Source organism: Planococcus citri, chromosome 3, assembly GCF_950023065.1.
Source record: "Planococcus citri chromosome 3, ihPlaCitr1.1, whole genome shotgun sequence".
Lineage (NCBI taxonomy): Eukaryota > Metazoa > Arthropoda > Insecta > Hemiptera > Pseudococcidae > Planococcus > Planococcus citri.
In genome coordinates this window covers 7,638,105-7,710,193 of record NC_088679.1, presented here as the reverse complement: position 1 = coordinate 7,710,193, position 72,089 = coordinate 7,638,105, and the positions used below count along the sequence as shown (strand labels likewise).

The window sequence follows — 72,089 nt, the reverse complement described above, 5'->3', positions numbered from 1 at the left end:
CTAGCGTGTTGAAATTGGTTTACGGAATTAATTTTAGCTTTCCAACTGCTTTGGATGAAATCTTGTGGAAATTTCAAGTTTCAAAAATCTGCTGAAGGATCCAAAACTGCTCAAAATGGTTTGAAATAGTTTCTAGTCGATTTGGCAAGTTGAAAATAGGATATACTTATCCTAAATTTCATCCTTCTAGGTCAAATTTTAGTTCAATCACATATCTCCGACCCTTAAAGGTTAATGACCTCTTGCGGGGGTGGCAGACAAGTTGCAATGTGCAACTTTGGTCAAAATGTTATCGGGTCTACCGTGAATCGAGTTCACGTTTTAAATTGTTGATTTTTATTTTTAAAAAGAATTTTCATAAAATTGACAACTTTACTCCCTCCTTAGTAAGGGTGAAATCTCCATTTTGGGAACAGCTGAACTGGTCATACTGGTAGTAAATTTAGCGTAGAACAATTTTTGATTGAACGTTTTTCCTCTCGGACCCTTCATGTAGTCTACAGTCCAAACACCAAAAAGTGCTCTAGAAACCGAAAACAGTTCGATTTTTTGAGGGACAAAAAAAAGAGTTGGCATTTCGTTAGTATCTTATTAACATTCAAGAAAATGGACATTTCGGATTTTTTGACCGGCACAATAGGGAGCTGGAGCCTCAAAACCCCCATTTTTCGAAGTTGGTGGGGGACAAAAATTTTTTTTTTTAATTTGGTAGAGGACACTCTCCCGACTATAGATATATATACTTTTTTTGAGTTGGATTCCGGCACAGTTGCGTTCCAGAGCTGCATAAAGGCAATTTTTTGCCAATTTTGGCACTTTTTCACATAAAAACGACTCTGTGGAAGCAATACGGCCTGGGGGACAAAAAATACGCACCTACATGATTGCATCCATTCATCCCACGCTGATAGAGACCAACTTTGTGAAAAACGGCCGGCACAATGACCCGTAGTGAATTTTCAAAGTTACGCATCCGGGCCATTTCATTTAAAAAAATGGATGTATGACATTTTGACAACGTGACCGTGCGACCTATCAAAGTGGGTTAAAATTTCGCGAGAAAACCGAAAATCTCAATTAAAAATTTTTTTTGAGCGTCTCATGAAAATTTTGAGCTAAAAAATTGTATGAATCATTTCTCAAATAGGTACTTTTAGTCTGTTGTAACATGTGACCTATACAAAATGGTTAAAATTTTGCGAGGAAACCGAAAATTTCAATGAAATTTTTTTTTGAGTGTTTCATGAAAATTTTGAGCTAAAAAAATTGCATGAATCATTTTTCAAGTACATATGCCATCAGTCTGTTGTAACATGCGACCTAGGCAAATGGGTTAAAATTTCGCGAGAAAACCGAAAATCTCAATGAAAATTTTTTTGAGCATCTCATGAAAATTTTGCAGTAAAAAAATTTGTATTAATGATTTCTCAAGTATTTTCAGTCTGTTGTAACATGCGACCTATGTGAAATGGTTGAAGTTTTGGGTAAAATATAATTAAAGATTTGGATAGATTTTTATAAAAGGCTTATCTCAACAATCTTGAGCCTCAAAAATCTTGTACATTGTTCAGTATTTTCAATGAAATATCCTCAAGATCGCTTCAGTTTGGTAAACTCAACACAAAACGGACACAAAATTTTGCCGAATCTGATACCCTCACCAGGCACAATCGTAGTTCACTAGGTGGCACTGGTGCCATTCAGTTTATATGTTATTTTATGCTCTGAACGTTGACGAACAAGAACCACTCAAGAAAGGCACGTATTGCATCATCTGTTACTCCAACTATTCCTCATCTCCAACCTTTTGACTCACACAATCATTATGTCTGCATTTTCCTACAATTATTAGGTATTTTTTGGAATATGATAACTGATAAGTATAAAAGTGAAAATATTAGGTATCTATGAAAATCAGTAAAATCAAATTTCATCAACATCTTGTTGTTTTACATGGAATTTCCAACCCTATATCGGAAGTCAGATTACGTACCTACTTCATTAAAAATAGTGAAAAATTAATGTGACTCATGGGGCTCAAAATTGTTGAGATTTGCTTTCTATACATGAAAAAAAACTATTCAAATCTTTGTATTTCACGCGAAATTTTAACCCTTCCATATATGTACTTAGGTTGTTACAACAGTTTGAAAGTACTTTAGAAATGATTCATGTAATTTTTTTAGCTCAAAATTTTCATGAGACACTAAAAAAAAATTTACATTGAAATTTTCGGTTTCCACGCAAAATTTTAACCATTTTGTATAGGTCACATGTTACAACAGACTAAAAGTACCTATTTGAGAAATGATTCATACAATTTTTTAGCTCAAAATTTTCATGAGACGCTCAAAAAAAATTTTTAATTGAGATTTTCGGTTTTCTCGCGAAATTTTAACCCACTTTGATAGGTCGCACGGTCACGTTGTCAAAATGTCATACATCCATTTTTTTAAATGAAATGGCCCGGATGCGTAACTTTGAAAATTCACTACGGGTCATTGTGCCGGCCGTTTTTCACAAAGTTGGTCTCTATCAGCGTGGGATGAATGGATGCAATCATGTAGGTGCGTATTTTTTGTCCCCCAGGCCGTATTGCTTCCACAGAGTCGTTTTTATGTGAAAAAGTGCCAAAATTGGCAAAAAATTGCCTTTATGCAGCTCTGGAACGCAACTGTGCCGGAATCCAACTCAAAAAAAGTATATATATCTATAGTCGGGAGAGTGTCCTCTACCAAATTAAAAAAAAAAATTTTTGTCCCCCACCAACTTCGAAAAATGGGGGTTTTGAGGCTCCAGCTCCCTATTGTGCCGGTCAAAAAATCCGAAATGTCCATTTTCTTGAATGTTAATAAGATACTAACGAAATGCCAACTCTTTTTTTTGTCCCCTAAAATGGTCAACTCAAATGACACTTTTTCGCGCTTGGACTGTAGACTAATGTTGGCGATACAGCCGAAAAACCTGTATCAGCAAAGGTTAATGACCTCTTGCTGGGGTAGCCGGCAAGTTGCGGGGTGTAACTTTTGATGGGTTGTTTTAGAGAGCAATCTGAACAAATAATGTGAAATTCAACATTCCCCTAATTTTTCCGAGGTTTGACTAAAAATTTTGCTAAAATGACTGTACTATTTATTAACTTACCTTATTTTGCCCGACTTTTAAGAACTTGAAAAAAATCACATATCAAATTCCCGAAATTATTTCCGCCATGTTTTAACAATAACTAGTCTATTTGCAATTTTTGCTCGATTCTCTTCAATTGTATAGATTTTCAGAACTATTCAGTCATTTTTGCGTCAACTTCGCAGATTTTAAAAAATTTTAAAGAAACGTAGCAAAACATAGGTAGATAAAAATTCAAAAAAAGAACAAGAATTAATGCAAAAAGAACATGTACCTTTCAAGAGAAGCCAATTTACGAAAGATGAAAAACTCACCCAACTCGCAGTACGGTACCTATCTATCCATGACGAAGGTGTATGGGGGATTTCAACACAAATAGCTTTCAGGATAAACGTTGTGTAAAATGCGCATCGCGTATTGTACAGTCGGACGGATAATTTTAAGTATGGAAAAAAATATAAGAAAGCTCATGGCTTGTTATTTTATTCCGCTCGGTTGGAACGAATGAAAGCTAAACTAACTGTAATCAACCAAATCAATTTTAATGATAAACTACCTATCGTAAAAACAGGTATAACATATTTTCAACCCGTAAAAAAGCGTTGCTGGCGCTTTCGGCGCTTTTGTATACTTTTTTACATTTCACGCATTTCCGCTACAATAAATAATGGCTAATTTATACGCGTATAATGGTTGGCTATTTAATTTTATATTCTTTTTATCCCGGTTTTTTTCTGGGGTCGAAGGTGGATGGACAGAATCAGTTTCAGTTTACATAGTTTAATGGACATCGAATAGGTAAGTGAATGTTAGTGGGTAGGTACATTTTTGAACATTGCAAAAATTGACGAAATAGTATACCTACAAATGACATAGGTCATTTTTGGTTTTATTGCTACATTATGCATGTTTTCACAACGATAATTTAAAAAAAGTATCCTCAAATATGGGAACTTGGAACTTATTCGATTCATTTCACGTAAAATTTCATCTTCACGAAACAGCAATAGATCGAAAAACAAACCCATCAGCAAGAGTAGAAGCAATCAGTGAAAAAGCATCCGGAATCAAAAATCGTTTAAAAACTCGACTAATTTCACGTGGTCGTAACCGTGTTGAAAAATCTTTTCGCTATTATTTCGCAATATATCGCGTTCGGTAAACAGAATACTAAAAATGTAACAATAGCCGAGAGAAACTAGCGAGAAAAAAACGATTATTTCCAAATTAACCCCCATCGGGAATCGGTACTCAGCAGTCGGGGCGGCGAGGATAAGTTACAAAGTTGATACCGATACCGCAGCGAATGCAGCTGTACACGAACCCGGACACCCTTGGTAAGGATTTTCTAGGTGCTCGTGAACTTATACGTACGTATAATATATTCAGAAACATCTGTGATACATTTTTAAACGATTTAACATCGTTATTGGTAGCGTGTTGTTTAACAACCTGTTTAGCAAGGCAACGAATCCTTTTTCATTGTGTCACGGATATGGCGATAATCAATTATCATTATTTGGATTTGCGCGATTTGTCACCTCACATTAGACGAAGGAATTGGAGTGAAAAATTATTGTATGAATAATCATTTCGTACATGTTCGTCTATAGTACGCAGCGTATTAAGAAATTAAACGGAAAATTTTACATTGATTCAATTACAAGGGTCGTAAAAGTCGATTGTCATGTACGAGTAGCTGTCGCAGATCAAATGATTCATCACGAAGTGTTTTACTCCACCGAGGATTCGAATTCGATGATAAATGGTAGATAAATTTTTATGCAATGAGGTGGAAAAATTTTGAATAATTTTTATTTTAAAAGTTTTGTTTGCTTGTTTTCTGATCTTTTTTTCCAGTTCAAATGTTCGTATTGTTTGATAAATGCAGTATATTTGAGGATATGGCCTTGCGGAAGGGAAGGTTTGAATGATTGTAAACTTCCCTGTAGAGATGTTTCTTCCTTGATTTTAAATATTTTGTTGACCCATTTTTCAAAAAGACAAATACGAAAGTGATTTCATCATCAAAATTGGTCCAGGAAACTACGAACATCATGCGATAACTTCAGACTCGCCGGAATATTTGAAACAAATTCAGTCTAAACAACACAATCAAAAAGAGAAGTGAACAATTTTCCACTGAAAAATGTAGGTACTAGAAAAATGTGCCCAGGTTCAATTTTTCTTCTGTTATATTTTTATTTATTTATTTTTTAGGTTGATAGAGTGAGATATAACTTAGATAATTACTGGGAAGGAGGGAAATTATTTTAATTCCTATTTATGGTGGTTAAGTCAATAATTATTTCTTAGGGAATAGGGAAGGAATAATTACCTCATCCTGGATAGCTCAGATTAGTGGAGCAGGTTCAATAAATATCATCTATACTCTACTGTCTACTCATAAAGTTATTTGAAAGCAGTGTTGACCATCAACTAAACATTTGACATAGTTGACGTCAACTTGACATCAACTTGTCAAGTCAAAAACCAATAGTTGACATGTCAAAAAAAAGAAGTAAAAAACATCGAAAATTCGTCGGATTTATCATAAAATTGAGTCAAGAAATCATGCAATCAAAAAAATAGGTATTCAATTTTACATTTTTTTATTTCATTAATTTATTTTAGTTTATATTGAACCATGGCCTGGTGCCTGGCTAGAGTTTTTTTTTTGAAATGAATTTTGATTGGCCAATTCATTTGACATAGTTGACATGTCAAATATCAACTATTATTTGACATGTCAAGATAAATACCTATACATATGTACATATTGGACAAAATAGTACCTATTAATTATGTGATTTATTATAGTAGGAATTAAAGAACAACTAGAAAAAATACACTTTTAAGGTTAGTCAATATAAAATAGTTATGAGATTACTTTATAATAGGTACAAGCTCTGGCTTATATCTTATAACTCGTGTTACTACTTATCTAGAATAATCTTAATAATAATGACAAGTATAAGCTTAGGTATTAATTATTAATTAGTGATGAAGTAATGTTATGTCAATAGAAATCAAAAGTAATTACTTATCTACTAATGACACTGTATGCATTTTCTGCCTCTTTTGCTGGTGTCCCTAATAGTAGACATGTTAACAGAAATGTCTTACACGAAGCTCCTTTTCAACGCGAGATATTCCCGATGGCTGGCAGGATTGGAGAAATATCCAATGTGCCGCGATTAATAGACATAATTCAAATAGAAATCACATTGACAGCACAAATTATTCACTTATGAAAGTGGGCTAAGACAGGAAAAAGGGATGGAGGGGAAAAGCTCAGCTGCCTATGCATCTATAAGTTGACGAAGAACCAGCCATTGGGAGTAGCCAAAACCAAGTAAAGTTTTTGGTTAGAGATCCAATGCATGAGCCTTCCAGCTACTAGCCAAAGATCTATAAATTGTTCACCAGGTTACCATACTTTCAGTACACAGGGATATAGGTATTAATTTATCAACCACTAAGGCAAATAAGGCATATTTCCTCATATCAAAGTGTCAGTCAAAAATAGTGCACAAAAAAAATGTTGTTTGAAAATTACTTAAACTTAAAATAATTGGTATTGAGACTGAAATATTTAGTGCCTAAAAATTACTAAGTATCGCTACAAATTGAGAAATTTTGGTAAAATTCAGCAAACGTTGTAAAATTTGAGCACAAAATTATGAGAAATTGCCAAAAACAACAAAACAATAGATAATTGTAGAAAATATTGAAAAACTGATCAAATCTGACAATGTAAAAATCAGTGTTGCAAGAGTGCAGGTATCAGCACTCCAGAGGAGTGCTTTTTACTCCAAGCATTTTCATCATACTCCAAACTCCACACTCCACTCCTAGTTTTGAAATTTACTCATTATACTAACTCTTGCGTGCTCAGAGATGTTCGAGTGTGTTTGGGAAAACTCAAGTGGGCTAATGCGTGCTCAGAGATGTTCGGGAGTGTTTGGGAAAATTCAGGGGTGTGAATGCGTGCTCAGAGATTTTCGGGACAAGCGCTCAGAGATGTTCGAGTGTGTTTGGGAAAATTCAGGTGTGTGAATGCATGCTCAGAGAAGTTCGGGTGTGTTTGGGAAAATTCAGGGGTGTGAATGCGTGCTCAGAGATGTTCGGGTGTGTTTGGGAGAATTCACGGGTGTGAATGCATGCTCAGAGATGTTCGGGTGTGTTTGGGAAAATTCAGGGGTGTGAATGCATGCTCAGAGATTTTCGGGTGTGTTTGCAAAAATTCAGGGGTGTGAATGCGTGCTCAGAGATGTTCGGTTGTGTTTGGGAAAATTCAGGGGTGTGAATGCATGCTCAGAGATGTTTGGGTGCGTTTGGGAGAATTCAGGGGTGTGAATGCGTGCTCAGAGATGTTTGGGTGTGTTTGGGAAAATTCAGGGCTGTGAATGCGTGCTCAGAGATGTTCGGGACAAGCGCTCAGAGATGTTCGAGTGTGTTTGGGAAAATTCAGGTGTGTGAATGCGTGCTCAGAGAAGTTTGGGTGTGTTTGGGAAAATTCAGGGGTGTGAATGCGTGCTCAGAGATGTTCGGTTGTGTTTGGGAAAATTCAGGGGTGTGAATGCATGCTCAGAGATCTTCGGGTGTGTTTGGGAGAATTCAGGGGTGTGAATGCGTGCTCAGAGAAGTTTGGGTGTGTTTGGGAAAATTCAGGGGTGTGAATGCGTGCTCAGAGATGTTCGGTTGTGTTTGGGAAAATTCAGGGGTGTGAATGCATGCTCAGAGATGTTCGGGTGTGTTTGGGAGAATTCAGGGGTGTGAATGCGTGCTCAGAGATGATCGGGTGTGTTTGGGAAAATTCAGGGGTGTGAATGCGTGCTCAGAGATGTTCGGGTGTGTTTGGGAGAATGATGTTTGGGTGTGTTTGGGAGAATTCAGGGGTGTGAATGCATGCTCAGAGATGTCCCGGTGTGTTTGGGAAAATTTGGGGGTGTGAATGCATGCTCAGAGATGTTCGGGTGTGTTTGGGAGAATTCACGGGTGTGAATGCATGCTCAGAGATGTTCGGGTGTGTTTGGGAAAATTCAGGGGTGTGAATGCATGCTCAGAGATTTTCGGGTGTGTTTGCAAAAATTCAGGGGTGTGAATGCGTGCTCAGAGATGTTCGGTTGTGTTTGGGAAAATTCAGGGGTGTGAATGCATGCTCAGAGATGTTTGGGTGCGTTTGGGAGAATTCAGGGGTGTGAATGCGTGCTCAGAGATGTTCGGGACAAGCGCTCAGAAATGTTCGAGTGTGTTTGGGAAAATTCAGGTGTGTGAATGCGTGCTCAGAGAAGTTTGGGTGTGTTTGGGAAAATTCAGGGGTGTGAATGCGTGCTCAGAGATGTTCGGTTGTGTTTGGGAAAATTCAGGGGTGTGAATGCATGCTCAGAGATGTTCGGGTGTGTTTGGGAGAATTCAGGGGTGTGAATGCGTGCTCAGAGATGTTTGGGTGTGTTTGGGAGAATTCACGGGTGTGAATGCATGCTCAGAGATGTTCGGGTGTGTTTGGGAAAATTCAGGGGTGTGAATGCATGCTCAGAGATTTTCGGGTGTGTTTGCAAAAATTCAGGGGTGTGAATGCGTGCTCAGAGATGTTCGGTTGTGTTTGGGAAAATTCAGGGGTATGAATGCATGCTCAGAGATGTTTGGGTGCGTTTGGGAGAATTCAGGGGTGTGAATGCGTGCTCAGAGATGTTTGGGTGTGTTTGGGAAAATTCAGGGGTGTGAATGCGTGCTCAGAGATGTTCGGGACAAGCGCTCAGAGATGTTCGAGTGTGTTTGGGAAAATTCAGGTGTGTGAATGCGTGCTCAGAGAAGTTTGGGTGTGTTTGGGAAAATTCAGGGGTGTGAATGCGTGCTCAGAGATGTTCGGTTGTGTTTGGGAAAATTCAGGGGTGTGAATGCATGCTCAGAGATCTTCGGGTGTGTTTGGGAGAATTCAGGGGTGTGAATGCGTGCTCAGAGAAGTTTGAGTGTGTTTGGGAAAATTCAGGGGTGTGAATGCGTGCTCAGAGATGTTCGGGTGTGTTTGGGAGAATTCAGGGGTGTGAATGCGTGCTCAGAGATGATCGGGTGTGTTTGGGAAAATTCAGGGGTGTGAATGCGTGCTCAGAGATGTTCGGGTGTGTTTGGGAGAATGATGTTTGGGTGTGTTTGGGAGAATTCAGGGGTGTGAATGCATGCTCAGAGATCTTCGGGTGTGTTTGGGAGAATTCAGGGGTGTGAATGCGTGCTCAGAGAAGTTTGGGTGTGTTTGGGAAAATTCAGGGGTGTGAATGCGTGCTCAGAGATGTTCGGTTGTGTTTGGGAAAATTCAGGGGTGTGAATGCATGCTCAGAGATGTTCGGGTGTGTTTAGGAGAATTCAGGGGTGTGAATGCGTGCTCAGAGATGATCGGGTGTGTTTGGGAAAATTCAGGGGTGTGAATGCGTGCTCAGAGATGTTCGGGTGTGTTTGGGAGAATGATGTTTGGGTGTGTTTGGGAGAATTCAGGGGTGTGAATGCATGCTCAGAGATGTCCCGGTGTGTTTGGGAAAATTTGGGGGTGTGAATGCATGCTCAGAGATGTTCGGGTGTGTTTGGGAGAATTCACGGGTGTGAATGCATGCTCAGAGATGTTCGGGTGTGTTTGGGAAAATTCAGGGGTGTGAATGCATGCTCAGAGATTTTCGGGTGTGTTTGCAAAAATTCAGGGGTGTGAATGCGTGCTCAGAGATGTTCGGTTGTGTTTGGGAAAATTCAGGGGTGTGAATGCATGCTCAGAGATGTTTGGGTGCGTTTGGGAGAATTCAGGGGTGTGAATGCGTGCTCAGAGATGTTCGGGACAAGCGCTCAGAAATGTTCGAGTGTGTTTGGGAAAATTCAGGTGTGTGAATGCGTGCTCAGAGAAGTTTGGGTGTGTTTGGGAAAATTCAGGGGTGTGAATGCGTGCTCAGAGATGTTCGGTTGTGTTTGGGAAAATTCAGGGGTGTGAATGCATGCTCAGAGATGTTCGGGTGTGTTTGGGAGAATTCAGGGGTGTGAATGCGTGCTCAGAGATGTTTGGGTGTGTTTGGGAAAATTCAGGGGTGTGAATGCGTGCTCAGAGATGTTCGGGTGTGTTTGGGAGAATTCAGGGGTGTGAATGCGTGCTCAGAGATGTTCGGGAGTGTTTGGGAAAATTCAGGGGTGTGAATGCGTGCTCAGAGATTTTCGGGACAAGCGCTCAGAGATGTTCGAGTGTGTTTGGGAAAATTCAGGTGTGTGAATGCATGCTCAGAGAAGTTCGGGTGTGTTTGGGAAAATTCAGGGGTGTGAATGCGTGCTCAGAGATGTTCGGGTGTGTTTGGGAGAATTCACGGGTGTGAATGCATGCTCAGAGATTTTCGGGTGTGTTTGCAAAAATTCAGGGGTGTGAATGCGTGCTCAGAGATGTTCGGTTGTGTTTGGGAAAATTCAGGGGTGTGAATGCATGCTCAGAGATGTTTGGGTGCGTTTGGGAGAATTCAGGGGTGTGAATGCGTGCTCAGAGATGTTTGGGTGTGTTTGGGAAAATTCAGGGGTGTGAATGCGTGCTCAGAGATGTTCGGGACAAGCGCTCAGAGATGTTCGAGTGTGTTTGGGAAAATTCAGGTGTGTGAATGCGTGCTCAGAGAAGTTTGGGTGTGTTTGGGAAAATTCAGGGGTGTGAATGCGTGCTCAGAGATGTTCGGTTGTGTTTGGGAAAATTCAGGGGTGTGAATGCATGCTCAGAGATGTTCGGGTGTGTTTGGGAGAATTCAGGGGTGTGAATGCGTGCTCAGAGATGTTTGGGTGTGTTTGGGAAAATTCAGGGGTGTGAATGCGTGCTCAGAGATGTTCGGGTGTGTTTGGGAGAATTCAGGGGTGTGAATGCGTGCTCAGAGATGTTCGGGTGTGTTTGGGAGAATGATGTTTGGGTGTGTTTGGGAGAATTCAGGGGTGTGAATGCATGCTCAGAGATGTCCCGGTGTGTTTGGGAAAATTTGGGGGTGTGAATGCATGCTCAGAGATGTTCAGGTGTGTTTGGGAGAATTCAGGGGTGTGAATGCGTGCTCAGAGAAGTTTGGGTGTGTTTGGGAAAATTCAGGGGTGTGAATGCGTGCTCAGAGATGTTCGGTTGTGTTTGGGAAAATTCAGGGGTGTGAATGCATGCTCAGAGATGTTCGGGTGTGTTTGGGAGAATTCAGGGGTGTGAATGCGTGCTCAGAGATGATCGGGTGTGTTTGGGAAAATTCAGGGGTGTGAATGCGTGCTCAGAGATGTTCGGGTGTGTTTGGGAGAATGATGTTTGGGTGTGTTTGGGAGAATTCAGGGGTGTGAATGCATGCTCAGAGATGTCCCGGTGTGTTTGGGAAAATTTGGGGGTGTGAATGCATGCTCAGAGATGTTCGGGTGTGTTTGGGAGAATTCACGGGTGTGAATGCATGCTCAGAGATGTTCGGGTGTGTTTGGGAAAATTCAGGGGTGTGAATGCATGCTCAGAGATTTTCGGGTGTGTTTGCAAAAATTCAGGGGTGTGAATGCGTGCTCAGAGATGTTCGGTTGTGTTTGGGAAAATTCAGGGGTGTGAATGCATGCTCAGAGATGTTTGGGTGCGTTTGGGAGAATTCAGGGGTGTGAATGCGTGCTCAGAGATGTTCGGGACAAGCGCTCAGAAATGTTCGAGTGTGTTTGGGAAAATTCAGGTGTGTGAATGCGTGCTCAGAGAAGTTTGGGTGTGTTTGGGAAAATTCAGGGGTGTGAATGCGTGCTCAGAGATGTTCGGTTGTGTTTGGGAAAATTCAGGGGTGTGAATGCATGCTCAGAGATGTTCGGGTGTGTTTGGGAGAATTCAGGGGTGTGAATGCGTGCTCAGAGATGTTTGGGTGTGTTTGGGAGAATTCACGGGTGTGAATGCATGCTCAGAGATGTTCGGGTGTGTTTGGGAAAATTCAGGGGTGTGAATGCATGCTCAGAGATTTTCGGGTGTGTTTGCAAAAATTCAGGGGTGTGAATGCGTGCTCAGAGATGTTCGGTTGTGTTTGGGAAAATTCAGGGGTATGAATGCATGCTCAGAGATGTTTGGGTGCGTTTGGGAGAATTCAGGGGTGTGAATGCGTGCTCAGAGATGTTTGGGTGTGTTTGGGAAAATTCAGGGGTGTGAATGCGTGCTCAGAGATGTTCGGGACAAGCGCTCAGAGATGTTCGAGTGTGTTTGGGAAAATTCAGGTGTGTGAATGCGTGCTCAGAGAAGTTTGGGTGTGTTTGGGAAAATTCAGGGGTGTGAATGCGTGCTCAGAGATGTTCGGTTGTGTTTGGGAAAATTCAGGGGTGTGAATGCATGCTCAGAGATCTTCGGGTGTGTTTGGGAGAATTCAGGGGTGTGAATGCGTGCTCAGAGAAGTTTGGGTGTGTTTGGGAAAATTCAGGGGTGTGAATGAGTGCTCAGAGATGTTCGGTTGTGTTTGGGAAAATTCAGGGGTGTGAATGCATGCTCAGAGATGTTCGGGTGTGTTTGGGAGAATTCAGGGGTGTGAATGCGTGCTCAGAGATGATCGGGTGTGTTTGGGAAAATTCAGGGGTGTGAATGCGTGCTCAGAGATGTTCGGGTGTGTTTGGGAGAATGATGTTTGGGTGTGTTTGGGAGAATTCAGGGGTGTGAATGCATGCTCAGAGATCTTCGGGTGTGTTTGGGAGAATTCAGGGGTGTGAATGCGTGCTCAGAGAAGTTTGGGTGTGTTTGGGAAAATTCAGGGGTGTGAATGCGTGCTCAGAGATGTTCGGTTGTGTTTGGGAAAATTCAGGGGTGTGAATGCATGCTCAGAGATGTTCGGGTGTGTTTGGGAGAATTCAGGGGTGTGAATGCGTGCTCAGAGATGATCGGGTGTGTTTGGGAAAATTCAGGGGTGTGAATGCGTGCTCAGAGATGTTCGGGTGTGTTTGGGAGAATGATGTTTGGGTGTGTTTGGGAGAATTCAGGGGTGTGAATGCATGCTCAGAGATGTCCCGGTGTGTTTGGGAAAATTTGGGGGTGTGAATGCATGCTCAGAGATGTTCGGGTGTGTTTGGGAGAATTCACGGGTGTGAATGCATGCTCAGAGATGTTCGGGTGTGTTTGGGAAAATTCAGGGGTGTGAATGCATGCTCAGAGATTTTCGGGTGTGTTTGCAAAAATTCAGGGGTGTGAATGCGTGCTCAGAGATGTTCGGTTGTGTTTGGGAAAATTCAGGGGTGTGAATGCATGCTCAGAGATGTTTGGGTGCGTTTGGGAGAATTCAGGGGTGTGAATGCGTGCTCAGAGATGTTCGGGACAAGCGCTCAGAAATGTTAGAGTGTGTTTGGGAAAATTCAGGTGTGTGAATGCGTGCTCAGAGAAGTTTGGGTGTGTTTGGGAAAATTCAGGGGTGTGAATGCGTGCTCAGAGATGTTCGGTTGTGTTTGGGAAAATTCAGGGGTGTGAATGCATGCTCAGAGATGTTCGGGTGTGTTTGGGAGAATTCAGGGGTGTGAATGCGTGCTCAGAGATGTTTGGGTGTGTTTGGGAAAATTCAGGGGTGTGAATGCGTGCTCAGAGATGTTCGGGTGTGTTTGGGAGAATTCAGGGGTGTGAATGCGTGCTCAGAGATGTTCGGGAGTGTTTGCGAAAATTCAGGGGTGTGAATGCGTGCTCAGAGATGTTCGGTTGTGTTTGGGAAAATTCAGGTGTGTGAATGCATGCTCAGAGAAGTTCGGGTGTGTTTGGGAAAATTCAGGGGTGTGAATGCGTGCTCAGAGATGTTCGGGTGTGTTTGGGAGAATTCACGGGTGTGAATGCATGCTCAGAGATGTTCGGGTGTGTTTGGGAAAATTCAGGGGTGTGAATGCATGCTCAGAGATTTTCGGGTGTGTTTGCAAAAATTCAGGGGTGTGAATGCGTGCTCAGAGATGTTCGGTTGTGTTTGGGAAAATTCAGGGGTGTGAATGCATGCTCAGAGATGTTTGGGTGCGTTTGGGAGAATTCAGGGGTGTGAATGCGTGCTCAGAGATGTTTGGGTGTGTTTGGGAAAATTCAGGGCTGTGAATGAGTGCTCAGAGATGTTCGGGACAAGCGCTCAGAGATGTTCGAGTGTGTTTGGGAAAATTCAGGTGTGTGAATGCGTGCTCAGAGAAGTTTGGGTGTGTTTGGGAAAATTCAGGGGTGTGAATGCGTGCTCAGAGATGTTCGGTTGTGTTTGGGAAAATTCAGGGGTGTGAATGCATGCTCAGAGATCTTCGGGTGTGTTTGGGAGAATTCAGGGGTGTGAATGCGTGCTCAGAGAAGTTTGGGTGTGTTTGGGAAAATTCAGGGGTGTGAATGCGTGCTCAGAGATGTTCGGTTGTGTTTGGGAAAATTCAGGGGTGTGAATGCATGCTCAGAGATGTTCGGGTGTGTTTGGGAGAATTCAGGGGTGTGAATGCGTGCTCAGAGATGATCGGGTGTGTTTGGGAAAATTCAGGGGTGTGAATGCGTGCTCAGAGATGTTCGGGTGTGTTTGGGAGAATGATGTTTGGGTGTGTTTGGGAGAATTCAGGGGTGTGAATGCATGCTCAGAGATGTCCCGGTGTGTTTGGGAAAATTTGGGGGTGTGAATGCATGCTCAGAGATGTTCGGGTGTGTTTGGGAGAATTCACGGGTGTGAATGCATGCTCAGAGATGTTCGGGTGTGTTTGGGAAAATTCAGGGGTGTGAATGCATGCTCAGAGATTTTCGGGTGTGTTTGCAAAAATTCAGGGGTGTGAATGCGTGCTCAGAGATGTTCGGTTGTGTTTGGGAAAATTCAGGGGTGTGAATGCATGCTCAGAGATGTTTGGGTGCGTTTGGGAGAATTCAGGGGTGTGAATGCGTGCTCAGAGATGTTCGGGACAAGCGCTCAGAAATGTTCGAGTGTGTTTGGGAAAATTCAGGTGTGTGAATGCGTGCTCAGAGAAGTTTGGGTGTGTTTGGGAAAATTCAGGGGTGTGAATGCGTGCTCAGAGATGTTCGGTTGTGTTTGGGAAAATTCAGGGGTGTGAATGCATGCTCAGAGATGTTCGGGTGTGTTTGGGAGAATTCAGGGGTGTGAATGCGTGCTCAGAGATGTTTGGGTGTGTTTGGGAGAATTCACGGGTGTGAATGCATGCTCAGAGATGTTCGGGTGTGTTTGGGAAAATTCAGGGGTGTGAATGCATGCTCAGAGATTTTCGGGTGTGTTTGCAAAAATTCAGGGGTGTGAATGCGTGCTCAGAGATGTTCGGTTGTGTTTGGGAAAATTCAGGGGTATGAATGCATGCTCAGAGATGTTTGGGTGCGTTTGGGAGAATTCAGGGGTGTGAATGCGTGCTCAGAGATGTTTGGGTGTGTTTGGGAAAATTCAGGGGTGTGAATGCGTGCTCAGAGATGTTCGGGACAAGCGCTCAGAGATGTTCGAGTGTGTTTGGGAAAATTCAGGTGTGTGAATGCGTGCTCAGAGAAGTTTGGGTGTGTTTGGGAAAATTCAGGGGTGTGAATGCGTGCTCAGAGATGTTCGGTTGTGTTTGGGAAAATTCAGGGGTGTGAATGCATGCTCAGAGATCTTCGGGTGTGTTTGGGAGAATTCAGGGGTGTGAATGCGTGCTCAGAGAAGTTTGAGTGTGTTTGGGAAAATTCAGGGGTGTGAATGCGTGCTCAGAGATGTTCGGGTGTGTTTGGGAGAATTCAGGGGTGTGAATGCGTGCTCAGAGATGATCGGGTGTGTTTGGGAAAATTCAGGGGTGTGAATGCGTGCTCAGAGATGTTCGGGTGTGTTTGGGAGAATGATGTTTGGGTGTGTTTGGGAGAATTCAGGGGTGTGAATGCATGCTCAGAGATCTTCGGGTGTGTTTGGGAGAATTCAGGGGTGTGAATGCGTGCTCAGAGAAGTTTGGGTGTGTTTGGGAAAATTCAGGGGTGTGAATGCGTGCTCAGAGATGTTCGGTTGTGTTTGGGAAAATTCAGGGGTGTGAATGCATGCTCAGAGATGTTCGGGTGTGTTTAGGAGAATTCAGGGGTGTGAATGCGTGCTCAGAGATGATCGGGTGTGTTTGGGAAAATTCAGGGGTGTGAATGCGTGCTCAGAGATGTTCGGGTGTGTTTGGGAGAATGATGTTTGGGTGTGTTTGGGAGAATTCAGGGGTGTGAATGCATGCTCAGAGATGTCCCGGTGTGTTTGGGAAAATTTGGGGGTGTGAATGCATGCTCAGAGATGTTCGGGTGTGTTTGGGAGAATTCACGGGTGTGAATGCATGCTCAGAGATGTTCGGGTGTGTTTGGGAAAATTCAGGGGTGTGAATGCATGCTCAGAGATTTTCGGGTGTGTTTGCAAAAATTCAGGGGTGTGAATGCGTGCTCAGAGATGTTCGGTTGTGTTTGGGAAAATTCAGGGGTGTGAATGCATGCTCAGAGATGTTTGGGTGCGTTTGGGAGAATTCAGGGGTGTGAATGCGTGCTCAGAGATGTTCGGGACAAGCGCTCAGAAATGTTCGAGTGTGTTTGGGAAAATTCAGGTGTGTGAATGCGTGCTCAGAGAAGTTTGGGTGTGTTTGGGAAAATTCAGGGGTGTGAATGCGTGCTCAGAGATGTTCGGTTGTGTTTGGGAAAATTCAGGGGTGTGAATGCATGCTCAGAGATGTTCGGGTGTGTTTGGGAGAATTCAGGGGTGTGAATGCGTGCTCAGAGATGTTTGGGTGTGTTTGGGAAAATTCAGGGGTGTGAATGCGTGCTCAGAGATGTTCGGGTGTGTTTGGGAGAATTCAGGGGTGTGAATGCGTGCTCAGAGATGTTCGGGAGTGTTTGGGAAAATTCAGGGGTGTGAATGCGTGCTCAGAGATTTTCGGGACAAGCGCTCAGAGATGTTCGAGTGTGTTTGGGAAAATTCAGGTGTGTGAATGCATGCTCAGAGAAGTTCGGGTGTGTTTGGGAAAATTCAGGGGTGTGAATGCGTGCTCAGAGATGTTCGGGTGTGTTTGGGAGAATTCACGGGTGTGAATGCATGCTCAGAGATTTTCGGGTGTGTTTGCAAAAATTCAGGGGTGTGAATGCGTGCTCAGAGATGTTCGGTTGTGTTTGGGAAAATTCAGGGGTGTGAATGCATGCTCAGAGATGTTTGGGTGCGTTTGGGAGAATTCAGGGGTGTGAATGCGTGCTCAGAGATGTTTGGGTGTGTTTGGGAAAATTCAGGGGTGTGAATGCGTGCTCAGAGATGTTCGGGACAAGCGCTCAGAGATGTTCGAGTGTGTTTGGGAAAATTCAGGTGTGTGAATGCGTGCTCAGAGAAGTTTGGGTGTGTTTGGGAAAATTCAGGGGTGTGAATGCGTGCTCAGAGATGTTCGGTTGTGTTTGGGAAAATTCAGGGGTGTGAATGCATGCTCAGAGATGTTCGGGTGTGTTTGGGAGAATTCAGGGGTGTGAATGCGTGCTCAGAGATGTTCGGGTGTGTTTGGGAGAATTCACGGGTGTGAATGCATGCTCAGAGATGTTCGGGTGTGTTTGGGAAAATTCAGGGGTGTGAATGCATGCTCAGAGATGTTCGGGTGTGTTTGGGAGAATGATGTTTGGGTGTGTTTGGGAGAATTCAGGGGTGTGAATGCATGCTCAGAGATGTCCCGGTGTGTTTGGGAAAATTTGGGGGTGTGAATGCATGCTCAGAGATGTTCAGGTGTGTTTGGGAGAATTCAGGGGTGTGAATGCGTGCTCAGAGAAGTTTGGGTGTGTTTGGGAAAATTCAGGGGTGTGAATGCGTGCTCAGAGATGTTAGGTTGTGTTTGGGAAAATTCAGGGGTGTGAATGCATGCTCAGAGATGTTCGGGTGTGTTTGGGAGAATTCAGGGGTGTGAATGCGTGCTCAGAGATGATCGGGTGTGTTTGGGAAAATTCAGGGGTGTGAATGCGTGCTCAGAGATGTTCGGGTGTGTTTGGGAGAATGATGTTTGGGTGTGTTTGGGAGAATTCAGGGGTGTGAATGCATGCTCAGAGATGTCCCGGTGTGTTTGGGAAAATTTGGGGGTGTGAATGCATGCTCAGAGATGTTCGGGTGTGTTTGGGAGAATTCACGGGTGTGAATGCATGCTCAGAGATGTTCGGGTGTGTTTGGGAAAATTCAGGGGTGTGAATGCATGCTCAGAGATTTTCGGGTGTGTTTGCAAAAATTCAGGGGTGTGAATGCGTGCTCAGAGATGTTCGGTTGTGTTTGGGAAAATTCAGGGGTGTGAATGCATGCTCAGAGATGTTTGGGTGCGTTTGGGAGAATTCAGGGGTGTGAATGCGTGCTCAGAGATGTTCGGGACAAGCGCTCAGAAATGTTCGAGTGTGTTTGGGAAAATTCAGGTGTGTGAATGCGTGCTCAGAGAAGTTTGGGTGTGTTTGGGAAAATTCAGGGGTGTGAATGCGTGCTCAGAGATGTTCGGTTGTGTTTGGGAAAATTCAGGGGTGTGAATGCATGCTCAGAGATGTTCGGGTGTGTTTGGGAGAATTCAGGGGTGTGAATGCGTGCTCAGAGATGTTTGGGTGTGTTTGGGAGAATTCACGGGTGTGAATGCATGCTCAGAGATGTTCGGGTGTGTTTGGGAAAATTCAGGGGTGTGAATGCATGCTCAGAGATTTTCGGGTGTGTTTGCAAAAATTCAGGGGTGTGAATGCGTGCTCAGAGATGTTCGGTTGTGTTTGGGAAAATTCAGGGGTATGAATGCATGCTCAGAGATGTTTGGGTGCGTTTGGGAGAATTCAGGGGTGTGAATGCGTGCTCAGAGATGTTTGGGTGTGTTTGGGAAAATTCAGGGGTGTGAATGCGTGCTCAGAGATGTTCGGGACAAGCGCTCAGAGATGTTCGAGTGTGTTTGGGAAAATTCAGGTGTGTGAATGCGTGCTCAGAGAAGTTTGGGTGTGTTTGGGAAAATTCAGGGGTGTGAATGCGTGCTCAGAGATGTTCGGTTGTGTTTGGGAAAATTCAGGGGTGTGAATGCATGCTCAGAGATCTTCGGGTGTGTTTGGGAGAATTCAGGGGTGTGAATGCGTGCTCAGAGAAGTTTGGGTGTGTTTGGGAAAATTCAGGGGTGTGAATGAGTGCTCAGAGATGTTCGGTTGTGTTTGGGAAAATTCAGGGGTGTGAATGCATGCTCAGAGATGTTCGGGTGTGTTTGGGAGAATTCAGGGGTGTGAATGCGTGCTCAGAGATGATCGGGTGTGTTTGGGAAAATTCAGGGGTGTGAATGCGTGCTCAGAGATGTTCGGGTGTGTTTGGGAGAATGATGTTTGGGTGTGTTTGGGAGAATTCAGGGGTGTGAATGCATGCTCAGAGATCTTCGGGTGTGTTTGGGAGAATTCAGGGGTGTGAATGCGTGCTCAGAGAAGTTTGGGTGTGTTTGGGAAAATTCAGGGGTGTGAATGCGTGCTCAGAGATGTTCGGTTGTGTTTGGGAAAATTCAGGGGTGTGAATGCATGCTCAGAGATGTTCGGGTGTGTTTGGGAGAATTCAGGGGTGTGAATGCGTGCTCAGAGATGATCGGGTGTGTTTGGGAAAATTCAGGGGTGTGAATGCGTGCTCAGAGATGTTCGGGTGTGTTTGGGAGAATGATGTTTGGGTGTGTTTGGGAGAATTCAGGGGTGTGAATGCATGCTCAGAGATGTCCCGGTGTGTTTGGGAAAATTTGGGGGTGTGAATGCATGCTCAGAGATGTTCGGGTGTGTTTGGGAGAATTCACGGGTGTGAATGCATGCTCAGAGATGTTCGGGTGTGTTTGGGAAAATTCAGGGGTGTGAATGCATGCTCAGAGATTTTCGGGTGTGTTTGCAAAAATTCAGGGGTGTGAATGCGTGCTCAGAGATGTTCGGTTGTGTTTGGGAAAATTCAGGGGTGTGAATGCATGCTCAGAGATGTTTGGGTGCGTTTGGGAGAATTCAGGGGTGTGAATGCGTGCTCAGAGATGTTCGGGACAAGCGCTCAGAAATGTTAGAGTGTGTTTGGGAAAATTCAGGTGTGTGAATGCGTGCTCAGAGAAGTTTGGGTGTGTTTGGGAAAATTCAGGGGTGTGAATGCGTGCTCAGAGATGTTCGGTTGTGTTTGGGAAAATTCAGGGGTGTGAATGCATGCTCAGAGATGTTCGGGTGTGTTTGGGAGAATTCAGGGGTGTGAATGCGTGCTCAGAGATGTTTGGGTGTGTTTGGGAAAATTCAGGGGTGTGAATGCGTGCTCAGAGATGATCGGGTGTGTTTGGGAAAATTCAGGGGTGTGAATGCGTGCTCAGAGATGTTCGGGTGTGTTTGGGAGAATGATGTTTGGGTGTGTTTGGGAGAATTCAGGGGTGTGAATGCATGCTCAGAGATGTCCCGGTGTGTTTGGGAAAATTTGGGGGTGTGAATGCATGCTCAGAGATGTTCGGGTGTGTTTGGGAGAATTCACGGGTGTGAATGCATGCTCAGAGATGTTCGGGTGTGTTTGGGAAAATTCAGGGGTGTGAATGCATGCTCAGAGATTTTCGGGTGTGTTTGCAAAAATTCAGGGGTGTGAATGCGTGCTCAGAGATGTTCGGTTGTGTTTGGGAAAATTCAGGGGTGTGAATGCATGCTCAGAGATGTTTGGGTGCGTTTGGGAGAATTCAGGGGTGTGAATGCGTGCTCAGAGATGTTCGGGACAAGCGCTCAGAAATGTTCGAGTGTGTTTGGGAAAATTCAGGTGTGTGAATGCGTGCTCAGAGAAGTTTGGGTGTGTTTGGGAAAATTCAGGGGTGTGAATGTGTGCTCAGAGATGTTCGGTTGTGTTTGGGAAAATTCAGGGGTGTGAATGCATGCTCAGAGATGTTCGGGTGTGTTTGGGAGAATTCAGGGGTGTGAATGCGTGCTCAGAGATGTTTGGGTGTGTTTGGGAAAATTCAGGGGTGTGAATGCGTGCTCAGAGATGTTCGGGTGTGTTTGGGAGAATTCAGGGGTGTGAATGCGTGCTCAGAGATGTTCGGGAGTGTTTGGGAAAATTCAGGGGTGTGAATGCGTGCTCAGAGATTTTCGGGACAAGCGCTCAGAGATGTTCGAGTGTGTTTGGGAAAATTCAGGTGTGTGAATGCATGCTCAGAGAAGTTCGGGTGTGTTTGGGAAAATTCAGGGGTGTGAATGCGTGCTCAGAGATGTTCGGGTGTGTTTGGGAGAATTCACGGGTGTGAATGCATGCTCAGAGATTTTCGGGTGTGTTTGCAAAAATTCAGGGGTGTGAATGCGTGCTCAGAGATGTTCGGTTGTGTTTGGGAAAATTCAGGGGTGTGAATGCATGCTCAGAGATGTTTGGGTGCGTTTGGGAGAATTCAGGGGTGTGAATGCGTGCTCAGAGATGTTTGGGTGTGTTTGGGAAAATTCAGGGGTGTGAATGCGTGCTCAGAGATGTTCGGGACAAGCGCTCAGAGATGTTCGAGTGTGTTTGGGAAAATTCAGGTGTGTGAATGCGTGCTCAGAGAAGTTTGGGTGTGTTTGGGAAAATTCAGGGGTGTGAATGCGTGCTCAGAGATGTTCGGTTGTGTTTGGGAAAATTCAGGGGTGTGAATGCATGCTCAGAGATGTTCGGGTGTGTTTGGGAGAATTCAGGGGTGTGAATGCGTGCTCAGAGATGTTTGGGTGTGTTTGGGAAAATTCAGGGGTGTGAATGCGTGCTCAGAGATGTTCGGGTGTGTTTGGGAGAATTCAGGGGTGTGAATGCGTGCTCAGAGATGTTCGGGTGTGTTTGGGAGAATGATGTTTGGGTGTGTTTGGGAGAATTCAGGGGTGTGAATGCATGCTCAGAGATGTCCCGGTGTGTTTGGGAAAATTTGGGGGTGTGAATGCATGCTCAGAGATGTTCAGGTGTGTTTGGGAGAATTCAGGGGTGTGAATGCGTGCTCAGAGAAGTTTGGGTGTGTTTGGGAAAATTCAGGGGTGTGAATGCGTGCTCAGAGATGTTCGGTTGTGTTTGGGAAAATTCAGGGGTGTGAATGCATGCTCAGAGATGTTCGGGTGTGTTTGGGAGAATTCAGGGGTGTGAATGCGTGCTCAGAGATGATCGGGTGTGTTTGGGAAAATTCAGGGGTGTGAATGCGTGCTCAGAGATGTTCGGGTGTGTTTGGGAGAATGATGTTTGGGTGTGTTTGGGAGAATTCAGGGGTGTGAATGCATGCTCAGAGATGTCCCGGTGTGTTTGGGAAAATTTGGGGGTGTGAATGCATGCTCAGAGATGTTCGGGTGTGTTTGGGAGAATTCACGGGTGTGAATGCATGCTCAGAGATGTTCGGGTGTGTTTGGGAAAATTCAGGGGTGTGAATGCATGCTCAGAGATTTTCGGGTGTGTTTGCAAAAATTCAGGGGTGTGAATGCGTGCTCAGAGATGTTCGGTTGTGTTTGGGAAAATTCAGGGGTGTGAATGCATGCTCAGAGATGTTTGGGTGCGTTTGGGAGAATTCAGGGGTGTGAATGCGTGCTCAGAGATGTTCGGGACAAGCGCTCAGAAATGTTCGAGTGTGTTTGGGAAAATTCAGGTGTGTGAATGCGTGCTCAGAGAAGTTTGGGTGTGTTTGGGAAAATTCAGGGGTGTGAATGCGTGCTCAGAGATGTTCGGTTGTGTTTGGGAAAATTCAGGGGTGTGAATGCATGCTCAGAGATGTTCGGGTGTGTTTGGGAGAATTCAGGGGTGTGAATGCGTGCTCAGAGATGTTTGGGTGTGTTTGGGAGAATTCACGGGTGTGAATGCATGCTCAGAGATGTTCGGGTGTGTTTGGGAAAATTCAGGGGTGTGAATGCATGCTCAGAGATTTTCGGGTGTGTTTGCAAAAATTCAGGGGTGTGAATGCGTGCTCAGAGATGTTCGGTTGTGTTTGGGAAAATTCAGGGGTATGAATGCATGCTCAGAGATGTTTGGGTGCGTTTGGGAGAATTCAGGGGTGTGAATGCGTGCTCAGAGATGTTTGGGTGTGTTTGGGAAAATTCAGGGGTGTGAATGCGTGCTCAGAGATGTTCGGGACAAGCGCTCAGAGATGTTCGAGTGTGTTTGGGAAAATTCAGGTGTGTGAATGCGTGCTCAGAGAAGTTTGGGTGTGTTTGGGAAAATTCAGGGGTGTGAATGCGTGCTCAGAGATGTTCGGTTGTGTTTGGGAAAATTCAGGGGTGTGAATGCATGCTCAGAGATCTTCGGGTGTGTTTGGGAGAATTCAGGGGTGTGAATGCGTGCTCAGAGAAGTTTGGGTGTGTTTGGGAAAATTCAGGGGTGTGAATGAGTGCTCAGAGATGTTCGGTTGTGTTTGGGAAAATTCAGGGGTGTGAATGCATGCTCAGAGATGTTCGGGTGTGTTTGGGAGAATTCAGGGGTGTGAATGCGTGCTCAGAGATGATCGGGTGTGTTTGGGAAAATTCAGGGGTGTGAATGCGTGCTCAGAGATGTTCGGGTGTGTTTGGGAGAATGATGTTTGGGTGTGTTTGGGAGAATTCAGGGGTGTGAATGCATGCTCAGAGATCTTCGGGTGTGTTTGGGAGAATTCAGGGGTGTGAATGCGTGCTCAGAGAAGTTTGGGTGTGTTTGGGAAAATTCAGGGGTGTGAATGCGTGCTCAGAGATGTTCGGTTGTGTTTGGGAAAATTCAGGGGTGTGAATGCATGCTCAGAGATGTTCGGGTGTGTTTGGGAGAATTCAGGGGTGTGAATGCGTGCTCAGAGATGATCGGGTGTGTTTGGGAAAATTCAGGGGTGTGAATGCGTGCTCAGAGATGTTCGGGTGTGTTTGGGAGAATGATGTTTGGGTGTGTTTGGGAGAATTCAGGGGTGTGAATGCATGCTCAGAGATGTCCCGGTGTGTTTGGGAAAATTTGGGGGTGTGAATGCATGCTCAGAGATGTTCGGGTGTGTTTGGGAGAATTCACGGGTGTGAATGCATGCTCAGAGATGTTCGGGTGTGTTTGGGAAAATTCAGGGGTGTGAATGCATGCTCAGAGATTTTCGGGTGTGTTTGCAAAAATTCAGGGGTGTGAATGCGTGCTCAGAGATGTTCGGTTGTGTTTGGGAAAATTCAGGGGTGTGAATGCATGCTCAGAGATGTTTGGGTGCGTTTGGGAGAATTCAGGGGTGTGAATGCGTGCTCAGAGATGTTCGGGACAAGCGCTCAGAAATGTTAGAGTGTGTTTGGGAAAATTCAGGTGTGTGAATGCGTGCTCAGAGAAGTTTGGGTGTGTTTGGGAAAATTCAGGGGTGTGAATGCGTGCTCAGAGATGTTCGGTTGTGTTTGGGAAAATTCAGGGGTGTGAATGCATGCTCAGAGATGTTCGGGTGTGTTTGGGAGAATTCAGGGGTGTGAATGCGTGCTCAGAGATGTTTGGGTGTGTTTGGGAAAATTCAGGGGTGTGAATGCGTGCTCAGAGATGTTCGGGTGTGTTTGGGAGAATTCAGGGGTGTGAATGCGTGCTCAGAGATGTTCGGGAGTGTTTGCGAAAATTCAGGGGTGTGAATGCGTGCTCAGAGATGTTCGGTTGTGTTTGGGAAAATTCAGGGGTGTGAATGCATGCTCAGAGATGTTCGGGTGTGTTTGGGAGAATTCAGGGGTGTGAATGCGTGCTCAGAGATGTTTGGGTGTGTTTGGGAGAATTCACGGGTGTGAATGCATGCTCAGAGATGTTCGGGTGTGTTTGGGAAAATTCAGGGGTGTGAATGCATGCTCAGAGATTTTCGGGTGTGTTTGCAAAAATTCAGGGGTGTGAATGCGTGCTCAGAGATGTTCGGTTGTGTTTGGGAAAATTCAGGGGTATGAATGCATGCTCAGAGATGTTTGGGTGCGTTTGGGAGAATTCAGGGGTGTGAATGCGTGCTCAGAGATGTTTGGGTGTGTTTGGGAAAATTCAGGGGTGTGAATGCGTGCTCAGAGATGTTCGGGACAAGCGCTCAGAGATGTTCGAGTGTGTTTGGGAAAATTCAGGTGTGTGAATGCTTGCTCAGAGAAGTTTGGGTGTGTTTGGGAAAATTCAGGGGTGTGAATGCGTGCTCAGAGATGTTCGGTTGTGTTTGGGAAAATTCAGGGGTGTGAATGCATGCTCAGAGATCTTCGGGTGTGTTTGGGAGAATTCAGGGGTGTGAATGCGTGCTCAGAGATGTTCGGTTGTGTTTGGGAAAATTCAGGGGTGTGAATGCATGCTCAGAGATGTTCGGGTGTGTTTGGGAGAATTCAGGGGTGTGAATGCGTGCTCAGAGATGTTCGGTTGTGTTTGGGAAAATTCAGGGGTGTGAATGCATGCTCAGAGATGTTCGGGTGTGTTTGGGAGAATTCAGGGGTGTGAATGCGTGCTCAGAGATGATCGGGTGTGTTTGGGAAAATTCAGGGGTGTGAATGCGTGCTCAGAGATGTTCGGGTGTGTTTGGGAGAATGATGTTTGGGTGTGTTTGGGAGAATTCAGGGGTGTGAATGCATGCTCAGAGATCTTCGGGTGTGTTTGGGAGAATTCAGGGGTGTGAATGCGTGCTCAGAGAAGTTTGGGTGTGTTTGGGAAAATTCAGGGGTGTGAATGCGTGCTCAGAGATGTTCGGTTGTGTTTGGGAAAATTCAGGGGTGTGAATGCATGCTCAGAGATGTTCGGGTGTGTTTGGGAGAATTCAGGGGTGTGAATGCGTGCTCAGAGATGATCGGGTGTGTTTGGGAAAATTCAGGGGTGTGAATGCGTGCTCAGAGATGTTCGGGTGTGTTTGGGAGAATGATGTTTGGGTGTGTTTGGGAGAATTCAGGGGTGTGAATGCATGCTCAGAGATGTCCCGGTGTGTTTGGGAAAATTTGGGGGTGTGAATGCATGCTCAGAGATGTTCGGGTGTGTTTGGGAGAATTCACGGGTGTGAATGCATGCTCAGAGATGTTCGGGTGTGTTTGGGAAAATTCAGGGGTGTGAATGCATGCTCAGAGATTTTCGGGTGTGTTTGCAAAAATTCAGGGGTGTGAATGCGTGCTCAGAGATGTTCGGTTGTGTTTGGGAAAATTCAGGGGTGTGAATGCATGCTCAGAGATGTTTGGGTGCGTTTGGGAGAATTCAGGGGTGTGAATGCGTGCTCAGAGATGTTCGGGACAAGCGCTCAGAAATGTTAGAGTGTGTTTGGGAAAATTCAGGTGTGTGAATGCGTGCTCAGAGAAGTTTGGGTGTGTTTGGGAAAATTCAGGGGTGTGAATGCGTGCCCAGAGATGTTCGGTTGTGTTTGGGAAAATTCAGGGGTGTGAATGCATGCTCAGAGATGTTCGGGTGTGTTTGGGAGAATTCAGGGGTGTGAATGCGTGCTCAGAGATGTTTGGGTGTGTTTGGGAAAATTCAGGGGTGTGAATGCGTGCTCAGAGATGTTCGGGTGTGTTTGGGAGAATTCAGGGGTGTGAATGCGTGCTCAGAGATGTTCGGGAGTGTTTGGGAAAATTCAGGGGTGTGAATGCGTGCTCAGAGATTTTCGGGACAAGCGCTCAGAGATGTTCGAGTGTGTTTGGGAAAATTCAGGTGTGTGAATGCATGCTCAGAGAAGTTCGGGTGTGTTTGGGAAAATTCAGGGGTGTGAATGCGTGCTCAGAGATGTTCGGGTGTGTTTGGGAGAATTCACGGGTGTGAATGCATGCTCAGAGATGTTCGGGTGTGTTTGGGAAAATTCAGGGGTGTGAATGCATGCTCAGAGATTTTCGGGTGTGTTTGCAAAAATTCAGGGGTGTGAATGCGTGCTCAGAGATGTTCGGTTGTGTTTGGGAAAATTCAGGGGTGTGAATGCATGCTCAGAGATGTTTGGGTGCGTTTGGGAGAATTCAGGGGTGTGAATGCGTGCTCAGAGATGTTTGGGTGTGTTTGGGAAAATTCAGGGGTGTGAATGCGTGCTCAGAGATGTTCGGGACAAGCGCTCAGAGATGTTCGAGTGTGTTTGGGAAAATTCAGGTGTGTGAATGCGTGCTCAGAGAAGTTTGGGTGTGTTTGGGAAAATTCAGGGGTGTGAATGCGTGCTCAGAGATGTTCGGTTGTGTTTGGGAAAATTCAGGGGTGTGAATGCATGCTCAGAGATGTTCGGGTGTGTTTGGGAGAATTCAGGGGTGTGAATGCGTGCTCAGAGATGTTTGGGTGTGTTTGGGAAAATTCAGGGGTGTGAATGCGTGCTCAGAGATGTTCGGGTGTGTTTGGGAGAATTCAGGGGTGTGAATGTGTGCTCAGAGATGTTCGGGTGTGTTTGGGAGAATGATGTTTGGGTGTGTTTGGGAGAATTCAGGGGTGTGAATGCATGCTCAGAGATGTCCCGGTGTGTTTGGGAAAATTTGGGGGTGTGAATGCATGCTCAGAGATGTTCAGGTGTGTTTGGGAGAATTCAGGGGTGTGAATGCGTGCTCAGAGATGTTCTGGTGTGTTTGGGAAAATTCAGGGGTGTGAATGCATGCTCAGAGATGTTCGGGTGTGTTTGGGAGAATTCAGGGGTGTGAATGCGTGCTCAGAGATGTTTGGATGTGTTTGGGAAAATTCAGGGGTGTGAATGCGTGCTCAGAGATGTTCGGGTGTGTTTGGGAGAATTCAGGGGTGTGAATGCGTGCTCAGAGATGATCGGGTGTGTTTGGGAAAATTCAGGGGTGTGAATGCGTGCTCAGAGATGTTCGGGTGTGTTTGGGAGAATTCAGAGGCGTGAACGAAGTAAAGGTGTAAGACAGTAAGATTATAAAAGTATAATGTAAGTACATACGTCAATGATTGATAAAAGAATATCATTGGCTATAACTAATGAGAAAAACAGTAAAATAAACAAATAAAAGAATTAAAAATACATGAATAACAGCAACATTTTGATGTAATTAGTCAGAAAATTAGGGGGAAAAAAGGAGTAAGGAGTTTTGATTAGGCAATACTCCAACTCCACTCCTACTCCTTTTTGAAACCGTGGGAGTACTCCATCATAGGAGTGTGACTCCACATTACAGCATAGATTGAACTCACTCCAAGCATACACTCCCCAAAAAAATCTCACTCCCGGCACTCCTTACTCCTACACCACTCCGTCCATGCGATGGTGCTTCCATGCAATCGTGCACCTGTGCAATCGTGCGTTCGTGCGTCTGTGCAATTGTGCGTCTGTGCAATCGTGCGTCCGTGCAATTTTGCATCTTTGCAATCGTGCGTCGGTGCAATTGTGACTCATCTGTGCAATTCTGCGCCTGTGAAATCATGCGTCTGTGCAATCGTGCAAAAAAAGTTTAAAAAGTTGAACAATGAATTAAATGTTTATTACAAAGTAGGTACCTATGTACCTATTAAAATTTGTGGGTAAAATTTATGGAACTTTTGTAAAAATTGAATAAAAATCTGATATTGATTGGATCTGTTCAGACCCTGATCAGATCCAACGATTTCCCCTCGGATTTGGTTAGAAATCTTTACTTGGTTAGAAAAAAGGTCCACATAAAATTATGTAGGTAAAAAAATTTTCAAAAACATGAGAATTCCTTGATTGACAAATCGAAATTTGAAGAATAGGTATTATGGAAATTTGCTAATTCTTGATTGATGAACCCAGTAAAAATTGCAGAAAAATGTTTTCCAAAACTGTGGAAGAATTTTTGAAGAAAATTGAAGAAAAAAAAAAATTATAAACACGACCTAAACATGCATTAAAATTCCGACCGAACTTTAATTTTGTTGAAACCGATCCAAAATCTCGACAAGAAAGTCCATTCTGGAAACCCTTCCTTTTTCTAAAACCCTATCCCTGTAAAAAGAAGAAGACACTGGCCCCAACTACAGGTCAACTTATGCAATGGACACCAAAAAAAATCAAAAGACAAAGAGCATTCAAAAATCACATTGCAGAAGATCAATTTCAAGTCAAATTTTTATAGGTCAATTTCATTTTTTCAATTTTTTACGAATTTTTGAAAAATATCATTTTTTATGAAAGAATGGATACAAAGTCTCCTATCCAAGGAAAATTTTTAAATCAAGGATATGATTTTCTGATCTGACATAATATCAATGATTTATATAGGTACCTAGGAATTTTTTTCCATTCTTTAAAAGTCTGATGTGGATTTTTAAGAGTAACGACATCGACATGAAAAATATACTTAGAAATTGGTGATTATTTTCAATGTTTTTGAAAATCTGATATGTATAATGTCAAGAAATTATCGCAAATTTTTACGTTCTTAAAAGCCACATGAATAGTATATCCTTTAACTTATTCTCTATTGTGTTAGGTACCTACAGTTTCCCCCTTTTTTTTATTCAATTTTTTCACATTTTCTTCTATGGCTTCCAGTGCCATACCTTCCCAAATCGAAAACCTGAAATCAGTTATCCATATTCAAAATTGGGCGTAGAAATAAAAAAAAATTATTTAAAAAAAATGGTAAGGAATTTCAACTTCAACAGGATTTCTACATCAAAGGTAAGCAATAATGACGCGAAGTTTCAAGTTCACCAATGACAATGGTTGTTTCTCGGAGTATCCCCTCAAGACCATCTCAAATACACCAAATAGTTTGTTTGACATTTCGAAATCTTCCCTTTCCTTCCCCTCACCTTTGCCATTACATTCGTGAACACATTCTACAACGATAAGTTACAGTATGTAATATGTATCTACTTTGAAAACTAATTCGACAAAAATATTACATCTGAGAATTGGGAGAAAATTAGACGAAGAAGAATAATAAACAAAATAATATTGACATTAACACGATATGCTTTCGAGCAAGCATATCTAATCACATACGAATACAAGGCTATACATAATATCCCGCGGTTATATCCCTTATAAACAAGGGCCAGGGAGATCCACGCACCACGGCGTCAAATCAAATCACCCGCATATGCGAAAATTTCCATCGCAAAAGGTTAGCTACATAAAATCAAACACACAACTTATCTATGTAACTTAGAGGTTCTAATATGAACTAGGCTTAGGGCCTACGTATAATTAGGTATATCTCGTAAGACGAAGAGCAAAAATGGCGAATGGCGGTGGTGTGGACAAATTTCAAGTTGCGCGGTTCATTAAGTTACATAATTTAATACGATATTGGCGCTAGGTTTTATCGAAACCGCAGCACGACATCACATTTGAAATAACACCAACACCAGCACCAGCACCAGCGTGTATACGTATATAGTATAAAGTTGGCACTTAGGTAAAGTCCCCTAAAATGTTGAAATTGTTCCCGTCTGGAGGATAATATTTCACGACAAATAAAAGCGCGAATACGTAAATTACTAAAGTCTTCATGAATAGTATAGTATTTAGAAGTCGAGCGAGGGGGATTTGTCGTCCCTCGCAGTATATAATTCTAAAAAGACCAATTCCATATAACAATAGGAAAACGGTCGGCTTTCGCGTTAAATAAAACGGCGGCACCTATTTATGATAAGAACGAAACGCTATGTAACTGTTATCAGTACCGAACAGAAGCATTGTTTCGTTAATAATCTAATTATGGTCGCTAATTAACGGGCTGGCCCCGCCAAGTGCTCGGTTCGCCGTTCGCGCGTTCGTCGCTTTCCTTTTCGTACACTTTTATTGGCTAATCAAGCGCACGGAGGTAACGTTCGGTATTTGGCGATAGTTTGCTCTCCGGCTACCTACGTCATCGTCTCCATTCATACCTATCGGATTCGGCAGCAGCATCCGGCTCTATCTCGGATAACGTGGCCTATGAAAAAGTTTTATAAAACCGCGATTTGCGAGTTCCTCGTTCGACCATGTGTCGTTGTCGCTATGGCCTGGCCGCGCGTTTTAAAGCGCCTATAGTTCAACTTGGAAATGCGAATTTCTATTTACATCAATTAACATTTATTTACACAGTCGATACGACGACGTGGCGGCGAGAAAGTAACGTCGAATCGGTTCGAAACAATACAGCATTTTAGGTGGCCATCTGAAATACGTCCTAAGGCTATGTTTTACCGCCTAATGGAATTCTAATGTTTTAAGCTGCTTAAAATGGACCCTCTGATGCAGCAACTAAGTTTTATTTTTCTCTTAATCCTCTGTATCACCCTCGGCCTTTTACATTTCATTTTTACTCGGCGCAATCGAGATTAAACTATGCAGGATTTAGTTCGTGTTTATAAGCTTTTTACATATTGAGAGAATATTGATAAATTTTACATACCAGATATAAGGTTATGCATCGAGCGAAGATGGTACGAGTCTCGGCGTTCTTCGAAATCCATCTTCAACTTTGGGTGTCGAATACCTCTGACTACCAAATTAAAGGTCCGGAGCGAAATTTTGGTGCAGGAATTTCACTTATAATGTCAACAATAGTAGCGATTTTAATTTTTAATTGAAGAAAAGCATTGAAATTCGGTACCTATAGGTACAGCACGAAAATTCTATAGAGAGAAAGGTATGTAGGTAGATATACAAATGAAGCATACGTTTCCAAAACGCACCAAGTTCAAAAAAATACTGATAAGAAATTCATGGCACTTAGTACAATTTAAAAACGTAGAAATGGCCCAAATTGGCTGATTTTTTGATATGTTGTAGCCAAGACCCTTGGGGACAACATATCAAAAAATCAGCCATTTTGGGCCACAAATTTATGCTAGATGGCCTTACAACCTCAGAATATTTGAAAATGGACTTAGTGCAGTTTGGAAACGTATGCTTCAAATTCGACCAAAGAAGTGACTTTTCAACTCTGGTAACTTGCGTATCCCTTGATTTTTCATCTATTACTTATGCCTCAAGTTGTGTTTGCTCAAATTCACTACAAAATTGAAACATTCTGAAAGGTACTTCAAAACACCGTAACACAAAAGTTTAAAAAAGTGACTTCTCTGGTTCTTTCCACGTACTATCTTCATTTACGATGTCCATATTGGATTTTTAAACCCTTGGAAAAAATTCCTAGATGTATGAATTTTTGATGTTGTGTCAGATCAAAAAAACACATCAAAGATTTAAAACTTTGGAGAATTCGCATCAATTTTTTCACAGAAAATTATCATTATGCGTACGCACCTGTATAGTAATTTCTACTCTCTAAATTTGAAACAGTGAAATTTCACTGCTCAGCAGTCACGACATTTTGCCTTTTTAAAAGCAGTGGTTTTTTACTGCAAAACAGTGAAAAATATACTGAATTGGTCAGTAAAAATAATTTTAACTGACCAATTCAGTAGATTTTCTAAAAAAACCACTGCTTTTAAAAAGGCAAAATGTCGTGGCTGCTAAGCAGTGAAATTTCACTGTTTCAAATTTAGAGAGTATGCTAATTTTCAATTTTTAATGAGGTAGATTTCGCCAGTCCAATCAGGTTTAGCAGTGGAGGATGGACTCCCTTAAAGGGATAGAGCATCCATCGTTGGAGCAAGTTGTGCACCCTGTCCAGAATTAAGGTAATAATATGTATAAATGTACTGTAAACTGGGGTAACGTCGAAGGATTTTTCAGAATTTTTTCATGTTCAGAGGTATGAATGGCGGAGGTAGGGGAAATATGTGTGGTGCTTTTGATAAAGCTATGTCAGCACTACGTTTTGGCGTTTACAGAAGTTGTCTACCTTTTCCCTATCAGGCGCGAAAGCCAAAAGAAGTGCCCTTCAAAGTTACCCAGCATTTGGGGTAACTTTGAGAATGCCCCTTGAAATGTGCTTAGCTCAGGGTCAAAAATTATCAAAAGCATGAATATTCACTTCTTGGTCACTTTATACGCGTCAAGCACCTACAAAATGATCCATATTCACAATTGAATTTATGAAAGAGTGCTCCAAAATGATAATTTGAAATTTTTCTAGTTTTCAGGCGTTTTTCAGGCATTTTGGCCAATTTGACTGAATTTCATGATTTTTCAATGATTTTAGTGCTGTTTTTCAAGTTTTCACATCATTTTCAACAAGTTTTCAAGCATTTTCATCCATTTTTGGCTGATTTTACAATGTCACTTGACTCATTATTTGAAAATTCAAAATTCCAGACCCCAAGCTTTTCACATTAATTAAAATTAATTAAAACACCACTTTTTTCACTTGCTTTTCTATTGGTGTTGGAACCACTAGTTGAAAATGATGAAATAGGAAAAATAACTGCCAAAGTGTACCTACTCAATCCATTCCTATTGTCAGAATTGGTCCATTCTTCATAGTTCCACTACCATGGAGCTATAGACACTGGACCTGCGTATAAGACAACCAACTGGCAGCCATCTTGGCAAAATATCCTGTGTAACGCCAATTTATCCCGCTGGGTGCTCTTTGCAGCGCTGTACTCGATTTTGCAGGCAACAGGGAAAAGGGAGGGTTGTGTAGTCGGCGAGGAACTCTTGGCTGCGCGCGCAGTCAGGAGTTCCTCGCCGACTACACAACCCTCCCTTTTCCCTGTTGCACGGAAAAAAATATTCCTAGTAAAAATTACAAAAAAAAACTAGTAACTGTGGAATGGTCTCAAAAATAGTAAAATTTACCATGAATATCGTAATAATTACCACATTCTTGGTAGAAATTACTACATGTAATAATAGTTACTTTTACAAAAAGAAATAGTAAAATATACTATAGTGTTGGTAATTATTACTAACACTATAGTATATTTTACTATTTCTTTTTGTAAAAGTAACTATTATTACATGTAGTAATTTCTACCAAGAATGTGGTAATTATTACGATATTCATGGTAAATTTTACTATTTTTGAGACCATTCCACAGTTACTAGTTTTTTTTTGTAATTTTTACCATCACTCAACAAAGCAATTTATGATTAGGTGTACAATAATATGATGATGAACTAAACGAAAGATTGAAAATAGATTTTTTGAAACAGTCAAATTTCACTGTTAGGAGGGCAAAATGTCGTCACTGGGATAAACAGTGAAAAAAGTACTTCTTAAATCAGTTACTTACTTATTTAAAATTTTTTACTGCTGACCACGTATGACTGTTCGATACAGTAAAAATACTTCAATTTTGACTAATTATTCCGTAAATAGTTCACATTTGACTGATGAGCAGTAAATATTTACTGAAAATCCAGTCAAAAACTAGGTACTAAAATGTGGTCAGATCCCACTAGCTGTTAAGGCAGTGAAATTTGACTGTTTCAAGTTTAGAGAGTATGTATGGTAACCTATCACTTGCGCATACAAAAGTAGTTTAACCATATTACACAAACACGCATTGATATAAGAGTAAATGTGTAAGTAATAGGTACTTACAATATCTTTTAAACAACACACATCAAATAACTCAATAGTAGCTTTTAAACAACACGAGTCAAACAACTTGAAAAATGCATATTCACTATTAGGGTACTTTTCATTACTTAGAACAAAACGATGCACAAACATTGATATAAAAGACACTAAATAAGTAGTTGAATTGAGTTTAAAAAATGAACAGTAGTTTTTATAGTTTTAAACAACATGAGTCAAATAACTGAAATCACATTTTTCAATGTTTTCAGTTTTTCACCTCATGAAAATTACCACATAAATGGTAAATTTTACCATCTTAATAATAGAAATTACTTTGAAGAATAGTACTTTATACCTTTTACAAAAGTCAGTAGTAATAATTACCATATTCATGGTTAAATTTAATATTTCAGTAGTAATATGCACTTCATTCATAGTAGAATTTACCACATTCCTAGCATTATCTACTACTTTACATTGCACTTTTAACTACAGAGTTGGTAAATTCTACTACATAGTACTTTTTACTTCTAAAAATAGTAAAAAATACAATTCCGAATCGTAGTATCTGTTAGTTACTATGAAATATGGTAAAAAGTACTATTTTTGTGTTAAAAATTACCACAATTGTTGTAAAATTTACCACTTAAATGGTAAAAAATACAATTCCGTTTTTTCCGTGTGCCTGCAAAATCGAGTACAGCGCTGCGAAGAGCACCCAGCGGGATAAATTGGCGTTACACAAGTTTTCTTTACCGTTTCCGTTCCCCTCGGCCTGCAGTTGGTTGTCTTATACGCAGGTCCAGTGTCTATACATGGAGCATAATGTGATGAAAAACCGCACCCTTCAATGTTACCCCGCGATTTCAATGCTACCCCAGTTTACGGTACTATATAGAGCAGCGATAGAGCTGAGTTTTTAAAGTACTCAGTCCGACATTGGAGCACTTCCCTTTCCCTCCTAATGACAGAATAACCGGTTTATCAAGGTAACTGGTTTAAGTGTATGACCTCTCAAGGTTATCAAACCGACTCTTTGCCTTCTCAAGGTTGTTTGTCTGGCCTATTGAGGTCATTGACCCATCTTTCTAGCATCACAAGGTCGTCTATCTGCTCAACTGTCCATCTGTCTGACCTTTTAAGGTCATTGACCCATCTTTCTGGCTTCTCAAGGTCAGGGTTGGCAAGTAGACTATACATATAGTCTACTTTACATGCTTTGTCTACGTGTAAACAACGTTACTGTAGACAACGATAGTTTACATGTAGACATTGTAGACTATGTAAACTATGTAAACTACAAAGTAAAACGTTTTTCTGTTTTAAAATAAAGCCTTTTTTACATGGATTTTGGCGGAAAATCTTAAGAATTTGTGGTTAAAATCCAAAAAGTGTTCAAAAACGAGATTCAAAAAACGTCCAAAAACTAGATTTTTGAGAATCCGCGTAAAAACATACCTAATTGACAAAAAATCAATATTTTTCAGTTTTGGAAATTTTTGGCAGAAAAACGATTTTTGGATAGGTAATTCTTGAAAAAAAAATTTAAAATCTTTAGCAATATTGTCGAGCTGAAACGCGAGATTTTGAATCTCTCACAAAGCAAAAGTTGACAATTTTAGCAAAACGTAGCATTTTCCTAAGTTTTCCCAAAAAATGAGATTTTTTGCATTTCTAAGGTGAAAAAAATGAAATTTTGAACAATTTGTAGAAAAAAGTAAGGCTTTTCAAAGTTTTTGCAAAAAAATAAAATTTTCAGCAATTTGGCTGAAAAAACAAGAATTTTCATCAATTTTTGAAAAAAAAGCGATTACTTTCTTTTTGACAACTTTTGGAAAGGAGAAAACTTTAAAAAAAAAACTGACTATTTTAGCAGAAATAGATATCGTCAATTATTAGTAAGAAAATTATATGTAAGTATACTTTTTCACAATCCTTGTCAAAAATTCAAGATTTTTTTCTTCAATTTTTCAGTTAAAAAGTGAGGGTGATTTTTTGTAAAAAACGACAATTTTTAGCATGAAGGGAGATCATTTGGGAATACACAACTTCGAAATTGACATACATTACACGTAGTCTACAGGAAGTCTACTTTACATGAAGTTTACATAGATTATGTGAAAAATGCAGACTATGTAGACAAAGATAGTCTACGCGTAGAGAACCAACCCTGCTCAAGGTCGTCAGTCTATCCATCTGCCAGGCATATTTGAGGTCATTGACCCTTGCGATTGTATCCTTTAAAGTCACTGATCTACCTGCTTGGTCTTCCAAGGTCGTCTCTCTGTCCGTCCGTCTGTCTGTCTGCCTGTCGGTCTGTCTGTCTATCTAACTTCTAAACGTCATTGACCCGTCTGTGTGCTCTGTAAGACCGTTTGTGTGCCTATCAAGCCTCTTTGAGGTCATTGACCCGGATTTTTGGATTTTTAAGGTCATTTACCGTTGAGCTTGAATCCTCAAAGTCACTGACCCAACTGTCTGGGCTCCCAAGGTCGTCTGCCTGCCTTATCTAGCATTTAAACATCATTGACCCACCAGTGTGCTCTCTCAAGGCCGTTTCTGTGCATATCGGGACTCTGGAGGTCATTTACCCGACTGACCAGTTTCTTATAATATAGTCATTGACTGTTATATTTAGACTTTCAAGGTCACTGACAAAGCTGTATAGCCTCCCAAGGTCGTATGTTTGTCTGTCTGTCTGTCTGTCTGTCTAGCCTCTAAACGTCATTGACCAGTCTGTGAGTTCTCTCAGGATCGTTTGTCTTTCGGGCCTCTGGAGGTCACTGACCTTCTTATCTTGCATATAAAGGTCATTACTCCCTCTACCTAGCTTCTAAAGGTCTGTCCAATTGTCTGGATTTCCAAACCTTTAAAATGCAAATTGAAATTTTGTAATTTGGAAGCCCTGTGAACTCCAAAAATTGATTGCTGTTTTTTTTTTACCATAGGTGGATATGGATAATTGACAATAATTAAACTACGCTACCTCAGCCTGCTAAACTTTTAAAATTTAATCATTGCACTATATTTTCAACTTTCGCCTCTCTCTCTCCCCTTCCCCTCCTCTCAATTTCCCTCAAAAAGCCCATATTTATTCTATCAATTAGGTATTTAGATAAATATTGGGTATAGGGATTAATAAAAAAGGCGAAGAACAACAATCTAACTTGTTGGAATTTCTATATCGAGTGTAAAGTAAATACCTAAACACTCCTCGACTCGCGAGCTTATATATTTGTAGTAAATATGTGGGTGAAGCACCCCACAGGATTTTCCTTATAGACCGCCTCCGCCTATACGAATAATTCCGGCGAATAAAAAAATATACGCGACTAAAATAAACGACTCGAAGTATCGCTGCCTTCAAAAATAAACTATATATACAGAGAGAGAGATAAAAAAAAACCTAAACTTCTTTTCCTTGGCCGCAAAAAAAAAAAACCAAACCAACCCAAAAGGCTTTAATTAAACTTTCAAATGCGCAACGCGAGGCAACGTAAAGTTGGCAGAGTATTCTTTTAACGGATTTGAAAAAAGTATATAGATCGGTTTATGGAAAAGTATCGTTATCTTGTTCGGTGCGCAAAGTAAAGTACTAAGCGCTTACATATCCAAGAGAGTTTGGAAACAGGAAATTCCTCGCAATCGAGTGAATATTTATAAACGACTGGAAAGAGTTAAGCGAGACGCCCGGCAAAAGTATAGGATTTTAGAACCCTTTTTACAAGATACGAAAGCTGTAACGTTTACATGTGGTCGTATACGGTTTTCAAGTAAGAAAAAGAGAGCACAGGGTGTAAAGTCTCGCCCCCTATAGTACGGTATAGTATTAAAATAATTCTATGGGATTCTAAACAAATGGGCCATTATACTTTTCGTTACTTGTTCGAAAATCTATTTTACAACATGCGACCGGATCTATTTAATCTGTCGTCGTTGATGAATTTTTTATTAAATTTCTCTTATTTAAAGTTTATCGGGTGTATACTTTGCTGATATGTGTATACTTGGGCATGTGTGTGTATTAGTGAATATGTAATGCAAAGTAGAGGTAGGTATATCTAAATGTGTGATCTGATGAAAGATTCTTCTCTTATATATCGCCCTACTTTTTGATGTTCTTTTCAGTCTTTTATTATACGTATGTACACTTGTTGACTTACTTACCTATACTTGAAATTCTACAAATTTAATATTCGACTATGTTTTATTTTTAAAACACGTGTGTAATCGTATTCGGCACCAGCATCAACATCATCGTCATCAGGATGTAGAGATATTTACCCCTAAAATGTTTTAAATGGTCGCGTATAAAAAGTAGACTATACCGGAACCAAAGTCTCGAGTCACCTGCGAGTAGTTAGCGGTGTTTATGAAACAACGCAACACATTGTTTGGCTCTTTTCAAAAGAATCATGTAAAAATTCATTTGTATAATTATTATGACAAGCATGAGGCGATTTTCACTTTTTCAAACACATGATGACGGAACCTTTGAACCGTCCAGTTTAAAAGAAACACGATCGTGGCTAATTTACCCGTTACAACTAATTACATCAACTAAATGCCTTTAAAGTAAACCTTTAAGAAGCACCGACCACGCGGCGGCGTACACCTATGAACCGCGTAATTTCGTTTTAAAAATATGTTCTCCCTTCTTACTGTGTGCTTCCTAATTTGATATATGGGTGTTGCCGTGACGCTGCTACGAGCATGTGTAGTCTGCGCGTTCCGAATCTGTGATGCTTATTTTTAATGTTTTGGAATTGGCGATTTGGAATTACTTACTCGTATAGATATTGGTGAAATGTAGAACGTGAGAATGTCTGGGGTGGGTGTGAAGGTTTTGAGGATGGAAGTCCTTGGAAGAGGGAAAGATTTCATATTTTGATCTATCAAATTAGATAATACAATCACGGGCAGTTGAATCAAATTTTTGGATTAGACAAAGAGGAATCGAAAGAGGGCTCTAAAATACGCAACCGCGGTGCGAATTGATTTTTGATGAATTTTTTGAAATTTCGAAGCACCATTTTTCGTGAAAAGAAAAAAATCAAAATTTAATCAAATCAACATAAAAGACTGAAATTTAGTTGACCCTATCTTTGACCCCCTCCCTCCCTCCCTCCCCTTTGCCTATATCAATTAGTGATGGTTTTGAGCCATTCTAGAGCTTCCAGCAGATTTTCAAATTCTCTGGTTTTTGAAAAAATGTTGTAAATTAGGTCAAAATGAAATTTAGCACCTTTAAACTCGTTTTTACTACTCAAAAAATTAAAAATTGTGCACAAAACAATTTTCTTACATTTTTTTTCAATAATTATCGTCAGAGAAAATTTTTAATTTGTGAAATTTCAAAACTATGCTGCTGAATCAATTGAGAAGGTCACAAACACGATAAATCTGAGTTTATTTAGCTCTGAATTTCATTTTGAATTTGTTCATGATCATGGTTATATTTTTTTCAAAAATTCGAGAATTCAAAAATTCGCTGGAGGCTCCAGAACGTCTTGAAACCATTACTAATCAATTTAGAAGGTCAAAAATATGATGTAAACCAAATTTCAGCTCAATATCTTTATTTGATGAAATTTTGATTTTTTTATGGGATATATACCAAATTTTACTTGATTTTTTAAAAATTGCCAAAAGCCGAGAAATTATCTTCAGTGACCGGAGGGGTCCTCTTTCGATTTCTTTATGTCTTCTTCAAAAATTTTTGTGCCAGTTACCTCCTTTGCCAGTCCAATTTTTTTTCAAGTGTATACCTACTTAAACAATAAAGGAACTTTTTCCCATTCTCACTCGAAAATTGATTCATTGTTCTTTTTGAACTGATCTTATTCAATTTGGATGAAACTGAACTGGATGAAAAAAGTATATCTCAAAACTCCAGAAACCAAAATTTCAGGTACTAAAGTTCATTTTTGAATGACTGGAAAATTTTTGAAAATAAAAAATTTGGGTGAATATGTATAGGTAGGCAGGTACCTATTTATTGATAAAGCAATACTTATAGGGTGTTTTTATGACGATTTTTCAACGTTCTCATAAAAATGTATTTCATTTTACTTTTTCTTTAACAAAATGAACCATCGTAAAAAAATCACTTTATTTCATACCCCCTTCCTCTCCCCCTTTCACTCTGAAAAGTACTGATTTTAAGATATTTTGAGGTATTCCATAGCTTCATTTTAAATCTCTCTGGAAAAGTCAAAAATAAACTTTGGCACCTATAACTTTGATTGATTCTTTATTGAGCATCGTATTGATATTGACGACGTTACATGTTTTTACTGCAACATTTCAGAAGTGCTTACTTTTGAAAATTAGCCAAATTTTTAAACAATTTGTGAATTCTAGAAAAAAATAAAATTTACAAAGATTTTTCTGGATTGCTTTTAGGCCATTTTGAAGCCTTCAGCGTTATTCCAGTTTTTTCAAAAAATTCAAAATCTTTACTTGAAGTTCTTCGAGTAGGGAGATTATATTTTAGTCATATCAGATGATATCTTAATTTTTTTTAAATATGTAACATTAAAAAAAATTTTGTTCATTTTTTTCAATTACAAATTGGTCATAAAAAAACTTCTGAGACACTTCTGAAATTCTTCAGTAACCATATAAACGGATCAAGAGGGTGTCCAATAAAATCTGAAGTTCACTTTTGCCCATTTCAGAGTCATTTGACATTTCTGGAGAAAATTTAAAACTGTATGGAGGCTATAGAGTAGCCTAACGCTGGTACTTTTTGAAAAGAAAGGAGAGAAGGTTGAAATAAAAATATAGATAATTATTCACACTGTTATTTTGAGGTAGGATGGGGGGGGGGGGGTAGTAAATTATATATTTCATGAAAAAATATAAAAATTTTTTAAAAGCAAATTTTTTGAATTTTCCGAATTTTTAAAAATTGGCCAAAAATCGAAAAATGAACTCGGCCCCTAAAATTTTAATTGTGGGGGGTTTTAGAGCATGATTTTTCGATCTACCTATAGCTAAGTTTTGTTCGAATCAGATCGAAAAGTCGTTTCAAAAGGTTCCTTTGTTAGAGTAGGTACAAGTTTTATTATTCACGTCAATTAAAGGCCTAAGTGATTGAAAAATCCGAAAAGTATTATGAAAAGAAGGCTATAAGGAAACAATTTTGCTGCAGTCTCCATTTCCTGGAAGACTTGAAAAATGAATGATCTGAGATAAATAATAAATTATCAATCATACTCGTAAACATGTAGGATTTGCAAAATTCAGAGAAAATATTCCATTCTTGGTTTCTTTTTCCTCAGTAAAGTATCGATGATGTTAATACTTAATTTTTACACATTTCAACTTTTCATTGAAAGAGAAAGAGAAACAGATCAAAATAGAATTTTTTTACGAAGCTCAATCTTGATAAGCTTTGTTCGTAAAGTTCCAAGTTCAATTTTATTTTTTTAAAACCATTTGCCATTAAAAAAGATGCCCTACGTTCCATTTGCATGAGGATCTTACCCCCACCCTTGATTCAAAATATTATTGAATGTTTAGAAACAACATGTTGAAAAAAGCTGGCCAAGTTTATTGCGAATTTTTTAAAAATTTCAGAATTGAAGATAATCCAAAAGTTGATTTTGAAAAAAAAAACATAATTTTGGAAATTGCTGCATAATTAAGTTGAAAATCTAAAATTTTAGTTTCTGGCTAATTATGAACTTATCAAATGTATTTCTCGTGAATTTCAGATATATTCTGGAGCCTTCAAGAAAAAATTAGTTTTCTCTGGAAATTTTAAACATCTCCGGAACTGCTTGATATTAAATTTAGGTGGCCAAAATTTTAGTTCAGATCTACTTTCGACTACTTTAATCCAGAAATTCTCATTTCCAGTAAATTCCAGGGGAGAGTTCACGAATGTTTTTTGGACCCTTCAATTTATAAAGTTTGAAAATTGTCAAGTTTTTAAAAAAATGAAATAAAAAAAGTCGTAGAAGTTCTGGTGATTTTGACAAATTAAAATTCGCTTCATTTAAATTAACCCTCCCCCCCAAAAAAAAACATTGTAAAGTTGATCCGAAAAAAAAATCAAATCAAACCCTCCACCTAGAACATCCTGAAATGCGCATGCGCAAAAAAAATTATAAAATTACAACCATTAAAACCTCAGTTTTATCAGCCCAACACTGCAAATAAATTAGGTAAACCTCTCAAACATCGAAATACCATCCTCCCCAAACCATCGATAAAACTACCCCCACTCAATTGACAAGTGTTTACAACAACTAAACCTCACCCTATAATGTGAAAAGCCACAATTGGCGCATTCAGTTGATCTTACTCGACTTCCGTATTGTTTGAAAACATTTCTAGTTCACGTTTGAAAAAAAAAAACGAAAACGAATAAAAAAGGGGTAACAAGTTGAGCCCATCTTTCGTTACCTTTTTACCTTGTTTCACAAATGTCGTTTCTAACTTTGATAAATGTCAATTTGGCGACTTCCCCCTTTTTTAAAAGTTACCCTACTAAACGAACAGAGGGGCAAAAAAAAAAAAGATTCGCAACGTAATTGAATGTTCTCTAAAGTTTATCATATTGCATCGTCGAGATAAAAAAAAAAAGTTGTTTATTCGATAGAGTTTATTTATTAAAATGAAAATAGCTGAAGAAATTACGAAGAATAAATGGAAACAATACATAGCAAGGTAAATTAAGTAGGGTTTAACAAAGATGGAAGGTATAAAAAATTCATTTTTTTTCACAAAGACTAAGAAACTTATAAATAAAAATACATGAAAAAAAATAATTAACATAAATATACGAACAAGGGTTACATAAAACACAAAAAAAACGTAAACACAATTTTCTTTCGTAAAAAAATTCATATTGAATTACCTAATTTAAAATATTGTAACATCGGGAGGATGAAAAAAAAAAGGATCATATCACTTAAAAGACAGCAGAGAAGATTTGCAAATTATTTTCTCAATCGATAAGAGAATAAAATTTGACCAATATTGCTAGAAAAAAATATCCACCGTGAAAATAGTTATGTAGTGGTTAAGACGCCACCATACATACGAACATATTACAATATTACGAATAGATTACTTTGGTATAAAAAAGAAGATACTTCTCTTCCTCTTGCCGCTGCTCCATAATCTACGACGACGATGAGAGACTAACTAAAAATTATGGAGCATGCCCTAACGAGGAATGATGAGTCCCTAAATGATGAAAATACGCGGCGGCTGCGGCAGCAGCGCCGTAACTTTGGTTAGTAGAAAACGGACTAGTTTGCGGATAATGATGAGTAGTATAAGCTAAAGGATGGAAAAATGGTGGACCGCTGGTAGGAGGAGGTGGAGGGACTGTGGGGCTATTTACATCCATGCCAGGATTTTGTTTTTTCCATTTAGTTCGCCTATTTTGGAACCAAATTTTCACTTGGGTTTCGGTCAACGAAAGCGAAAGGGCTAAGTTCAATCTTTCGCAAACCGATAGGTAACGTGTGGTTTTGAATTTATTCTCTAATGCTACCAATTGCTCGTAGGTGAATGCAGTTCTCGCTCTTCTGGGTTTACCGCTGTTTTTACTGCTCGATTCGGATTTGCCGTTGGATTTCTTACTGCCGGAGATGCGTTTGGAGCCTGCGATGTCGCTGTCTTCGTCTAGGTCGCTCTTGTCGCCTTCGCCGCCGATGCTGACGTCGTCGTCTTCGTCTTCGCTGTATTGTTGGATGTTTTCTGAACCTGCGAAACGATTAGAAGAATGTTACATGTAATTTCAACATTTTAAAGTCTATAATTCATATAAATGCCTTAGAATAAAAACTGGTTTCGAATTTGAGAAGGTATACCTTGGTAGTATCTATTTTTTTTTAGGCTGTATGAAAAAGAAAGGAAGTAGGTCGTTGAACTCGTAATAATACATATAGGTGTAGTTTTTGTAAAATGTTGCCAATCCCTCTCAAAAAAATGAATTGAGCGATAGTCCCAGGAGAAATTATGGAATCAGATTATGTCTGGTCACATCAAATTGGATCCAAAGAATCTTCAGATCCAATTAAATCTGATCAAATCGGTCTAAATAGGTCTACGTGGTTTGATCAGATTTAAAATCAGATCTAATCAGATCTGATCACTTTCGCCAAAGCATAGATGCAGAACAAAAAAGGATAAAGGATAGAAAAATTAAGCATACAGGGTGCCCAGAAATATCGTGAACCCCTAAAAAAGTTTTCTGCTAAATATTTCGGTTGGTCACAGTGAGTGATAATAATGATAGCACATGATTGGCTGTTGGACTGGACAGATAACATTCCACCAATCATACGCATCTATTTCACGTTGCCAACCGACATTTTTAATGAAAAACTTTCTTTGGGGTTCACTATATTTCTGGGCACCCTATACTAACTACAGGGTACCCTTAATTTTTATTGAAATATCAAGGTACATATAAATGAGTCAAAAAGAAAGAATCAAACAAATCAACGATAGGGGTTGCCTCAAAAATGCATATCGTTTTTGAGTAAAAAATTCAGAAAGAGGAAAGGAGGAAATCGCAATATTGCCACTTTGCCAGGTTCTTGTTTTTGTGAAAGAAAAATGTTTTTGCGTCAAAAATATCAACCTAACCTTACCAAAAAAAAATTTAGAACAATGGGAGAAAAGAGGAGACTTTTTGTATTCAGGTATCTTATCGTGAGATGTGCAGACTCCTCTACTTTTCATCTTAAAAAATTCATAATGAGGGTGATTTTTTCCATGAATCAATTTTTTTCATCTATGAAAACATAGGTAAAATGGTTTAACATTTTGGGTACACTAAATTTTTCAAATTTTTGCTCAGAGTATTTCATGAGAAAAACCTCCCAGAAAAACGTATGCATTCAAGTTGATGCTCTTTACATTTCCTTTGGATTTTTTTTCTCATTGAGGAACTTGAAATAGTTTTTTTTCTCAATTTTTCATGATACGAATGAAAGTTCGCGAATTTTCTGGATTTTATGAGAAAATGATTCCCAATTTTTTCATTTTTCCGAAGTCTTAAAAAAAATAATCCCAAGAGCTACTCAATTAGGTTGCAAGAGATGGAAAAAAATTAAAAAATGCAATAAATAAATTTTGATTCTAAATTTGTAATTCCCACAATAGAATTCTTGAAAGATTTCCGTTTTCAAAAAAAAAACCTACTACAATCATTATTTATTTTCCTGTACAAAGCCCCTCAAAACTCAAAAAATCAAGAAAATAAATAATTTTTAAGAATTATTTTTTGTATCAGATTTCTTTTAAGTAAGTCCCTTTCCAAGAAGAAACATCTCTGGGGGCCCGAATAACCTAAGTTCGTTCACTCCTACAAAGTTTTCTAAAATCGAAAAAAAAAATTATAAAAAAAATCAAATGAAAGTGTGATGAAAATATCCCATTTTAATCTCTTTTTCAGAAATAAATCTACCTTGCCAGTTGCCCTCTCAAAAAAATGTTGAGAAATTTTCTCTATTTCTTTTTTAGATTTTTTTTTCAACTCTGAGACTTGCAGATGCCCAACGTAATGTGAGAGACGGAGGTTCAACATTATTTGAGAGGAGAGTAGAGGTTTTTTTTTGAAAAAGAGAACATTTTCACACAAAAGTTGCAAATGGTTTAAAACTGTTTTTGATTTTTTTTTCAACAGCGTCATGTTTAGTTTTATTTTTTTATTTTTTTCAATAAAGAGGGTTACCTAATTCAGAGACGTTGGCCTAAAAATTGAAAATGTTTGAAAAATTGTCATTGACTTCTCTTGTATTTATTTGATTTTTAATTTTTCCAATTTTAGATGGCTCTGAAAGGAATGGCAACACTGCTTGGGGGACTGAACTTGGTTTTACTTTAAGAATGGGGTTATTTAGAATTATTCTAGCCTTTAAATTTAGAATTTTCAATAAAACATTCATTTTGTGCATTAGGTACATTTTTGTGATATTTATTTCAAATTTGAGAGAGCTTTCAGCACTATTAAATTTTCAGGGGGGAGGGAGGAACATGTCAAAATTTCCAGGAATTAAAAAAAATAAAAATCAAGTCATCGATCAATATACTTTCACCAAAAAACCACAATTTTCAAAGTAGAGTCCTCTCATTTTGTGATATACTCACTCAGCAACTGAAAAAAACACCATTGATTTCCCCTGAACTTCTCTTCATTGAGAAGATGGGGGACCCCAAATCGATACTGTAATACACAGACGTGCTATGTCCTTTTGTTCTGTGTATTACAGTATCAAAATCTTTTTCCTAAATCTAAAATGACACAATGAGTACTGTCAAGTAAGGTAAGTTTACTTAATTTGAAATTTCACAACTGATTCATATCAGATTCCTGGTTGAAAACAACTACATATATATAGATAAAGGTTGCGCATACCACAGCGTAAAATCCACAGTCATCCTCTGTTGAAAGGACCATAAGTAAAATTGAATAAGATAAGACATGTGATCCACATAGAACATGTTTGATATGGTAAAAATTTGTTGCTGAAATTGAAAACGAAATCAACAACACACCCACAGCATTTAAATTTAAACCCAAGGAAGCACCGGGAATTAAAGATAAAACATGTCCGGAGTTGACCAACAAGATGCTACCATTCAACTTCAAACATGCACTACTACTAGATGGAAGTATACGTCCCATTGGGGGGGGGGGGGATCTGCTCATATGCTGAAAAAGACGCCAAAACCAGCTGGTTTATTGACATAGGTATTCTAAATATACACGTGAAAAAGCGCTGTTCAGAAGGCGGATTAGTGCACCAAAAAAAATATGATAAAAAATATGCTATGTGAATATTTTGTAGCATATTTTTCTTGCGTAAGGCCACAGTGCTTTCAAATTACCCCTATTGACAAAAATTATGTGATAGCATGCTAAAACGCATGCTTTTATGCATAGCACAAGCATGCGTGAATTTGGACTTTTTTCAAAAAAAGCATGCAATTCAGCCTGCGAATATCATGTGTAAAAGTAATGTTAAAGCATATAAAATGAAATAAAAATTGAAAAAAATGTTGCCCTGGGCGGGGATTGAACCCAGGACCCACAGTTTCTACTTTTCCAAATTACCTAACCCACTCAGCCACTTCGCTGCTTGCAAAGAATGGAGTTATTTCCACATAAATGTTTGCCCTTTTTGTACTTAGGAGAATAATTTAAAAATTTAATAAGTAAGTTCACAACCCACAAGCATTTATGTGGAAAGAACTCAAGTCTTCGCAAACAGCGAAGTGGCTGAGTGGGCTAGGTAACCCGGAAAATAGAAACCACGGGTCTCAGGTTCGATTCCCATCCAGGGTAGAAGTTTTTTTCAATTTTTCTTTCATTTTACATACTTTAACATTACTTTTACATATTCTATTTGCAGGCTGAATCGCATAGTTTTTTTTGAAAAGAGTCCAAATTCACGTATCACGCATCTACACACCTGTTTTTAAGCATAATACGCTCAGTAAGTTTGATCACATGACTCCCACTTTTTGAAGCTATTCTTGTGATAATGATAACAGGCAAACTGGAACTCATATTTTACAAGTGAATTTGAGCGTCATTTTTGCAATTGATCGACTTTTGTGAACTCGTGTTTTAAAATAATGTTTTCTGAAACGAAACGATTCAATATCACAGGAAATGAAAGCATTTGCGCTATTATTTGGTGAGTTTTTACCAAATTTTGACCTCTCAGAGACACTAAAACGATCGTAAAATCCGTCCGTAAGTACTTAGCTTGTACAATTCAGTTCATTGTTCTTCAGGACCACACAAATAACAATTTAAAACTCCGACGCTAAAAAAATTCACCGCAGATCGTTCATAATTGAAGTCGAAACTTGGTCATATGCAGGGAAACGGGCATTTCCCATTTCCTTGCAATCATTATCACGAGAATAGCTCCAATCACGTGATCAAACTTACTGAGCGTATTTTGCCAATAGGGATGTGGTGTGTTTCTTCGGGCTGGGAGAAACCAACTACAAAATACGCCACTAACCTGTTTTTTGGCATATTCTTTGGAGTATTTGCTAAATAACACAGGTAAATGCAATATTTTATGCGAATATTTTAGCATAGTATAGAAATATTTGCATTCAATCTACCACATGTCCCAGTGGTTATAGGTAAGTAGAAAGGTCATTCTCCAACTCAGAGACCCAGGTTCAATCCCCTGCAGAGTCAAAAAAAATTTCATGAATATTGGACATTGGCAGAATTTATCACGTAAAAAAATACGCATGCTGATTAATGAGCAGAAAAGTATTGGAGGAAAGTGTTGCAATTTGCGGTGTTTTTTAGTCGCATATCAGCGGTAGGTTTTCATCCAATGGGAATAGGTACACTATCTCCTTTAAAGGAGTGTGACCACAACGACAATGACTACAAATCCAAGATGAACTTCACAAAATGAGACATATCCTTGGTAACGCTAGAAAGACATCATGCATGAAAGAATCCATCATGGTACCAGACAAAGATCTCATCTACAATACAGATGGATATGTTTGTGTAACTGCAGATGGAGCGTGCTCCAAAAATGGAGATCCGGCTGCAATAACCGGTATAGGAATATGTTTTGCATCAGACTCACCATGGAACACATCAGAAAGAATCCATAGCAATCAATACCCCATCTATCAAACAACTTGGCAGAACTTGTAGCCATCTATATCACAATGATAATACTACAAGAAAAAATGGATACTGTTTTAAAACAAGATGAATCATTTTGGAGGTGAGTAAGTACTTCCAAGAGAGTCATTATATTTGAGTTGAATTTTTTTTTAAGAACAAAAGTTGGTAGCATTATATCAATTGGCATATTTTTAGAGATTCTGAACGTGTTTATGATTTTAGTTTTTAATTGGGCTCCATCTAAAGCCTCCAGCTCCTCCCCAATATAGAATCAATCTTCAAATAAATACCCTCAATTTGAGGGGAGAAGTCTTAGAATCCACGTTTAAAAATATGTTTCTAGAAAAATATTCACAATGTATTTTACCTATATTTTTCAATTAAACCTGTCTGAATTTCCACTCATCATACTCAAGTTCATTACTTGATATAGTCGAAAAATTTTAAAAATTCACTTCTTATTTTAAATTAATTTATAATATGGAGTAGAATCATCGGTGTGAGAAAGAGTGCATTAAAAATAAGTAGGTACCTATTATTATTAAGTCGTATCTACTGCATGAGAATTTCCCCTCATGTTGTACCGCTTCGATAAACTTTCATACGAACATATAGCATAAAATATATTAAATAAAAATACACAACAACATGTATCCACGATTCATTCTCGAAACTGTCATCTTGGCACGCGGAAAATGGAAACCACTCCCTAAATTTAGCCCTACTATTCTCGCACCCCAACGCCAGCCAAATCCAACACGCAGGGCGCAGCGCAGGATTATTAAAAAGCTGCGAAAACGATGACGCTTTGGAAATTCTGTTATCGCAATTTAGATAATCGACGCTCGCGAGAAAAAAAAAGCTCGGCTATGTTCTTTAAATAGGAAAGTACTATGGAAACGAGTATGATAAGTGTATTAAGTGAGATTTCGTATTTAAGTCTACCGAATAAAATTCCAATTGAAACTTAAGCTCGCTTATATCCTCGGATTTGTTTTATTGCGTTTCCACGTCGACTACATACCGCTTCTTATTCGTACTTTTGCAACTTTCACCAACGAACGGGGCAAAAAGCGGTCGCTCGATTCGCTTGTAATTTGATTTCGCGACCGTAAAATTTCTACTAAATAGACTTTTACGACGAGGTTATTTTAATTCGAAGCGGAAAAAAAATTAACCTCTTTTATAACCTTAACAAACGCATTAATAGCTTGTGCGTCGAAAATTAAAATTCAACGCCTAAATGGAAACTAATCTCAGCGTATATGGTTAAAATTGAACATTTTTTTTTCGACAAATTATAAAAGGGATTCGAGTAATTGAATTGTCAATTTGACTCAACTCTCTTACGATGTTTTCGATATAACTTCGAGGATCAGTTTTGAAAATTCAACGAAGTATTCTTGTTCGTAGTTTTAATTTACGTCGAAAAATAATGTAGGTAATTGTAGATAAATATCGACGACGAGGGACGAACTCTTCAGCAGCAGGTATTATTTCAACGCCAACTTGGCACTTTTTAACGTTTGTGTAAAGATTTAAAAAAAAAAAAAAAAGGAAGAGAGGAAGAGAAAAAAAATCAGTACGTTTCTATGGTAACATTTCAGGTTAATACATGTGCAGTGGCAAACAACAGCAATGAAATACATTAGGGGAATTTTCTCAGCCAATCTTTTAGCTGCGGTTTGTTTACCTATACTAAAGGCAAGAAAGTACACTAAAAGAGTACTTACATGGATCAGTGGCTACTGGTAAATTTATATAAAACTCTCTATATAGCTCGGTAAGTCGTCGGTATAGTACTTATATTTGTGTATTTTTCTCTATCGTCTGCTTTCATGGTGCTTTTCGTATTCGGGCTGGCTTTTTCGCGTTAATTTTCTTTCAACCGAAATTACCGAATAATTTTACAGCTTATTTATGTTTTGGCAAAAGAACAAACAAGTTGGAAAAAAAATAGGATACCTGATTGTTATTAGCGAGGCCGACTTTGTCAATGTTCCAAAATGTGTACGTTTAAACTGAAAAATTGTACAATTTTAAATAAAATTATCGCTTTGTACGGTTAATTATGTAAACGCGGTAACGTTTTACCGGTTCGACCGTTGAAAATTAAACGTCCCCAAAATTATCTTCACGCTTCCTACATAATGATTTTGTAATTTTGCACAATGTTTCGTGTCGCTCGTGTTGATCGCGGTTAATCGGTATGATGAGTTTGTTTTTTTTTTTTTTAAATAAGGGCAAGGTGACTTTAAATTGGAACAAAGTAAAAAAGAGTTGAATGAGGGGGGGGGATTTTCAATGTTTCGACAACTTACATGTTGAAAATGTTCGCAAGTGAGAAGTAATTAGGGAGTGATGTATTTTTGCAATGGAATTAATGAAAAAAAAACTCCTCCTGGCGCAGAAATTTCTCTCGAATGAGGAAAAATACGGTTCGTTTTATCCTGAAAATTTCTATTAAATTTTAATAGGGTAATATGAGCGCAGAATAAGAGATTTTTTTCAAGGCCAAATTCTCTGAAGGAATCAAAAAAAGATTTTATTGCAATAAGTCGCGAAAAAATGCTCCTGGCGCAGAAATTTCACTCGAATGAGATGAAATATGGGTTGTTTTATTCCGACAGTTTATCATAGGCCTGCAATCTCTGTAATGAGGTGCAAAAAAATATTCCTGGCGCAGAAATTTCACTAAAATATGCTAAAATGTGTTTTGTTTTTTAATCTAAAAATTTCCATTTCATCTGGGTGGTGATGATAGAAAAGGAGAACGATCTATTTCAGCTCACAATTTCCCGAGGAAATCGAAAAATAAAATTCTTGTGTTTTTTTGCAATTAGCCACAAAAAACCCTCCTGGCGCAGAAGTTTCACTCGAATTGGGAAAATTGTGGGTTAGTTTATTCCAATGACGCATCAGTCCCCAGTATCAATTTAATTTTCTGGAGAGCCTGAAAAATAAATGGCCTTGCATTCTGTATAATGACGAGCAAAAAGATGCTCCTGGCGCAGAAATTCCCATCGAATTAAAAAAAAAATGTTTTATTTTATTTCAAAAATTTCTGTTAAATTTCAACTGGATGGTGGTAGAGACAAAGACGAAATTCATTACCAGCCCTGATTTCCCGGAGAGCACGAAAAATGAAGAATCTGTATTTTTGGCGATGATTCGAGGTGGAAACAAAGCTCCTGGCGCAGAAATTTCACTCCAATGAGGCAAATATGCAGTTCAATTTCAGGCGAGCAGTTGGGTGGAGAGGGAATCTGTTCCTGACCCCAATTTCTCGGGGCGTCTGAAAAGTAAAGGCGTGCGTTCTTTGAGATGAGGTGCGAAAATGCTCCTGGCGCAGAAATTTCACTCGAATGAGGGCAAATTGATGTATTGTTGTATTCCAAAAATTTCTGTTTGATTTCAACTAAGTGATGATGAGGAGAAGAGGAGGTTCATTTTGGGTCCCAATTTCTTGAAGAAGTTGAAGAATCGAAGACTTGTATTTTTTTTGACGAGATACGAAAAAAAAACTCCTGGCGCAGAAATTCTGTTACAGTGAGAGGAAACTTGGTTTGATTAATTTCGATGGTCTTTGTTAAATTTCGGTTGGATGGTCAGGTGAGAGGGGTAGGGATGGGTAGGGATTTGTTCCAATCCTCAATTTTTTGCATTGTTTGAAAAAAAATTGTATTTCTTCAGATGAGGCCCAAAAAATGCTCCTGGCGCAGAAATTCTACTCGAATATGGAAGAATAAAGTCGATTTTATTCCAAAAATTACTGTTTGACTCCAACTAGGAAGTGGTGGGGGGGGGAAGAAGAGTATTATTCCGGGTTCCAACTTCTTAGGAAAACTGAAAAATGAAAGATTCACTTACATACATTTATGATGAAACACAACAGAACTCCTGACACAGAAAATGTACTCGAAGGAGGGAAAAAATTGGTCTGTTTTATTTCAATGTGATTTTTCCAGTTGTGAATGGAAATTTATGCCGCAGTTTGCGATTTTTAAGGGAGCCTGAAAACGGAATTCTTCGCGATGAGGCGTAAATAAATTACTCCTGGCGCAGAAATGTCCCCTATCGACAAAAATTATGCGATAGCATGCTAAAATGCATGCTTTTATGCATAGCAAAATAATATATTTTATTTCAAAATTTTTTGTTTAATTTCAAACAGGCAGTGGTGGGTACAAAAGTGAAAATTCATTCAGAGTACTAATTTTCTAAAGAGCCAGAAAAATAAGAAATCTTGACCCTTTGAAATGAGGTGGAGAAAAAACTCCTGGCGCAGAAATTCCACTTCAATGAGGGATATGCGATGTTCAGTTTCAGGAGGGTGATAAGGTGAAATGAGAATTTGTTTTGGGTCTGAATTTCTTGCAGTGTCTGCTTGAAAAGTAGAAGGCTTGCATTTTTTGCAATAAGACATAAAAAATGCTCCTGGCGCAGAAATTCCACTCCTTTGAGGAATATGAGGTTGGGTGTATTTCGATAATTTCTGTTGAATGTTAGGTTAAGGCCGGGCGGAGGGAGGGTTTGTTCCAGGCCCCAATTTCCTGAAGTGCCTGAAAATTAAAAAGACTGACACTCTGAGCAATAAAGCTCAAAAATTTCTCCTGGCGCAGAAATTTTTCTCGAATAAGGAAAAATAAAATTTGTTTCATTATTGAAATTTCCGTTTGATTTCAATTATGCGGGGGTGGGGGTAGTAAGGGAGATTTATTTCTGGTTCCAATTTCTTGGAGAAACTGAAACATAAAAGAATTGTGCCATATTCTTTGTAATGTGGCATAAAAAAAACTCCTGGCGCAGAAATTTCGCTTAAATGAGGTAAAATGAATTTTTTTTTTATTCTGATCCGACGGGTTCCGTTTAATTTCAACTGGATGGATGGTGATGGGGTAATAGGGAGGTTTATTTCGTGTCCCATTCTCTTGGAGAATCCAAAAATAAAAGGGCCTACATTACTTGCAACGAGACGTAAAGAATTCCTCCTGGCGCAGAAATAATTCTAATCGAATGTCGAAAAATGCGATTTATTTTATTCTATTTCTTTTTAATTTCATTCGAGTGAGGGAGGGGAGACAAAGAACTCAAAAAATCAATTTGTCTAAGAAGTAAATTTCTTAATAGGCCCGAAAAATGAAAAGTCTGAGATTAATAATGATGAATTATTATCAATCTTACGTGTTTACATGTGTTCAATTTTCAAAAGTCATTTAAAAATTTGAAGAGCTCTATTCCAAAGTGCGTTAAGTCATCCCCCCCCCAAAATGCGTTTACAATTTTTGATGCTAAAATTTGTTCTGTTTCAAAAGGTCGGTGCACCTTTCCTTTCTTTGGACATTGAACAATTGCTTGTAGAGAAATTTATTTTGAAAAATCGATGACTTGACCCTTTTTTGAAACAAAAATCTCTGTAAAACGTGCTTTTTTTCAAAATGACTTAACCCTTTTTTGGAATAGAGCTCTTCATTTCTATTTCTATTTTTTTTTATGAAATAAATATCAAGTCTATGAATTAATGATTTTTCTCTTGTTAATTTTTTATGCTGGGAATATGGACAAAATTGCGTTTTCTAGGAGCCTCAATGCCTCTAAATTTCAATACAGCTTCAAGAGGGAACCATGATTTCTGCTGTGATTTCTGCTGTTTTCCCTGTATTTGCACAATAATATGTACTTTGATTTTTCGAATTCAGGAATTATGATCAGCTAAAAACTGAACAAATTGCATTTTGAATGGAAAGAATTATAGAAATAAAAATAGACTCCTCGTTTTCTATAGAACAGGTAGATATCTATCAAGAAATAATATAAAAATGAATCCCGAACTTTTTTCCATTTTTACTCTTCTCCTCTCTATAACAGCTTTATTGACCTTGAAAATGCAGATTGCATGAATCGGTTTTAGGAAAAAAAAAAACAAAAAAAAATCATTTACAAAAACAAACAAATTTGATGTAAAAAAGGTAGGTCCGCCTTAAATATTATTACTTAAGTAACAGTCTTTCTCAAATTAAAACTTCAGAAAATAGGTACAATTTAAAACCACAATTTAGATTTAGACCTACCTACCTAATTTCGAGAACAATGATTAATAATTGATTCTTAAACTCCTTTTCAGTTCTAAAGAAATGGTTACAATTTTTTTCTCGAAAATTTCTTAAATTTCAATAAAAGCACATATCTATGCAGAAGTTGTCTGGCAATTTCAACCTCTCTGCGTTTAAAAAAAAGACCAAAATTCATGATTTTACGAGTATTTTTTTGCATTTTCTTCATACGAGTTCATGGACTTTTTGATGGGCTCATTGTGCAATTGTACATAGATGAATTTATAGGTTCAGTATAGTGTACCTAGGCTACCTATACATATTTAAAGTTATAATACACCTTAAAAAATTACTCAAAACATTTACCAATGATTGGATTCTATAAATCACTCACAAATTTCTGAATTGAACAAAGCTAAATTGAAAAATAATACGAAAATGCTCCATCAATCGAAATTCCAGGGACCAAAATTCACTTTTTGGGCTTTGGAATGAGCTGGAAATTTAAATTCACGTTAAATGGAAGAAGAAACAAATCAAAATTTTACTTTGTATGTAGTTGGACAGCTAAAATTTGGCGTATCCTATTTTCGACACCAGCAATCGATTGAAAATGGTTTCGAGTTATTTCAAGCATTTTGGAATCGTCAGCAGCAGATTTTTAAAGTACCTAGCTGAAAATTCTACTCAATCAAAGATAAAATCCAATTCATTGGTCAAGTCAACTGGAGGATGCTTTCAAGCAATTGTGGAACCTTGATTAACATTTTAGAAATTCTAGATTTAAATGCTCTAAAATTTGTCCAAATGAACTTAAGCTCAACTCCAGTTGAATTGAACAATATTTCAGCTTTTTCAAGTCAAATGGTTGATATCTGCGAGTATTTTTCAATTTTTCAAAGAACAAAAAGCTACAAGTAGGTACATTATTCCGATTGTTTCTTCTTTTCTTGCTTTAAAAAAAAAAAAAAATATGGAAGAAATTGTCAAATATTGAGGTTTTTGAGTAAAAGGAATGGGGGGGGGGGTGTAGCGTCGACTAAAAATTTGTCGACTGATGTGAGAGAAAAATATCAATTTATAATATGTATTCTCATGCCTATGAGAATTTTTATTGGGGGGGGGGGGGGTTGAAGGCCTCGAAGGTGAAATCAGTTGATTTTAGGAGTAAAAGTTTTTGAAAATTTCATCTATGTGTAGATGCCTAAAAACGAATTTTTTAATGCGAGAAGTTTATTTCTTGGTTTTTAAAATTTTAGAATTTGAATGATGTTTTTTTTAGGAAGTTGTGATTCTGAAAAAGACAGAAACCAGGCTCGAGCGAAGTGAGGGTGAAGCCTTTTGAAAATTTGTAATTCAGGAAGCATAAAAAAGGTGTTTTTTTATGTGAGGACGAGAAGTTTATTATTTATTTGGCTTTAAAACTTGATTACTTTTTTGAAAATTTCCATCTTGATCCAAAAAGCTTTCAAAAGTTTGTGTTTCGAGAAGTAAAAAATAATGCTTTTCTTATATTTTACCAGGCCTTCAAGAAAGCACGGGTCTGGGGAAAACTGTCTCATTTGCCCTCCCCCCCTCTCGACAGCCCTGTAGCCAACCACCAAAGAGTAGTTCAATCGCAATGATTCAATTAAGAAATGAAAAATAGCAAAGAATATAATTTCAATCAACTTCAGGGGTTCGAAATAGTGTTCTCACCAAATTTCAGCTTTACAGCTCAATTAGGTTTTAAATTAAGTATTGACTTTTTCTCTCTCTCTTTTAATTTTCAAAAACTCCAAAAAGCTCCAAAAATGAACTTTTTAGCCTTAAATTTTTTCCAAGGGGGATTTTTTTGCATGTCCTTTAAATCCTGGGGTTTATTGGTTCAAAAAAATGAGCCTACCTAATCAGAGAAAAATCTCAGCAGATGCAAATAATTTTTCAATCTATGTAGGTACTTTTTTGACCTGGGGAAAAAGTGTGATTTTTATTTCAAGACTTAGGACGAGGGATAATCTAACCTACAATTTGTGATTTTTCTTGAATACACTTTGCTAATTTCGAGATCGAAGCACTACAGTCTTCCTCCTCTCCACTAACATAATTCAGTGACAAGACAGGTAGGTAGGCAGGTGGGTATGTGAGATGAACTATAGAGAGCACGAGTATCTAGGCTCGAATCAGGTCATAAGAATAGGTGCCTTCTCAAATTCGTACCTGCCTAAAAAAAAAAATGGCAACCCTACATTCTACAAATAAAATATGCTAAAAAAAAATCATCACCGAGTAGGTAGGTACTCACCAGGTCGACTAGCATGAACAGGAGACGTATCCATAAAATCAAGATGCGGTTTCCAACTGTAAGACTGGACTAGAGTATCTTTTATACTATCTTCGAACTGTTTACCGGTAAATTTATTAGGATCTAGGATATTTTCGACGGAAAACGCTAAATTTCTAGATATCTCAGGCTGGCGATTGGTTTTACAAGATTCTTCCATCATGACCGAATCTTCAGTAACTGATCCGGTTGATTGCCTATCCGAAGACGATTTCGCAGCCAGTAATCTTCTTCTAGTGAGATCGACCGGAGATCTAACATCTTCCTCCCTGGTACTACTATTGAATTCTTCTTCCGAGCTAATTCTGTCTCTGTCATCGGTCACAATGACGTGATTACTCACATCGATCGAATCTTCCGATTCGCACGACAGTCGTCTGTTTTCTTCGTAAGACTTATCAAATTTATCCGTATTGTTGGATTCGTCGGAATCCGACTTGGTGTGCTGCAATTTGGTGGATTTAAATTCGGTAGCTGGGAAGGTACGTACTGCAGCTGTTAGCTTTTGATTGTCACATTCGAAAAACGCTGGTTTACGAACTTCGGTTCGTTCGAATTTTAAAAAATTATCTTTAAAGTTATTATTTATTATGTGTTGATTGATGTTATTAGGCGAGAAGGTTTTCAAAAATAATTGATTTTGGTCTCCGATTTCGTTTAGGTCTTTATCACGATGAGGTGCTGCGTATTGATACGTGACAGAGTCGAATGATGCTCGTCGTTCAGAATGCGATTCGGATTCGGTGCTGGAAGAATTTGGACGGTCTTCGCTTTGCAGAAGTCTTTGCATCATCATCATAGTCATCATTGCAGGATTAACGATTCTTTAGAGTGAAAATTTTCCAATGATTACGAATCATAAGGGTATATCTCGAACCAGGCTGGAGTATTTGGAATACTTTTAGGTGGTACATCCATCACATTGTCGAGTTTCCTCCGCAGAGAAAGTTTCCACAATTTCTTTGCAAAGTTAAGGATTAAATAAAACAATCTAACACGTGAACTTTAAAAGAAAAAAATAGATAAGTACTCGAACAAATCAAAATCAAAACTACACAGTTCTTTTTAAAAAAATAACAGGTAAAATTCAAAACCCGTTCCAAGAATAAAATCTGCCGAAAAAAAAGTAATAACTTTACGTTAAACAGCAGCGTAAAAATCGGTTTCGAAAAATTCGATAATGCGAAATTTTTCGCAAAAATCTGACACATCAGTTTCTAAGCACGAGCATCGAGCATTCGATAGTATTTCGTCACTTTGCACCAACTGAATCTTACACTATGGAAAATTCTTTATCGGTCTGAAGGGACGAAAAGACGCCTCCCATTGGCCATCCCTAAAGCCTACGACGTTGTTGATTGGACGTTAATTTTTGGGGTGTGTGAGCCAAAGACGCGACGAAAACGTTGTTGTTATTTTTATCGTAGTAACTCATCTGCGGATTGTTTGCCGTATATATTAACTAATTCTCCTTTTAAACGAGACTATTATAAACTTATCCTCCATTTGTTTTGATTTTTTCCTCACATTTCGTTACGCGCAATCAACCCTCTCTGCGTCTTTTCTGTGCTTATGCTTCTTCTGCTCTGCTCTTCTATTCGCGTTTTGCACGTTTTTTATTTTATGGATTTTTTTTTTTACTTTACTTTTTACAAAAGCGATAACGCGTCGACAAAAAGGTTGCTGCTTTTTCTTACTTTCTTTTTCTCTTTATTTTTTTCTTTCTTTCTTTCTTTGGTAAATTTGATAATAAACGATTTATACGCTGTTGAAATTTTTTCCGACGAGATTTTCATCTAACTGTGTGTGTTTTTGCGTCTAGTTTTTTCGTCTAATAGGTCTAACCGGATATGTAGTTTTTTAGAGCGAGATTTCAAACTCGAATGATAAACATTTTTATAGGCCCAAGTGCTAAAGATTTCTTCCACCTGGAGGGATATATTTTGATAAGCGTTTTCAAAGACTTTAACAATTTCGCCATTTTTTTTTATCCCTTTGTAGCAACATCAGGTTAAATCTAAGTATTCAGCTAGTTAGATCCGATCAGGATTTCTCCGGTGGATCTGAATAGGTCTAAATAGATCTAATCCGATCACAAATTTGATCTGACCCATATCTGATTAGATCTGGTGAGGTTAATTTGAAAATCAGTACAAAGTGATGAAATTCCAGATAGATAAATTGAATGAAAAAGCATCCAAAAGTCTTAATAACGTGTTAAAATAATGTAATAGGTAACTGTTGAAAAACTAATGAGGTGACCGAAATATGCAGAAAAATAGTTGATGAAAATTTACCATAAATACAAATAATAAATATTATATTAAAATGTCTTCAAGACGTTGAAAAGATGCAAAAGCTCTCAAAAATACAATAAGATTATCTACTAAAAATTACTGAAAAGTAATGACATTTTTAGCAATTTTGACAAAATTGAGCAAGAATTGCTCAACCAGTGCTTGCCAAAAATCCACTAAAAATGTTACCTACCTACTGAAAAAATCAAAAAAAAAGCAATGAAATTACAGTGAAACTTGTCAGTACGTGAAAAATAAATAATTTAAATTGAATCAAATAAAATGAAAATAAATTATTTGCATAAATTGAAGTACCTAAGTATACATTTGAAACGAATTAAGTAAATTAAATCGAAACGAAATTAAATGACATAAAAATCGAATTCTGACGAGTCAAAAGCCAACGCCAAATCATTAAGTATATCTATGAGAATCTGATTCATCGCCTCTAAAAACACGTATAAAGGTGGAATCCCCCCCCCATCCACCCAAAGACGTTGGATTTTGAGCAAATTCAGCTGACACCTTCATTTTGAGTTGAAAATGACTCAGAAAAAATTTCAACTCCGGAGGTGCTCTTGAAGGGAAGATACGGGCCCTCAAAGAGAAGGCATTTTCGAAAAAAAAAACGTGTTTTTTCCCGAAACATAATTTCCGAAACTGAGGAAATATTTGGGATTGCAGTGGTGCCAATTTTTTGGTCATTATTGCCAATTTCAAAAAATCGAGAAAAATAGCCCAAAATTCGTGAAATTTTTTAGATTTTTTTGAAATTAGCAATAGAATAATGAAAAAATTAGCACCACTGCTTTTCAAAATGTTTACCCCTGTTTCAGAAATGATATCTTTCAATATTTTGGCATCATTGTTGCAAAATATATGCGAAGGAAAAATGTTCAAAATCATTTGGAACTGAGTCATTTATTTCTTCATAAAATATGTTGAGTATGTCTTCTCTTTGTGGGCTTATACCCCCCTTCAGGGGCACCTGGGTAGCTAAAAAAATTTCATGAGTAACTTTGAACTCAAAATGAAGGTATTTGCTGAAATTGGAAGGATTCTGATCTTTTTTTTAGCAATCTACCCTAATGCTTTGAATTGATCGATACGTACTCGTATTTATCACATTTTTCCATGTCTTTTCCTTCTTTAGTGGTAGAGGTGGCTTCTTTATTCATATTTTATCACCAACTTTGGGTCAGAAATAATTTTATAGGGAAATAATTTTCTAGTGAAAAAACTTTATTCGGAAAGAATTCGTCAATTCGGCAAAGGAAAAATTTTGCGAGAGCCGAGAACTTTCAATACCTAATCAGAAGAATTTCATAGAGATACATTTTTTTAAAAACAGAACTTCGTCAATTCGTCGCCTTCGATTTGGTTGAAATTTGGCTGACTGAAAGTTTAATTTTCAGCTGCTGAGATTATACAATTAAATTTGTTATTACCTATAGAGGAAAATAATCCACAAACATAGCTCTTTCTGTTCTAAAATTGGGAAAATGTTTTGTGCACTCTACACTCAACGTTTGCTACAAGAACTTTCTTACTGTCAATAATATCCAACAAAAATGGCCAGAAATATCCTTCAGAGACGTCTAGAGCTGAAATGAACCTGAGGCAAATGTGATTTTGTCTCCCCTCTGCCTTCCTTAATAAATTCATCATGAAATCCAGATTTCCCCCTTGTGAGAAAAAATCTGAAATTTGGTTTATGTGCTATAAAGTCGACCCCCCCCCCCCCCCGATGATTATGATCATTGTCTAACCGATCTGAAGTCACCCAATTCTGAATCAATTGGGGCATGTAAATCGCAAACCAACAAATTACCATTTTTAAAAAAATTTAAAAAATCATTTAGAAGGGCTCTTCTCGTTTTAGTTTTATTTTCTGCAAACTCCATTTTCGACCTTTTTAGCCTGATTTTCCTGGCAAGGAAACCTCATCAACACGTCTGTTCCTATTTTGCTGAAATTTGGCACTTCTGAAGTGGAGTAATTCCAGTGTGGTGGTGAAAAACTATTTTCTGCTGGAGGCTTCAAATCGTCTTGAAAATGGTCACAATCGATTTGGAGGGTCAATTTTAGGGTATAGGTGAAGTTTTGGACAGTTTTCTTCAGAAATACGTGTCACTGGAATTTTAAAAAAATGTGGAATAGGTACATACCTACTTATTCAACTTGTAAAAAAAATGCACTCGTGAACTCTTCGCCACGGATTCGCGATTTAAACATCCTAATCAGAATCGAAAGTATCGAACTTATGGTAGGATTAAAATTCCAGCTGCCGAAGTTAATTAATAACGCCTTCTTGAGCAATTCCAGTGTGCTGGAGAAAAACTAATTTCTGCAGGAGGCTTCAGATCGGCTCGAAAATGGTCGCAATCGATTTAGAAGGCGGACTTTAGTATTTAAACCAAAAAGATTTTTATCTCGTGGTTTGTTTAACATTAAGAACACCTTGTCAATAGATGAGCTATTTCAGTCATTTTCAAAAATTCGCCAAAATTCAAAAAATCAACTTTGGCAACTGAAAATTTGGTTTTGAGGTGTGGTGATATGAACTTATCTCAGTTTGCCAAATTTCAGCCAAAACTGAGGTATCGAGTGGACGAGGTTTCCTCATTAGGAAAGAATATGCTGGGAAGAATTTCGCAGCAGAAATGTTTCTAGGAGAATTTGAGAAGAAGAATTTTGTGAGCATTTTTCGCTCACCATCTCAAAACCTCTGAGAGAATAAGAGCCTCAATTTTGAATAAAATTTTAAGCAATTTGCAATGATGGGACGTGTTAAATTTGAATCTATCTAGATATCTATGTGCTCATTTTCCGGGATAATGATTAGACTCTTCCCTCTCCCTCGTATCCTAATTTCGGAGCTAATTTTGAAAAATGATGAATAGGTATATAGGTATAGTATGTATAATGTGACGTATCGATTTCTTTCAATTTGAAATCATCAAGCTCGAAAATTTATAAAAGAGAACATTCAGGTAGGGGTACCTACGAGTATAATAAAATTATTACCTATGTACCTACTTCTTCCAGACCAAGACCAATTGTGTATACTACGCAGACTAAAAAAACAAGGAAAACTATCGCCTTATCCATTTGTAAAGTAATTAACGAAACGTATTTGGACAAAGTATTGATTTAATTACGTTATTCGTCGATAAGTTAAACAAGCAAGAAACAGTCGCGGCCCCATCCGTCATCGTGGCCGGCAACATCGTACAATTTAAACGTACTACAAGCAGCAAGTAAAGGTTTGTATAGCTAATTCAACGGATTCTGCGAACAACATTAATACATCGGAGGATTAACGAAAACCGCAGTAAGTCGACCAGCGTTCGAAATTCGAGGGGAGGGCTGGCCCCATTTGTTAACTTGGTCGCTGTGCGCCATGTGTTGACATAAGGCAAACTTTCCCTTTTACTTTTTTTCCTCGAACCTCGAGTTTGCGTTCATCGCCACCGTTCGCTTCTTCGTGTATAGGTACCTAATAATGTATCGGGTATTAAGGAATATAAATTAATTTATTATCATTAAGTATAGAGGCATACACTTGGTGGGTTAGAATTTAAAAGTAGATTTTTTCGTGTAGTTAGGCAGGTAAGTATTTTAGTTAGAAGTGAATTTCGTGAATAATAAATAATTAGCTAGGTAGATATTACATGAATTGTCTTTTTGAAACGAAAGAACGATTTGACAGTTAAAAAAATTACCACTATAAAATATTGGTATAAGATCTCGAAAATCATTCAGCAGTGTTAGGATTACGAATAACTCCTAAAAATAAAATACTCTTCGTGACACGATGATAAATAAAAAATAAAAACGGTCTATTCACATCAAACCGAATAGGATTCGTTGGCGAGTTAATAGCATCTGATGGACCGTTCGAACGAGTCCTACGACTCTCACTATTTCTCCAGCAACACGAACACGTACCATAAAATTTGAATATTTTTTTAAACGTACCCTCTTTCTCTTCTTCAAATTCTACTTTGACTGCGTGAACAATTTTGGAGATACGTAATAACGGATCAGTAGTCATGTTATTTAACTGAGCTTGATCAGTGAAAGCCTCATTCATTCCTAAAATTTGTAGAGCTTCGAATAGGTTACCAGTACACGTCAGGTTCAGTTTGGGTAAATTTAAATTCACATATGAGGGAACAACTTGATCGATTATTTTCTGAAGAATTGAGTGATCTAAAGATGAAATCACATCGTCCAATGTATTCTCGAGTTTGGGCAAAATAATGTAAACAGATTCTTGTTTCTGTTTGAATGGTAATTCGAGAGCTTCGAGGTGTAGGTCTGGTAAATCCGCGTATGGTAATTTGTCTCGAGTTTGGTATAGCATCATTTGGACGTCTACGTCACCACGTCTGGTATGAAATTTTGCCCTTGAAAGATGGAAGAAGTTTACAAACATAAAAATTTGAATATTGCAGCAATAAAAGGATAACTCGTGAGATTGGTTACTCACGATCTAGTCGATTGGTGATGAAATCCGTCTTCCCAAATTAATTTTAAATTCAGACAAGATGCGAGCACAATACGTGCCGAATAATCTAATGATTCAGTGAGGCACTGCGAAATGTCGCCATTTGTATCGTGAGAAACACAACTAAAAATTAGGAAAAAATTTAAATAAAAACTTGTCAGAGACTTAGGCACTGAAAAGCTATATGTATCTACGTGAATTCATTTAGGTACCTACTTACTCGTTAATCATATGTGTGGCATTTTTTGAATCATCTTCAAAATTGACGTTCACAATTTCGCATCCATCGAGGGACTCGATATGAGACACGTAAGATGCTATTAAATTAATATCACTTTGGATAAATATATGATTTTGTATATCGATAACTCTTTCGGCTCGATTTGTTGTTCCCATTGCAACTCTGATAGCAAGCAGCATTTCACTCAAGATTTCGAATAATTCTTGACTATTGAAAACACACAATTAGCTGCTGAGAAAATTTAAGTAGGCCTACATTGCGTTTGAAGTTGATCAGAGAAATTTACCTATAACGAGAGAATTTTAAAAACAATGAAAAAAAGTGGGCAACTTGCTCCAAAATTGGAACTAAAAAATTTGCAAATTTTCAACAAATCACCTTTCAATCTGCTGCGCTGGTAAACTCATAACCTGAGCTATTTCACTTCGTGTGTTACCAGTGGATCCGAAGTAAACTAGCGCCAGAGCTGAGTAAATAGAAATGGGCGAAAATATCACGTTTCCGTCGAGATTATTTTGAAGTAATGAGCGAATCACTGAGCAAGCAAACTCCATCGAAGCATTGGAGATCTCATCCTATTGAGAATAGTAGGTATAAATTAGGTAAGTAAGTAGTTTCAAAAAAATAACCACAAAATAATTCAATTACTATTACCTGCGAGACACTTGTTATTTCCGTTTCGCGTTGATCCGACATGGTACTATTCAAATGAGCATATTCCGGAATATCTAATACCTACCTGCCACTACATCGAATAGTCAACAAGATTTTGCTTCACTGAAATGAGCTAAAACTTTCTCAAGAACAATAAGTATCACACTTGTTTCTAGAATGGAGTAAAATCTTACCTACCTTGGCAAATTTTTATAAAAAAATAACACGAATAATCTCATGTCACATTGAACCATGACTAATATAGATACACCATGGCAAAGAATTATTACGATAATATGGGCCAGCATTGTATGCATAGTCTTATCAGTGTGATAATATAGTGATATTTTTACTATCGACGTTTACATATTTCGATTTCCGAGAAATTTTATTTGAATTGGAAATATTTTTATTATTTAAAAAAAAAAAAATATCTATCAACTTCCAGTTTCAAGAGTGAAGGTTAAAAAAAATGTTTATAACTTGACGAACTTTTCCTGAAAATTGGTGGTTGGAAGGGTCTTATTATTTTTCTTTGATCTTATAATACGTTTTATGAATTTAAATAGTCTCTACACGAAACATAAAATATATCCATTATCAGCTGAACATACAACGTATACAGAGAGGATTTTCATTCATCACTTCGAGTTCGCTGCAAGTTGGAGTACAAAATATTTCAAAAAAAAAAAGTGTTCACTCGTTTCTGTTTCTTTTTAGCGAATTATTTTAAGCGGTTTGTTGATTTGACTATAATATAATAAACGAGGCTTTGTTATTTATTACATAAAATTATTCGAGAAAATTTTATTTTCTCAGCAATTCGTGTTCGTATAATTACCACCCGATGTGAGGAAATTACGTTAAAATGTTGATGTGTTGTAACTTGGGTATTTAAAAAAAAGTACTCGTGCCAGTCTCAAGAAATTGGGATCGTAAAAACTTCGTGTTGATTTTAATAAGTATGTAGAGTGAAGAGTGCAGATGGTTGCTGGGCTATGCCAGGGTTAATACTTGATAGTATTGTGTTTTTTGTTGTTTTTTTTTAAATTAGTGATTTAGGAAGGAGAAGAATAAAAAAACTCGCACGCATTTAGCGTGAGAAGACCGACTTTTCTTCAAATGAAAATCTTTTACAAACGAATTGAATCACTGTTTTTATCCTACTAGTAGAATAAAACACTACTTTATTCACTCTCGCTAGTCGCTCGAGTGATCAAATGCACGTTTTCTTCCCACGTTTGGATAAAATATGTTATTCAACTAGTGAAATACCATTGAAACATATTTCGTACATTACCTAAGTAATTGATCTGTTCATAATCGAATGGAATCATTTACGAACGATTGGCGATTAAATTAATTGATTGATTTCTTGGTGCATCATTCGCAAACAGAACAATTAATTTACGACTGATTCAGATTTGTGAAACATTTTGTATAGAAATTGACCTCTTTTCACTCAACCAACTGGCGATTGAACAAAGTGATTGATTTCTAGGTGAATCATTCGTGAACGAATCGATTCATTTAGGCTACTCAATTTTTGATGAATTATTCGCGAACAAATCGATTCGTATAGGTGTCTCGTTCGCGAACGAATCGATTCATTTACTCAATTTTTGAATTTGATGAATCATTCGCTAACGAATCGATTCGTGTAAGTGACTCGTTCGCGAACGAATCGATTCATTTACTCAATTTTTGGTGAGTCATTCACGAACGAATTGAATTATTTTTTGTGAATCATTCGCCAACGAATCGATTCAATTACTCAATTTTTGATGAATCATTCACGAACGAATCGATTTGTATAAGTGACTCGTTCTCGAACGAATCGATTCATTTACTCAATTTTTGGTGAATCATTCACGAACGAATTGAATTATTTTTTGTGAATCATTCGCGAACGAATCGATTCTTTTACTCAATTTTTGGTGAATCATTCACGAACGAATTGAATTATTTTTTGTGAATCATTCGCGAACGAATCGATTCAATTACTCAATTTTTGATGAATCATTCACGAACGAATCGATTTGTATAAGTGACTCGTTCGCGAACGAATCGATTTATTTACTCAATTTTTGATGAATCATTTATGAACGAATTGAATTATTTTTTGTGAATCATTCGCTAACGAATCGATTCGTGTAAGTGACTCGTTCGCGAACGAATCGATTTATTTACTCAATTTTTGGTGAATCATTCACGAACGAATTGAATTATTTTTTGTGAATCATTCGCGAACGAATCGATTCATTTACTCAATTTTTGATGAATCATTCACGAACGAATCGATTTGTATAAGTGACTCGTTCGCGAACGAATCGATTTATTTACTCAATTTTTGGTGAATCATTCATGAACGAATTGAATTATTTTTTGTGAATCATTCGCCAACGAATCGATTCGTGTACATGACTCGTTCGCGAACGAATCGATTCATTTACTCAATTTTTGGTGAATCATTCACGAATGAATTGAATTATTTTTTGTGAATTATTCGCGAACGAATCGATTCATTTACTCAATTTTTGATGAATCATTCACGAACGAATTGATTCGTAAAAGTGACTCATACGCGAACGAATCGATTCATTTACTCAATTTTTGTTGAATCATTCATGAACGAATTGAATTATTTTTTGTGAATCATTCGCGAACAAATCGATTTATTTACTCAATTTTTGAATTTGATGAATCATTCACGAACGAATCAATTTGTATAAGTGACTCGTTCGCGAACGAATTGATTTATTTACTCAATTTTTGGTGAATCATTCACGAACGAATTGAATTATTTTTTGTGAATCATTCGCGAACGAATCGATTCATTAACTCAATTTTTTATGAATCATTCACGAACGAATCGATTCGTATAAGTGACTCGTTCGCGAACGAATTGATTCATTTACTCAATTTTTGGTGAATCATTCACGAACGAATTGAATTATTTTTTGTGAATCATTCGCGAACGAATCGATTCATTTACTCAATTTTTGGTGAATCATTCACGAACGAATTGAATTATTTTTTGTGAAGCATTCACTAACGAATCGATTCGTGTAAGTGACTCGTTCGCGAACGAATTGATTCATTTACTCAATTTTCGGTGAATCATTCACGAACGAATTGAATTATTTTTTGTGAATTATTTGCGAACGAATCGATTCATTTACTCAATTTTTGAATTTGATGAATCATTCACGAACGAATCAATTTGTATAAGTGACTCGTTCGCGAACGAATCGATTTATTTACTCAATTTTTGGTGAATCATTCACGAACGAATTGAATTATTTTTTGTGAATCATTCGCGAACGAATCGATTCTTTTACTCAATTTTTGATGAATCATTCACGAACGAATTGATTCGTAAAAGTGACTCATTCGCGAACGAATCGATTCGTGTAAGTGACTCGTTCGCGAACGAATTGATTCATTTACTCAATTTTTGGTGAATCATTCACAAACGAATTGAATTATTTTTTGTGAATTATTTGCGAACGAATCAATTCATTTACTCAATTTTTGAATTTGATGAATCATTCACGAACGAATCAATTTGTATAAGTGACTCGTTCGCGAACGAATCGATTTATTTACTCAATTTTTGGTGAATCATTCACGAACGAATTGAATTATTTTTTGTGAATCATTCGCGAACGAATCGATTCTTTTACTCAATTTTTGATGAATCATTCACGAACGAATTGATTCGTATAAGCGACTCGTTCGCGAACGAATCGATTTATTTACTCAATTTTTGGTGAATCATTCACGAACGAATTGATTTGTATTTATGTTAATCATTCGCGAACGAATTCATTCATAAATTAAAGAATTGATCGATTTGTTGGCGAATGGTTCTTTCAAAAAATTGATCAATTATTAGTTCATGAATGATTCATCAAAAATTGAGGGTCGTATTAGCTTTTTGTTGGAATCGTGCAGGTCTAGTGAGATTTCAAGTATCATCGAAATCGGTTCAGCCATTTTCTAAGAAATAAGTTTTAAAAAATGTTGAAAAAAAAATTGTCGCTCGATAAACTTGGAAGCTTTGAGCTTTTGGAACATAATGATGATGGATAAATGTCCGGCTAGTAGTCTAGTTGTGAAATTTTAATCTTTGTGTCATTAAAACGAGAAAGATGAAGACATCATTTATCACAAAGTTGCAAAAATTTCACTCCTAGAGATTCACAATCAATCCAATATAAGTACGTACAACTTTCCATCAGCTTGATATCGCCAGTTTTCCTGTTTTCCTGTCAGATCACCTCATTAAACACTCGACTCATCATTCATCTCACACGTACATTAATATTTTAGACACCTTGTAGGTACGTATAAAACCGCAAATACTCGTACGGTACCCCAAGACCCCACACAGCACAATCGCACTGCAGAGAATGATTCCCCCATGCAGAGAACCAGCAAAAAAAAAAAGAAGAAAAAGAAAAAAGAAATAGCAGAAGAAAAAGGTTACACTACACGATGTCGGAGGACGAGTCAACACAACCGCGCTATAATGTTACCTTCATTATAAGCTTGAAAAAAAAATTCGTTTTCATTTCCCCAGCGACATTAAAAATATTGCGAATTAAAAAATGTACGTAAAAATGAGCTCAATTTTCGCGTGAAAATTAACTGGTTTTGAATTATTAAATGTTGGTCGTTTAACGGCGCTGTAAAAAATTCACTATATGACGGGCAGTGTGCACTGTGCAGCGTGCAGCTTCGCAGCTCCCGTGGGAGATGATTTTACAGTTAGGGGTAAACTTTTTACGCTTTACATCGTTATAATTACGTTGGGGTGTTTTACAAAGTATCGTTTCTAATGTGACACGCGAGTTAAAACGAAATCCATACTATTCCTACGGGTACACTAACTCGGCTTTCTTTAATAATTTTCTACGTTGTTTAGAGCGTACCCAGTTGGGCCAGAACAATGTATTATCGCAAATGTTTACCAAATCATCTCTTCGACAAGATTTAAGTGTGACTCATTAATGTAAATGCCGATATATGACCGAATACAATGTATCCGATACACCAGCCACGAACCACAGAGCGCGAGCGTCTTTTTACACATGTTAAATTAACAGTTTCGCACTTTGTTGCGTTTCGTCCCCCCCACCCTGTTGTATCTATACAGCATCGACTCGACTGTAATATCGTAAACTTTTCTGATAACGCGAACACCTTATCTGAACTTGAAACTTGGCAGACTCAGTGAGTATATTATGGTAACATGGGTTCGAATAGTTTGTCGAATTTTCATTCTCTTTTATGAGCAGTAGCTATGGTGAGGTACCTCTGCCTACCTGTGTATACCACGTAAAGGGATCTTCCATCGCATTGAAAACAACGTACAGTATAATTTAACGAGGTATACCTCACATACCTACCCATCTATACGCCCAAAAGTCATAAAATTATCAATATTATAATATAAGAACGAGTAAATTTGTATTAATGAAGTGCTTTCTCGAGCCAGTACCTAAGATTATGTGGAGCACGCGCATTCCTCACTGTATTAGCAGGCTTAACGCAGGTGAAGGTTTTAATAAATTCTTGCCTCGCGCGCCTAATTGGGTTAATTGATCGTTTGTGATTTCTTTACCATATACGAGCTGATTTTCAACGACGTTGAAAGCGATTTTATTGCTTGCACGCGGTTCCATGTTTTGAATGTTTTTGCATCTTGTTTTTGTTTTTGTTTTTCGTATGAAATTATGGGATCTACAGAGTGTCCATATAATTCTATGTTTGAGACTACATACTCTGAAAAAATGAAGGAAAAAAAAGATTTTGATAACCAATCAGGTGCGTCGTCACCTCGCCGCTATTACGTAATATACCCAAAGCAAGTAAATAATGCTTGTTAGTTGATTATGGGCAGTGATGTTAAAGTGGGCGCAATATTTCACTAAAGGATGTTACTTGCTTATAATTTGTGATTTTCAACTTGAAAAGTTGTCCAACAAACGGAAAAACATGAAAAAACAGGACAATTATACTCAAATTTCATTCAAACGGAAGGGGAGAGGTTTGTCAATATTATTTTATTACAATCAATATAAATTTTTTTCGTTACTTAAGAAAGCATTTTGATTTTTTTTCAATTCAAAATTATCAAATGTTCAGATCTTCTCCCCCAATAACTTTAAAATCACTTGAGATAAAATTTTGAGAAATTAAAATGTTCAAAATAAGGAAAGAATAAGAGGGAAATTCATAGATTTTTGATTAAAAATATGAAAAGACAAGCCATTAGAGAAAAAGACAAAGGCAGTGCAATGTCTCAAATTTTATTTGAATGGAAGGGGGGGGGGGGTTCAATATTATTGGTTGCTATCAATTTTTTCCACTATAAAGGTATGTACTTTTAAGAAAGCATTTTTGCTTTTTTTCTCAATTCAAAATTTTTGAATGTTTAGATCTATCACTTGGGAGAAAATTTTTGAGAACTCAAATTTTCAAAATAAGGGAAGAATGAATGAAAAATTGAAAAATATCTGATTTACAAGTCATTTCCCAAAAATACTTCAATATTTTTCAGAAAGGGGGTCTCAAGATTTTTGTTCCATGATTATAGTATCATATCAAAACAAACAGGACATCATGAGAAAAAAAGAGGAAAAAAATCAGAACTTCCTGAAGGACACCTTTCTCAACAATTTTTATTTTTTAATTTCTGGAGAAAATTTTCGATTAGAATCAGCACGAAAAATTCTGATAATACGTGTCTGAACCGATTGGAAGGGTCGCCAAGATGGTAAATCCAAGCTTAATAGGTAATGAATTTCATTTTCGCCCTAATTAGATATCTACAGCACTTTTTCGAAAACTGATCAGTGATCACACTTAAAATCTACTAGAGGCTCCAAAACGGTTTGAAATATTAATCAATCGATTCGGGATGTCGAAAATAGAGTATCAACCAAATTTGAGCTTCCTAGGCCAATTTGTTGAAATTTTGATTCTTTCTTATTTTCGCCCAAATTTTCTGAAAATTCCCCAAACGAAAAATGAAATCGGAAATTTTGGATGGTGATATATCTTGGGGTCGACTTTTAGAAAACGGAAATCCACTGAAGGCTCCAGAACGGTTCGAAACCATCTGC

The 72,089-nt window shown here is 38.4% G+C and overlaps 2 protein-coding genes across 2 annotated transcripts; both read right to left on the bottom strand.

The window, feature by feature from the left end:
- Window positions 1–42,851: 42,851 nt before the first annotated feature.
- Window positions 42,852–59,535, bottom strand: LOC135840427 (homeobox protein slou-like). Its single transcript, XM_065356959.1, has 2 exons — window positions 57,213–59,535; window positions 42,852–43,954 (listed from the first exon to the last, which is right to left on the bottom strand). The coding sequence occupies exons 1-2, from the start codon at window positions 58,057–58,059 to the stop codon at window positions 43,395–43,397; spliced, it is 1,407 nt and encodes a 468-aa protein (XP_065213031.1). The 5' UTR covers window positions 58,060–59,535; the 3' UTR covers window positions 42,852–43,394.
- Window positions 59,536–63,065: 3,530 nt separating this feature from the next.
- LOC135840033 (leukocyte elastase inhibitor-like) lies at window positions 63,066–65,217 on the bottom strand. The gene is made up of 5 exons (XM_065356346.1): window positions 64,957–65,217; window positions 64,681–64,877; window positions 64,282–64,509; window positions 64,044–64,184; window positions 63,066–63,960 (listed from the first exon to the last, which is right to left on the bottom strand). Exons 1-5 carry the CDS (start codon window positions 64,996–64,998, stop codon window positions 63,306–63,308), a joined length of 1,263 nt encoding a protein of 420 aa, XP_065212418.1. The 5' UTR covers window positions 64,999–65,217; the 3' UTR covers window positions 63,066–63,305.
- Window positions 65,218–72,089: the final 6,872 nt, after the last annotated feature.

Bases quoted from the DNA above. Each gene is read 5' to 3' on its own strand.
- LOC135840427 (XM_065356959.1), bottom strand. From the start codon at position 58,059: ATGATGACTATGATGATGATGCAAAGACTTCTGCAAAGCGAAGACCGT. The intron at 43,955-57,212 runs GTGAGTACCTAC...ATCGTTTCGCAG, and splicing joins TGTTCATGCTAGTCGACCTG to GTTCAGAAAACATCCAACAA.
- LOC135840033 (XM_065356346.1), bottom strand. From the start codon at position 64,998: ATGTCGGATCAACGCGAAACGGAAATAACAAGTGTCTCGCAG. The intron at 64,510-64,680 runs GTGATTTGTTGA...TGTTTTCAATAG, and splicing joins CCAGCGCAGCAGATTGAAAG to TCAAGAATTATTCGAAATCT. The intron at 64,185-64,281 runs GTAAGTAGGTAC...CCTAATTTTTAG, and splicing joins GCCACACATATGATTAACGA to TTGTGTTTCTCACGATACAA.